Genomic DNA, 72,089 nt, shown 5'->3' on the forward strand with positions numbered 1-72,089 from the left:
ATTTTTATATTAAGGAGTTTCAAATTAAATGATATTATGCCAGCTTGTCATCAGATTTGTTTAGAAAGCATGCTACAAATCCAGGTTTCTATGCCAAGTACTTTTAGTTAGGCTTTTAGGCAATTTCAGGCAAAGTGAGCAATCTCAAGCCAACTTGGTCCTCTTGTTATAAATGAAATGAATGCATATTAATGGAGTAGTATTACATCTGATTTGCTGATATTCGTACTAATTAAAAGACAGTATTTCTGATGATTTGAATTAAATCAATGGTAAATAGGTTATTATAAAGATTTTGGATGAATATGATTGGGCAAGATTCACAATTATTAGTAAGATGATCCAACATTTGTTGCTGAACCTGTCAATACTCTCGCAACCATAATTTTGTTATTAGATTTCATTAAACATTTTAAATAGTCTAATATTATTATTACGACAAAATAAATTTCATGTTGAACATGATCCATACATATTTATGACATAATCTTATATCATTATAATGTAACTTGGATATGCTTAACTGAACTCTCACATTACTTGATCATTTGTGAAATGATTATATCCGAGTTTTGAATTTTTAAAAAATGTTAGAGTTCCCTTGTCGATGGAATTATTTTAATTTCGTTTTTTTTTAAAAATAAAAATAAATAAATACATTACACTGAATGTCACTTTAACGACAATTGTTAAAAACCCGGTTTATGTCTGTTTCAGTGTTTTAGGAAATATTAATCAAATCAAGTAAACGATTATTGAAAAGCACCAACAAAATTCTGCTTCTACTTGACAATGATTACGATGTATTTGGCAGATGGCAAAAAGTGTTGATTCATTCTAAATTGTATTCTTCATAAACTGGAATGAGATGTGCACATACTAAAAATAATGTTTATCTGATATATGCGCAGAACTGGTAAATGCCTATATGTTATAATAATATTCAGGTTTTTCGATTTTTGAAAGTATCGTCATGCCAATTTGGTCACTGTACAATCCACAGGTGCTCGACGCGAGCTTGATGTTGAGAAAGAAACCCACAATATTCTGAAGGAAAAAAATCATACAGAGTGACAAAAATACCTTAGATTACCCCCATGACCCGTTCTCACATAGGACCCTCTCTATCATTCTATATAAGAGAGAAGGTACGTTACTTCCAAATACTTGGTTCCACCAATGACGACTCGATTTCCTTCTGCTATTTCCGTCTTTAAAGGCACACGGCCATATTCTATGGCTTGTTTTACGCCTGAGATATTTTTATATTCATCAAGCAATCATTTACTATTCTGCGTTGTACCAAACTGAAGTTAGGGCTCCGAAACGTGCGAATTTTGCTTGCCGGGACAAGGCGACGTTCATGTGACAACTGGTGAAAAGAGCTATATATACCATGTTTGCGACTCTACGAAACATCCTTTATTTAATTACATAACAGTGGTAGATGCAAAAGTAAGTTTTTACTTACCATTAACTCGATTTAACTTTAGGAATCCAGTTCCATGAAAGAATTAGAAATTGTTTTCTTCACAGCACACATACTGACACAGGGGCTCATTGTTCAGATCTTACCTTTCGGTCAATAGTGAAATCCAAGATTGTCCGAATGCAAAATTGCACTGTGAGTAGGGTTAATGTCCAGACGTCAAGATTGGCAAACAATTATTGCATTTTCTCCATTATATCACAAACTGAATGAAGTGTGTCGAGCTGTTTTGAAAATTGAACTATTCTTGATTACGACTGGCCTAAGTTGGAAATTAGCAGACGCAATTAGGATAAAATAGCAGTGTTGGAACTGCCGAGGGGTGCGGACCAGTGTCTTCCCTTGTGTTATATTATTACAGGTTAGAACCCCCATCCCTTGATTTTCTTTGTAATGAGCCCCTGTGCATACTGATGGCTTTGCACCGCAAAACGTCATCTACACAACTCGTTTTAGAAAAGACGCATGCGTACAAAAAGTTATCATGTGGCTGTCACAAGGTATAGCAGTTTTTTATATTTATGGTAATGTTTGATTATTTTGGGGGAAAAGTAATGTTAATATTAGTGTCTCTACCTCCTTCGTTGAGGCAACAGCATCATAGCTCTGAAAGCTAAATTTGTAACTATCACCTTGTGGATATTGCAGTATATTTTGCTGTTATAACAAGATAACCAGGTTGGATTTCAGATTTATAATAGAACACTTTTGATGGTGATACAAATACAGTGTTTAATGATGACTGACTTGAATGAGATAAGAATTATGATTAATACATGTGTGTATAAGATCCAAATATTGGACAAATTAACATAATCCGCACGAACCTAATAATGCAACAAATGAAAATACAAATAAATGACCTTACACAGTACAAGAACAAAGGTGAATGATTCACAGTAATTTCACGCAACAAAAAGAATGCCGTGTTTTACTCAAATAGGAAAAATGAATTCACTCAGTGAAAAATTAGATATTTTACTCAAATAGTAAAATGATGAAAACAAAGTGACTGATATCATACAAAATATCTTTACAATCCCAAAATACTGGGTATTACAAACCCCAAAATTGGCCCATGGCTAAAAGATTACATGCATGGAGTTACATACTCTGTCACCAGCACACTTGGCTACCAGTCACACTGGTCACTCAAGCAGTCAGTATTCCAGGTAGTCGCCGACCATAATTCAATTCCTTAGTCAATCAAGCTGTCAGCACCCACCAATCAGTCAGCATCACCTGATCACCTGCTACTTGACCACCAACATTGTTCACTCAGCTCTACGGCTGCTATGGTTTAGCTTTACAGCCTCTATGGTCAGTTTCTATGGTTAGCTCTATAGCTGGTACAATGTCGACTCTGATCAGCTGAAAATACATCTAACACTGTGTACTATGCATGACAGGGGCATATACGATAAAACATAATGAAGTTATATATGGTAAGCTATACAGATTACATTATTGGCACAATAATTGCAAAACAATAAACGGGTTCAGAAGTGAACCTACCCCTGCCTGATAAGAATCCCTCGGTACTAAACGTTTCTTAAAAATGCAACTTTATATTGCTAACATAAATCTCTTGCTAAGTCACAAACAAGAATAAAAAATATTTGCATTATACTACATAAACCAAATCTAAGTAGAAAATATACAAAAATAAATGTGGTAGTACAATAGTTATAACTTGTACACAAGAAATTAATAAATAACTCTCATACCTCTATAGCTGAAGATGTGCAAGTCTTTAAGTAGACCGCTCACTGACAAGACGTTCCTTAATGTCAAGATTTAGTCTTGCAGTAAGGCATTTATACACAGATGATGCAGCCATACATCGTCTGTGTGCTGTAAGTATTCGGTTTTTCCCATTGAAAGCACTTCACACATGCAGCATAGGATGAACCAAACTCACTGTTTCGAAATGTTATACAATATACATAAATTACCCTCTGGTATCGTTGTACACAAAAAACGAAACCCGAGTACATGTATTTAATTAAAAAAAAGGGATTTATACAATTCCATGACAGCTGTGTATATTTAACCTTTATTGACAAATATTAATCCATTGTCGAGTCTGCATTTGTTTTTTTTGGTTTCCAAGAGATTTTAGGACTGCTCAGCCCATAACAGAATAGGCCCATTATTCATTAATGTTTTTAGCCCATAGAACTGCCCAGATTGGTCCTCCTGTTTTTTTTCTTCTTATTCTTCCCAAGAAAAGCATGTTAATAGTACTCGCACCCTTTTCTACAAATGCTAAAAGTTGGCTTTATTTGGGAGTACTTATGAAAATAAATTAAACTCTCCAAATGTACAAGTCGTGCACCCAATCTTTACTCACCATGTGGCCAATTGTACCCAACAGTTATTTACAATGAATTTTTCACTATCATAAGGTTCGTTATAACATTAAAAATAAAATAAGCAAAGCCTGAAAGACAAGAATTATTGTATTATCCATTGAAACCAGCAGTACATCTGCTTTGACATAGATGAGTAAAATGACCCATATTTTCGCTAAATTTGACCAAGTCCAGAACATTCACATATACTTTTGAATAGACATCTTAAATATACACTTGTAAAGTATAGATTACTCACCTTTAAGATCATTGAATATACTTGCTTATAAGTCGAGTCCAAATTCCAAATGCAAACTACACAGATCCAGATCTGCCATCGCATAATATGCCAACAAATCTGAGTCTTTGCAGTTAGTTTGTACTCCTTAGAAAAAACCAGATAGACCTTGATCTGGTGCATTAGGTGATGGCAGATCAGGGTCTTTTGTTGTTTGCTGTTGGATTCAACTTACAAGTGAGTATATGTGGTATAGACATTTGTGCGTTTTCTCTTCTGTACTTGGATTGATTTAAAAATAAGTTTTGGAGTTTTTAAATGTTTAGGATTTTCTACATGTCTAGTGAAGTTCTAGAAAACTACCAAACAATAAATTGTTTCTGCTGATTGGCAGTATATTAAATATTCTTATATATTAGAAATTTGCCATAACATTATATAGGTAGTCATCTTTGAACAGTTAGAATTCATTTGCTTTGCACATTTGAAATTCATATAGCCAAATTACATAAATACATTGTGTAATGAAGAATGTGTTACACTGAACCTTCACAGTGTCTTGCCAAATTATGGGAAGGATGGGTATTTTTGTTTTGCCAACATGGAAATTTGAACAAAAGTACCAAATTAATACATTTGTCTTGCATTGATAAAAGTTAATGCAGATAATTACATGAATTGACATCAACACCAGTGTTTTTAAACTTAAGTATCCAAATGTGCTGGACTTTTGCAAAAAAATATTAATATGTTTCTGGGTGAGTGCATTGAATGGAATTGCAGTTTATGGGATTCCAGATTTATTGCTGTGGAAGTACAGGATCAATAACAATAACAGAAAAAGTATTAATCAAACTCCTGAACAAAAATTGCCCAACCCCACCCCATTGCATCCCACCCCCAAAATATTCCACTAAAGAATTTTCATCATGTAACATTATTAAGGTAATTTACATATTCAAAAGAAGTATCAAAAGCTGGGCCTTTTCCTTAATCGGGATTATATAATTACACTGATTTAATTAGAATTGTCTGCTTCTGTGAATATTTACCTCTGTATGATAGCATCACTGCCTAATACGTGTATATGGCTTTACTAGAAAGTGATATGAAATTGTTTCCTTTCTTGATGCAGTTAGTCAGACCAAAAAATACTTGTTTACAGTTGGTTGGTCTTTTTCTCATTGCTGACCCTAGCACTTCTTTATATTGTTTAATTTCAAATATTAAAAAGCTCCCCCTGCCTATCCTAATTTTAAAACCAGTGCAATAGAAAATACATATATCCTAATTTTAAAACCAGTGCAGTAGGAAATAAACATAGCCTAATTTCAAAACCACTGCAATAGGAAATACACATTTTTTCTTGGCCATATTGATAATGAAACTGGTTGTTTTTGAAGGGAAAAAAAGATCGTAAAATATTAAATATACCAAGTTTACCTACAAAATGTACAGAGATTGTTACCAAAATTGAAAATGGGGACCCACCCCCTTCTGACCAAAGTATGGCATCACGTTCTTCCACCAATCCACTAAAATCAAAGAATAACATTGACTCTGCAAGAGTTGACCCTCATCCAGGAATCGGTTTTGCATTTAAAGTTACTGTATAACCTTTGTTTATAGGATATTTCTCAGTTGGGGCTTTTATTTACACTGGAAAGTGTGTGTTTGTGACCAGTTTGAGAATTACATTTTAAGTTTTATTCAAATTATTTGGATTCTAAAAGATTAATTCTTTTTCCTAGAAATATTTGAGTGCTCAGATATAATTGTTGGACAAAGACATTTTTAAAAAATTTTATTCTCAAATTCAAACACCGGAATGTTATTGACTGTGGAAAAAAAAGAACTATAGACGATACAACACCATACTGACTATAGTATACGTCATCGCCTTACATTTTGAATTCTTCGTTGGGACTCGAACTTGAATTCATTAGAACATTTTTTTATTAGGACTTCAAAAAATTTAATTTGTAGATTATTCTTGGATTATTTTTGGATTTGATTCTTAAAACCATAAGTTCTTATTTCTTTTACATTTTTATTTGTTAAATTTTTCAAAGCTTGTTGTTTTCACTCATTCTTTTGTTACTGTTTATTCGAGCCTAAAAACAGTAACATAAGAATTGGGCGCTCATCCTTGAATTTATGAATTTTGGCTAAAATCTTTCAGAAAACTTTTTTGAAATTTGAATTCCTATAGTTTTTGAAATTTTTAGTGAAATTCACAAGCTTTTTCTAAAATGTCATCAAAAGTACAAATCTTTCTTTCAAATCCTATGTTGGACCAATTAGACCTTTTAAAAAAAGATGAATTAATTAAACTTGCCAGAAAATGTGATCTTTCTGAGGTAAAGGCTTCCTTAATGAAGCAAGAAAAAAAATATTGTGGTCCAATATTTGGTAGAAAAGAATGTGTTGGGTAAAAGTGCTTTGGTTTTGATCAGTAAGTCTGTATCAGACTCTGAAACAAAAGTAAAGGAATTATAATTAAAATACAAAATGAAATTGGAGTTAAGGAAGCTGGAACTTCAGAAAGAAGAAAAAGAGAAAGACAAATGGAGTTACAAGAAAAACAAATGCAGTTACAATTTGAGAAAGAAGAGAAAGAGAGAAAGAAAAACAAATGCATTTACAAGCGGAAGAAAAAGAGAAAGACAAATGCATTTAGAAGAAAAACAAATGCAGTTACAAAAGGAAGAAAGAAATATGCAAGTGCATGTACAATCAGAGAAGGATGAAATTCAAATTCGGTTAAAAGAATTAGAGCTGGCAAAGGTAAAACACTCCCCTACTTTTGATGTTTTAAAAAATATCAAGTTAGTACCTCCTTTTCTGGAAGAAGAAGTAGACATATTTTTCTTTTTTTGAAAAAATTGCTGAGAGTTTGAAGTGGCCAAGAGAGTACTGGACTCTATTATTGCAATGTGTACTCACTGATAGAGCTTGTGATATTTACATTTCACTCTCTCTAGAGCAGAGTGCTGACTATGATGTAGTTAAGGACTATATCTTGATGGGTTACCAGTTAGTCCCTGAGGCTTATCGGCAAAAATTCAGAAACTAGAACAAAGAAGCTGACCAGACCTATGTCGAATTTGCATGGGAAGAAGCATAACAGTTTGATGGGTGGTGCTGTTCTAGAAAGGTTAATAAAGATTACGAGTCTCAGACAACTCATATTGGTTGAAGAGTTTAATAACTGTGTTCATGGTGACATTAGGATTTATCTTGATAAGATCGAAACCTTGGAAGCTGCTTGTGCTGACGATGAGTATGCTTTAGCTCAAAGTTTCTTTTGTAAACAAGACTTCCACTCATCAGTCTTCTGGCAGAAAAGTATTTCAGCCTAATACAAGCCCTTCTAAAATTCAAACTGGCACAACTTCTAAAAATCAAGCTTCAGATAATCTTGACTCAAGATCCTTGTATCTTCCTATGTGTACCTATTGCAAGAAGAAAGGACACGTTATTTCTGATTGCTACAAATTGAAAAATAGGCATCAGAATCAAGACAGACCTATTCCAAATGCTCTTATTTCTAAGAGGTCAAGGTCATGGTTGTGTATTGAAAGCAATACATTTCTTCAGTCTAATAAACCCCAGTCTGATTTTATTATGGAGAATTATGAACCATTCATATAGAAGGGTTCTATATCACTCTTGGGTGATTTGGCCAATCCTATCCCTATTAAAATTTTATGGGACACAGGAGCTTCTCTGAGTCTTATATTGTCAGATACTTTGCCTTTTTCTGAGAAATCTTCTTCTAATGAGAGTATTCTTATTCAAGGAGTAGAGTGCAGCTTTGTTAATGTTCCTCTCCATTGTGTAGATTTGTTAACAGACTTAGTCTCAGGACCCATGACAGTCAGAACAGTGTATGCTTTACCTGTTGAGGGCATTCGTTTATTACTAGGCAACAACCTAGCCAGAGATAAGGTTGTGGTTAATCCACTTGTAACTGACAAGCCTTGTTTGGATCAGAAAGTTGATCGAATCAAAAAAGAATTCCCTGATTTATTCCCAGCTTATGCAGTTACCAGAGCTATGGCAAATAAAGCTCTTGAGAATGAAGTTGATAAGGAAAGTATTACTTTAGCTGACACATGTATTGCTCAGGTTTTTGATGAAGTTACTTTCACTCCTTGTTTGGATCAATCAGAATGATCACAATAATTCTCTTTTAACTACTCATTCTCTTTATTCTAATCAGGGTGACAAATGACAATCGCTTGTCGAACAGAAAAAAGTTCCTGAGATCTCCTGTTTGTTTCAAAGGGCCATTAGTGAAACTGAAGCCACTGAAGTTCCTGCCTGTTATTTCATTAAAAATGGAATTCTTATGAAAAAATGGAGACCTCCCAAGGTACCTGCTGGTGATGAGTGGTCAGTGAACTATCAAATGTTATAGTTCCAAAACCTTACAGATAGTAAATACTTAGACTGGCCCATGAAACTCCTTTAGCTGGTCAATTTAAGGATTAATAAGACTTATCACAAGATCTTGACTCACTTTTGTTGGCCAGAAATCAAAAATGATGTTGGTAAATACTGGAGATCTTGCCATACTTGTCAAATGGTAGGAAACCCCAATCAGAAGGTACCTTAGGCTCATCTACAACATATTCCTGCTTTTGATGAACCATTTAGTAGAATTATGGTAGATTGTGTTGGTCCCTTACCTAAGACCAAGTCAGGTAACCAATACCGGTTAACCATTATGTGTGCGTCAACAAGGTTTCCAGAGGAAATTCCTTTGAGGAATATTAAAACTTTGATAAAGTTTTTACTCAGTTTGGCATTCACAAATCTGTCCAATAGGGTCAAGGGTCAAATTTTAGGTGTTGAACATTCCAGTTTATTATGCTTGAATGTGGCATCCAGCAATTCAAGTCAAAAGTGAAATTTTGGTTATATTTACAATGGAGAGAACTTTTGAGTCTGGTAAATGAGTTCTGTCTCTCTTGCTCATTGTTCAAAATTTTCTTTAGATATTACGGCCCTTACAAAGTTAAGAAGAAAATGAATGAGTTAAATTATAATATTAGTGCTCCTGTGATCTAAATAAATTATAGGCATACCAGTATATTGAAAGAGATAGCCAGGTTAAACATGCAATTAATTTAGTTGTACCATTCCCACTCAGTAAAGATTTAAGTGAAGGAATATTATCGGATTCTACTGATATTGGAGAGACAAATCTTCGGAATTCAGAAATTATGAAAGATCTGGACCAGAAACTTTAAGATTTTCAAGAGCAAGAAAGAAATGAACATAATCAGTTATTATTTGAATCTGAGCACTTATTTCCCTCTCAAACAGGAATACTTGAAAAAAGAAATTCAGTATTTGCTGGAGAATGATTTTATAGAGCCCAGTTGAAGTGGCTGGAGTTCACCATGCATAATTGTTCCAAAACCAGATAAAAATTTCCATATGTGCACTTACTATAGCAAGGTGAATAGTGTGACAAAAACATATTAATTTCCATTACCAATAATCGACTGCATTGATAAGATTGGAAATGCCAAGTATGTCACCAAATTTGACATTCTGAAAGGATTTTGGCAAATTCCAATAATGGAAAGTGCAACGGAAATTTCAGCATTCGTGACTCCATATGGACTTTATCAATATAAAGTAATGCCGTTTGGGATGAAAAGGTCGCCAGGTACTTTTCTATGTCTCATGAATATGATTACCTCTGGTCAAGACAATTGTGATGTTTACATCGATGATGTCATCATCTACAATGACGCCTGGAAAGAACATTTAACAACCATTCAGAAATTCTTTGACAAACTTACAGATGTAAGTTTGACAAGTAATTTATCCAAAAGTGAGTTCTTCTGTGCAAGTGCAACTTTTCTAGGACATATCGTGGGACACGGACAAGTTAAACCTATAGATGCTAAAGTCAAGGCTATCTCTGAATTCCTGGTGCCTGTAAATAAAAAGCACCTGATGCGATTTTTAGGTATGCCTGGATACTATTGGAAATTTTATACCAATTTTTCTATAATTGCTGAACCCCCTGACAAATTTATTGAGTAAGAAAACAAGATCCTTTGGACTGAAAAATGCCAGAAGGCTTTTGACAAGTTAAAAGCCATACTTAATAGTTCACCAGTTCTTACAGCTCCAAATTTCAGCCAATCATTTAAACTCTCTGTTTGATGTTGGCATTACAACATTTTGAAGTTTACATTAGTTCAGCTCCTTCTTTGATTATTGTGTTTAGTGACCACAACCCCCTTTCATTTGCAAGTTGAAAAATAAAAATCAAAGACTACTGTGGTATAGTTTGTTACTTGTACAGGAATATAATATTGACATCAAGAGAAAAGATAATTTAATGGCATAACAATGTATTATTTCATGAACACTCTGTAATTTATACAAATTCTTTTTTATCGCATGTATAATTAATCTATGGTAAAAAGAAAGCTATATCTTGTAAGTCTTTCTTTTTCTTTTGGGGGGGGAAGTGTTACGTATACTTGATTTAATTTATATCTGATTTAAAATCTTTTTTTAAAAATTTCATTACGTGTCAAAGTAATGTAGATTTGTTTACATGGAATTTGATATTTTCCACAAAATTCAGTTTGACCAGACCTTTTTATAAATACCTAATAATAGAAACACTGTTTCTATTTTTTACTTAGTTCCCGACCTTGATTCAGAAATCACTGAGACAAGTAAACAACTTTTTATTTTTATCTTATTCTTAGAGTAAAACGATTGGTTTTTGTCAGGGTCATACTGGGACTATGTACATTTAGACGTAAATACTTCTCGAAAATTCTGGAGAGTTGACCCTCATCCAGGAATCTGTTTTGCATTTTAAGTTACTGTATAATCTTTATTTATAGAGATATTTCTCAGTTGGAGCTTTTTCCTTACACCGGAAAGTGAGTGCATGTGACCAGTTTGGGAATTACATTTTAATTTTTATTCAAATTATTTGGATTCTAAAACAATTCTTTTTCCTGAAATATTTGAGTGCTCATACAGAAGTATTGAACAAAGACATTTATTTAAATTTTATTGTGAAATTCAAACACCAGAATATTATTGACTGTGGAATAAAAAAGAATTGTAGATGAAACAACACCATACACAAACAGTAAACGTCATCGCCTTCCATTTTGGATTGTTTGTTAGGACTTGAACTTGAATTCATTAGAACATTTCATTATTAGGACTTCTGAATTTTAATTCATGGATTATACTTGGATATTTTTGAATTTGATTTTTAAAACTGTAAGTTCTTATTTTTTTCCAGGGAAATAAATTATATGTTACATTTTTCAAAGCTTGTTGTTTTCACTCTTTCTTTTGTTCCTGTTTATTCAAACCTAAACACAGTAACATAAAACTTATTAGTTTTCATTTGCAATTATTGTTTCTTAACATTTATATAATTCTCTTTTCCCAGAGTGAACTGAAAGATGGATATTCACATATGTGGTGCCTGTCATGCCCAATTTAATGATGTGGAAACCTTTGTTTATCACAAGCATCATGATTGTTCTCTGTCCGCATCATTGAGAAACTCCGAGGCAGCACAGTCACAGCTGAGAAACCATGTTAGATTTAACCAATCTAAGGACTATACTAATCAGTATCACAGGAATGAGACTCAGACAGTGACACAGGTTATAGAGGAGCCCAGGGACTTAGAGTCACAAACTGTCGATGAATTCTCTACAGGAACATTGTACACAACTGGGAATCAGGCTGTGGATCAGTCTGCAAATCTCAAGTCTGAAGATAATGCTCAGCTTCAGGTATACTCTCAGAATTCTTGCTGGATGCAAAGACTCTTACTACCATGAGCGCTAAGACTTCCCTTTCCAGTCTTCACTTTCTAAAACTTAAAAATTTTGTTGTACAGTTCTTCTCTCTGTCTGTCTCTCTCTCAAATATGAACCTGAACTTTTATTTCAAAATAGTACAGGAAACTCTGCAACTACAACTTTTACAGTGTTCTCATTGCCATAGTTCAATCCTGCCTAAAGTTGTTGCTGATGTTAAAATTAATTGTAAGGAGTTACACAGATGCAAAATCTTAATCTCTTTTTCCAAAAGATCCCAACCCATGCCCCAAGGCATCTATACAGACTGCTATCTTGATAGATAGAAGCCATGGCTATACTTAATTTTTGAAAGAAACAATCATGATAGACTTAAACATTTCAGTTAATACAGATTTTATTCCTCCATTTTGTTGACCATGGCTTCCTTACCAAAATAATCCTCTGGGAAATAATGTCTCTGTAGTTCTGATTGTTAGAGTTGTTAATCAGTTTGCTTGTTCTGGAAACATATCATCAGAGTGTGGTTCCAGTTTAGACAGATACACACAGACTTAAAAACCCACATAAATAAATCAGTCACCAAACAAATCAAGGGATTGTGTAGGTTAATGAAGTGTGACCCCTTTTATAACATGGTGGTTGGGGTCCATAGAAGTCAACTGTGTTATAGACCAAACCATGTTATAAGCAACCAAGTCAGTTAACTGAAGAAAATGTTGCATGTATGAAAATAATATGGCAGGGGTATGGGGTGGGGTAACGAAAGCAGGCACAAAAATACATGCTCTTGATTAAGTGAAGACAAAACTAATCTGAAATATACTTGTACATTGACAATTTACATTGGTGTAATATAGTCCATAATGCATTGAGTACTCTACATATATATGAAAAGTCCAAGAATTCAAGTTTAGATCGCATCTTATAAAATTCATTTATTGATCACACCCCATTAGGAAACACAGATAATACAGATATAAAAAATGTTAGCCCAAATTTGATCTATATTCCATTCTCAACAAACACTTGTCACCAAACAGTTCACAATGATATTGTCACCAGGAGCATGTGGCTATTTAGTTGTTTACATGCTACACGTACATGTACTTAAACTTGCCTTGATTTTGGTCAGCTGGAGACAGCTATCTTACTGAGGCTGCCAAGGGGATGAGGCTATTCATAAGGAAATGAAAACATGTGAACAAACTGAAAATCAACGTGAAGGCCAGATATCTATGCTTTCAAAAGATTGGAAATTTAAATTGCATTTTGGTAGCAGTCATAAACATAAACATGTTTCCTGCAAAAGAGAAACTTTCATGGCACAGTAAACATCTTCCAGTCACTTCAGAAAATGCAACAATCCATCAGATTCCATTGCTTTTAATTATGTTTGGTGCTGACTTCCTTTGAAAAATGCTTCATTTTTATTGAAGATTGTCATTGGCTTGCTTCAGTTAAGTATGCATGTGTTATTGATGTCACTGTTAAAGATCAAATTTTGAGGACCAAACAAAAGCCTGTTTGTTTTTGTGCAGCAACATCAAGTTTAAAATAAAAGAAATGAGCCATCATTTAGTTGATTGTAGTTTTCCTGTTCCTGCCTTCAAAAGTTGGTTGACTGTAGCTAGTCCATTAGCATGAGTATTTGAGTGTACCATAGCAGAGCACTCAAGCCATATGTCAGCATAAGTGGATTGTGATACATGTCATTATGAGCAAAGGATTTGCTTATGTAACAAGAGATAGATTCCAGTGTATTTTTTATCCAAGTTTGCTGCTTTCTTTCATTTGAATTTCTCCATCCCAAACCCAAGATTGCATTCACAAGTTTAAAGAGCTAACAATGTTGTCACAAAAATAAAATTGCCAGATGGTATATTTTGTGACCATTATGGATACAAAATCGCAATTTGTGACATTGGCAAATACCAGCATGATCCCTGAATAAATGTTTTACATTGGTCTTTTTCATACTTTTAGGAAGAAAAAATAATTTTTCATGTGTGAGAAAAATACATGTATACGAAAAATTTTCAGGAACTTCAGCACAATGGTCATATATTAGAATTCATAAATGATCTCATCCTCAGAATGATAGTAAACCTTTTTACACATTATTTTTCGTACTTTCAAGAATAAAAATATATTTTCTCATAAAGAAAAATACATGCACTTAAAATCTCAGGAGCCACACTGTAATATTGTTTATTTTGTTAGATCCAAATTGTGTTATAAAAAAGTGTGCTATAGTGAGGTCAAACTGTATAATGAAACCCATTTTGTACTTACATAAAATATTAGAGCATGAGGGAAAGAGAAAATTATCAAGATAAACATTAATTGTCATTCACCCAAAGAAAATTTGCTGCAATACTTGAACAATGAATTGTTGAAATGTTACTTTGAGGAGAAAATGTGAAATGCCAGGGTTTCCTCCTCCTTGTCTTTCTCTATACCTATTATTTATGATAGTTAATAAAGAAATGCACTTTTCCATCAATTTTTATTTTAAAGACAGAGCCAGAATTTAGAAGGAAGATGTACCTCAGTTATGTCATTTTCTCCCAGACTAATGGTGATCAGACCTCTAAATAAGAACCTGGTTTGTCAGTTATGTCATGATTGGTCAATTATGTCATCCTTCTCTAATTGATAATGTGATCTGCAGTTTACCTGTTCAAGTGCAGCTAGCGTGTTTTAATAATCGTAATAAATTATGGGCAATTTATTTCATGGCTGGGTTCCCAAGTGAAATTTGAAAATTCTCCTGCAATTAATATTTGGCAATTAAGAATAAAAACAACCAGTCCCAGTCTGATGTCTCAGTCACTAACAACCAGTCTGATATCTCAGTCACTAACGACCAAATTAAATATCATCCTTCTTTACCATTGATCTTTTGGGGTAAAATTCATACCTCTTGTCTGTCTGCCTATTTTCCCTACCATTTTCAGAATGGCCCTACTTTACAATGTTTATTTTTTTTATTGATTACAGGCTCTGTCCTCTCAGAGACATCAATTTTGTGGCATACCATCAACGCACATGCTTATTGCTTTACCAAGTGGGAGATTTGTTGAAATACAAGGCAATCAAGATATGAACCAGCAGGCTATACTGGCTGTGTCCCAAGCATATTCCACAGTAACACAGAAGGATCAACAGTCTTCAGCAACAGTGTTTGTGTCCCAGTCTGATACAACAGATATACAGTCTGGTGGACTGGTAACTATGGTTTCCCAGAGACATGGGCACATTTCCTCAGAAGGGACAGTGTACCAGTCTCAAGAAACCCAACTTACACCAGAATCTGAGATTGTATCAACTCTTTCAGGCCAAGAACAAATGCAACATAATAATTTGATTGTTGAGCAGTCTCAAATTGGTCCTTTTCAGCAAGGTCAAAATGTTAAAATCACACCAGGAGTCAGTAGTCTTAGTACAACTTCATGTGAAAATTATACACAGTTTCCTACATCAGAAGGTATCATTGGCTCAGATATTGGTAATGTTCAGTTGATTTCACAGCATCAAGTAGTAAGTTCTCACCCATCCCTAAATCTTCCAGGAACACATATTGTCACGAATGTAGCAGGAAACATAGTTAGTCAGACGCAGATAGTCACCCCTACAAATGGAAATTTTCAAGATGCAAGAAGTATACTTGACCAGTCCAAACTTACACAAACAAGAGCCAAGAAAAGTACAGTTTGTAAATCCAAATCTAAGCCACGAGGAGGTGCTTTGAAAAATCTTGTGAGTCAAACTCCAACTGTTCAGCATCTTGATAATGGCAATGCTGAAAATGTAGGACTTAATTCAGTATCTCTCAGTAGATCCAACCAGATATACAAATCTGAAGATGATCAACTTCAACAAATTGAAAAGACTGTGTCCGATTCCAAGCTTGGCAGCAACCATAATTCAGCAACAAATGTTCAGATCCAGAATAGAGGTGATAACAGTGATCAGGTTGAAATTGTAAGTTCGTCAACAGCTTCCCGTTCGAAAAACAATGTAGAAAAGTTACCCCAGAATTCAAAGAGTACCCAAAGCAAAAGGAGTGACAGAAAACACATAGAGAAAACATATTTAGGTGCAAACTTGACTCTTGTCACAGACAGTAATGGAGAGAAGATGTATGTAGTTCCTCATGAAAATCAAGTTTTACGGAAGGATATGGGATCACCCTCTAAACAAGGTACTATGGTCTTGAGAGTTTAGGGTAAAACAGTTATGTTGCACCATTTTTGCCCTGGGTTTGGTCACTGCTTCAGGAAAAAGTAAAAAAAAATTGCAGGGTAAAACTGATTTCTACAATTTTTTAGTCTTTTGGCTGCACAGAGAAAAACCTGTAAATTCCAGATTTAATATAAGTAGCCAAAGAAAAACACTTGAATCTGAGACTGTTAGCTTTAAGAATTAATTTTGCCCTACCTTGTTCATTGGTAGGGCATGTAATGTTTTCCTTGTATGTTTTGTACATCCTTCTTTCATTATGAGTAAGTAATTATTATTTTTCTTTATGCAGTATATTTATAGTTTTGGAAAGAAAGTATGGAACCAATCATTATATGATGTAGTAGCCCACTGAGATACCTGTAGTAAACATAACAGTATGGAACCAGTCATTATATCATGCTGTAGCACACTGAGATACCTGTATTAAACATAACAATATGGAACCAGTCATATCTTGCAGTAGCCCACTGCGGTACCTGCATGAACATAATAACAGTATGGAACCAGTCATATCATGCAGTAGCCCAGAGATACCTGCATTGAACATAACAGTATATTTAAAAAAATGTGGTCACTGTGTTAAGTTCAGTGGTTCCCTCCTCCATAGACTGTCTGAGAGACCTGAGCCATTTGGAGTTCAATATACAAGTTCTTTAAACTTACCAAAAATAAATATTAAATGGATAAAGATTCTAAGGTTAAAATTTTAATTGATTTATTGATTGATTGGTTGTTCTTCATTTACATTAGTAAACCAGAAAGTTTTATTTGCATCCATTAAATCCAGAAAACAAAGAATATACACAGTTTTGAATTCATAGTTTAATATCAGTACATACTATGTTGCCTGTGGCCTAATTGGAAATTACTCTTTTCCAGATGAATTTTTTAAAATTTGTAATAGTTGGAAAGTTCTAGAAATTTCAGAACTGGAAAGAATACATACCCAGACTGTATTCACATCACAGGCTCATCATCCTGTTTCAAATTTTTTCTGACACCATTTATATCTGTTCAGTTAAAAATGCTCTTCAGAAATATTGCCGTCTGTGGTGTCGGGTGTGCATATCAGTCATATAAATACTTTTACCTAGAGTATTTATACCTAGCCTTTGTCAATGGCATATCGAGTTGGTCAGCAAGGTCCCCTCCCCACAAATCATTAATCACCTCCACCCACCCCAGTCACATTCCTATCAATTTGCAGACACATCATACTCTGGATGGGATGCTCAATTGGAGCAGAATGCCAACTACTCGGATTTGATCAAGGCAGCTCCAAGAATTTTCTATGCTCAGATCAAAACATGAAAAACTGGTATTTTTGCCATTCAAAAAATGTTTTATTTATGCTTTGGCTCTGCTCAGATTTTTTTCTAGGGTTGGCCTGTCTGTTTAAATCAGCAGGGCTAGTTCTTCAGGGATTATGGTCCTGAGAAGAATCAACAGTTTGAAAATGAGACAAGTAAGGAGTTGTGTGATACCTCCTTCATTAACCTGTTGATGGTAGCATAACCTGTAGATGGTAGCATACCTTAGGAGACATGGAGGAACATGGGTTCATATAATTCCTGACCAGCAGAGGTAAGATAGTCCTAATGGAATGGTCCCTGCACCAATCTGTAGCAGACTCTCTGTTCAGACTGTGGAGGAAACCCTTGGATTACTTTGTGACCAAGCTAAACAGTAAACTGCCCTTTTATGAGTATTCAGTCCCATGTCTAATGTTTATGAGTCCAGGTCGAAAATCTTTGCAGGAAACATGTTAATCCTACCTTGGTTTAATGTGTATATTTGGAATGGTCACTGATGATGTACTCCAGCGACCACATAAGGCAGGTTGAAACTATTGTTCAGTTACAAAACACGTTGCTGCTGACTGCTGAAGGCAGATGACCATTGTACACATGGCATTTATATTGGAAACTTTGCATGGCTATTCACATTGCTAAACAAATATTTCAACCTACATGTCCATGGCATCAGAAGTCCAATGATGTTATCCCCTTTCCTGTGTTGTTGTACAAAAACGTTAGAAAATATTAAATAAAAGAACATATATTGTTTGTGAAAAGAACTAAAGCATACCTAATTCTCAAAATATTTATTCTGGGAATAATAGCCAGACATTTGTTGCAGCAACCTGGAGAAAACTAGATTCATCAGGCAGAGAACACAGGTCATTGTGGTAGTCACATGGTACCAACAAAAACATCACTTACATATACTCTTTGCTTCATGAATGTACATGTAGTTTTTTCCAGGTGGTGACAAATTCCAACTTTCCAGTTAGCCCTGACCCCATACCCCAACATAAATGTCAATATATTTCAAATGGGGTGGGAAGGGTCAGAGGAAAAATGGACTATATAGTCTCATTTCACTTGCCAACTTAATCCACACACAGTTAACTTTGATTCAAAGTTCATTTATGATGTAAATAGTTTAGGTGTTTAAATGCACCATATAAGATGTTAATTTAGTGCCTTTTTTCTTGTGAAAGCCTTTAACTTTAACAATGCTAATAGATCACACAAAATAGAAATAGAATGTGGCAAAGCCCAAACCAAGCCAGTCCCTTGGCAAAAATAACATGTGGTTATTAATTTGTTTTGAACAAAAGAAGTAAAACATGGATTAACATCTGTGAAGCAGAAATGGGGTCCTTTGTTTTCTACTGCTTCATTCTTCTATTGACAGTCACACACTATATCACCAGAAGGAGAGTTGGCTTATCTCTTTGATGGCTTCAGGCATTGCTTTGACAGCAACTACACATGATGATGAGACTGCTTCTGTGATCTCTCACTTGTTCAGTAGCTGCAGAAAGCCAATCCTGTTTTAGTAATTTTATAACATGGGGAAATCTAGCCCTAACTGCAGGTTGTCCATTTAACAGATTAGGGAGACCCATGAGAAGCTACTGGCAAGCTTTCTCACATACCCACATTGTCCAAATCCAAGACTTTAACTTGTGCAGAAAGAGGTTAAGATGGCAGTGACCTGTAACGGTGAACACTTCAGAACACTCAGCCACTCTGGACCCCATTTTTGTAGTAGCAGTGTAGTTGCCAAAAAACTTGTATAATCAAACATAAAGTATTTGAAATATCATTAATCTTATAAATCATCATTTTCTCTCAGACTCTACCTCCATAGGACCTAGCAAGAAACGGTTTAAGTGTACATATGAGAAATGTCCATACATCACTGCTTATATGAAAGATCTTGAGCGACATATGAGGGTTCATACTGGAGAGAGACCCTACCATTGCCAGCAGTGTGGGAAAACCTTCAACCGCAATGATAAACTGATTCTGCACATGAGGTACCACACAGGGGAAAAACTTTTCAAATGCAGCCTTTGTAAGTACTAAAGAAAGTCATATAAATACTGCAGCATCATTTATTTTCTTGGGGCTCTGCTATATTGGTTTTATAATAATAAAAAGAAGACATTTTCATGGTACTTAAATTCATGTTTTTGCCTGTCATATTAGTAGGTATTAAATGTCCTGCCAATATCCAAAATAAAGAATACAAAAGAAGAAAACTATGCTGATATGAATTGCAATCAATTGAATGTTTAAAACAATACTATTACATGTATGAGCACAAATCAAAGACCTTACAAGTTCAGTACTTACACTGTCTTTTCGTCAGAGTGAATATAACATTAGTGGAAACCAACACCACTAAAACAATAGTAGCACTTCTATGAGCACAAGTTAAACACCTGTTACAATTAATCACTTGCATAATGTTTTTGTCAGAGTGCTAAACATCAGAAAGGAAGCTGGCACCACCAAAGTGTGAAAATGATAACTAAATTGAAACACAGTGGAATCACTCAGTTGTTTGTGCCTGCCTCATATACAGGCCAGCTTCAGCCACTAGACTTGACAGTAAATAAAGAGAATAAAAAAAATTAAAATCACACTTCCACAACTGGTATGATAATCAGGTCACGAAGGCCATCAGGAAAAGGAACTTGTTACTAGTGATGGTGTATGTAATTATTGTAACCTCATTAATCAACTTTGCACCCTCATTAATCAAAGCCAATTCATGCTGAATGGATAATTGCAGCTCATGTGACAATGAGGGAAAGTTCAGATCTTATTATCTGTGGTTTGGAGAAAGCTGGACTTGTTTAATTCTACAATTGGTGATTATTTACCTGACAGGTATTTGTGTTATACCAAGAACCTTGATTGACAGGATGTTGATACAGTGGCTTGGTCCAAATATCAGCTTTAACACTGCTGTGCCATTAATAACAGTGCTTCAAGCAATAGTTCTAGTATATCACAGGCTTTTTCGTTTGGATTAAAAATGCATGGATAAAATGAAATGTGCTTTAAGGGATTTAAAATTTTCAGCAACAGTTGTTCTCAAATGAAGGGCTTATTTGAAAAAGTAATTTTAATTTTCATATTGCAAGTATTTTTTATTATTATTTCTTTCATTTTCAGTATTATCAGTGTTTGAATACTTTATGCTCTTTCTTGTGTCTCTTTATACTTATCTTTTATATCAATTTGGGGCAGTAATTGCAAATTACATATACTGGATACCTTATTAATACGTGTGCATTGAAACAATATAAGATGCTGTTTAATTCTTTTTCTAACAGTTGAGACAAAAGAACTCGGATACAAGCTAATATTTTATTACCAGATTACAGACTTATTTCTCAAACACTAGTAACTTCTATAATCTCTAAGAGTGAAAGAAAATGGGCAGGTGAAGGGGGGTCATCTTTATATTTGGCTAATTTTTAGGGCTACAATTAAAACCAAGAAAATGTGTCACCCATGAATATTTCTAATACTACAGTATTTTCCATGAATGTTCATTTTAAAATTAGTTAATTATGTGTTTTGTGTCCCTCTATGAGCAGAACATGGAAGTTATAGTTAGTAAAAAATCTCTATCATCTCCCTATGAAATGTCAAAAAGTTTGGAAGGTCAATGCTTGGAAGATCAATGTTCCTGTCATTTGCCTCAGATAGAAGTATGTATAAAAATCCCAAAGTATGATCATCCATCCATTAGCACCAAATCTTGTTAGTTAAATTGGCCCCAAGTTTTTGAAGGATTGCCTTGAAAATTGCCAAATGTTATGTTCATCACCTGTAGATTCATGTGAAAAAAATCAGTGTGCCTGCATTTTTTATGCAAGTTTGTATCCATTTTGACTTGAAGATAATTGCAATGTATGACTGAATCTTGCAAACATTCTACTTCACTGATTTCAGTTGATCTGCATAAAGTTTTTGAAATTCTATGTTCATCATCTGAAGATGGTCATATCATCAAATATCTGTGTTCCTGTGATTTTGTAGCTCTAATGATGACAGACCAGACGAGCTTATTAGACGGCCAGTTGTCCATCATCCATTATCTGTCTTCTTTTGGCCATCATTTAACATCCAAACATTAGTTAGCACAAATATCTTATTACTTATCATATTATTTGGAGGATTGACATGAAACTTGATCAATACATTCATCCCAAGGTTCATTTGGTTCTAAATGAAAATGGTGCCTCTTTGGCATACAATATGGCTACCACAGCAGCCATCTTGAAACTCTTGTTATTGCTAGTCCATCTGAGTAGATGGTCATATCAATATGGATTCAGATGGTCATATCAGTATAGATTCATATAGTCATATCATATGGATTCAGATGGTCATATCAATATAGATTCATATGGTTGTATCAATATGGATTCATATGGTCATATCAATATGGATTCAGATGGTCATATCAAAATAGATTCATATAGTCATATCAATATAGAGTCATATAGTCATCTCAATATGGATTGATGGTCATATCAATGTGGATTCATATGGTCATATCAATATGGATTCATATGGTCATATCAATATGGATTCAGATGGTCATCAATATAGATTCATATAGTCATATCAATATAGATTCATATAGTCATATCAGTGTGGATTCATATGGTCATATCAATATGGATTCAGATGGTCATATCAATATAGATTCATATAGTCATCTCAATATGAATTGATGGTCATATCAATGTGGATTCATATGGTCATATCAATCTGGTCATATCAATATGGATTCTTTTCTTAAAGACCTCTCATAATGTCTTTGCGGTCCTAACTGAAAATTAGAATTTTGTGAATGCAACTGCTTTTGCAGTTTTAAGTGATTTGCTGTACAATTTACTAAATATTTTGGTTATCATTAAACGATACACATGTCAATGAATTATTTTATTGGTACTATGGGCAAGTTGACAAATAAATGAACAAGAATTTGGAATGATCATTAGTAATTTTCCAAAGCATACGTATCTCAGGATTTTAAAATTTCACCCATTATCTCACTGCCTGTATGAGCGACTAATGTTGATCATGTGACTTATAATGGTCACGTGATATGAGAAGACTGGTGTAGATGGGTGGTAATTCAAGCCCCATGTCCTGTTTAATGTTGGCCTCTGCTGTCCTATTTCAATTGGCTAATGTTGATCATGTGACTTATAATGGTCACGTGACATGAGAAGACTGGTGTAGATGGGTGGTAATTCAAGCCCCATGTCCTGTTTAATGTTGGCCTCTGCTGTCCTATTTCAATTGGCTCTTTGACTTTCTTTTCTCATATATTGTCCTCTGATGTGATGACCTTAGTCTGATTGGAAATGATGGAATGTCCCATATTGCTTCAATGTTCATGAATGACTGATGACTCTCTGCTGATGTGTTCCTTGATCCTTATTTTGCTGCCTGTTTGAAACCCATGCTCTAATGTGCAAAAACATGTAAATACCTCTAAATACAAATAAAACATTTGATTGAAATGATAATATCTTGATTTAATTTTCTCCGTATTAATCTTTGTCTGGTTTTAGATAGTTCTTGCTGCAGCCTCATCTGATACTTTCAGTCACTTTTCAGGTGACTACAAATGTGTAGAGGGTGGGAGTTTGAAAAAACACATCAGGATTCACACAGATTCCCGGCCATACAAGTAAGTTATCAAACAATAATATTTCTTACCAATTTAAGTCAGAAAGTCAAGGCTTATTTTTTGTGTGCTTTGTTTTAACTGGCATCCACTAAACAATTCCGGGGCCCCAGGTGACCGAGTGGTCAACATTCTTTTTATCATTTTATGTCCTTTATTCCCAGTCACAACAGCCAACATTCTTTGTATCATTTTATGTCCTTTATTCCCAGTCACAACGGCCAACATTCTTTTTATCATTTTATGTCCTTTATTCCCAGTCACAACGGCCAACATTCTTTTTATCATTTTATGTCTTTTATTCCCAATCACAATGGCCAACATTTCATAGGTCAGGATCATTGTAGTCTGATTTATTTGATGTATGAAAATGAGTGCTTTTGCAATGGATCCAGGAGGCTACAAAAAGTTTCACTGGTTGGGTGATTTCACTGTGGTTTTAAAAGTTGTCACAACTTTTGCTGTATTATATGCTATTCAAGATATGTCAGCAATATCATCCATCCTAACTATAGATGGCACATGAGTCTTACTTTTACATTCAAAGGTTGTGGTTACATCTTTTTTTGTGCAGAGCAAATTTACAGCCCAATTTAGTTCTTATCCATTATGTCATGATTACCTTTTATTACCGCTTGACAAATCATTGCTGTGGCTAAACTTGAGTTTTTCAGCATTCTGTCACCATTTCATCATGTCCCGTTATGACACTAGCACTTGGGTGTAATTCTTATGCTATGATTGGCCTTGACTACAACTTGACAACTCATTGAAGTGGCTACAACTGTACTTTTCAGCATTCTACCACCATGTGATGTTGTGACATTGACACTTGCATATGACATCATATGAATACCAATTTTAATTGTTATGGGTATTGTAATGTTTTATGATAAAAACATGTCTATTAATGAAAATATTGTTTTACAAGATTTTAGAGCTATTTACAGGGCAAGATGAAGTTAGTACTTTTTACGTTAAAACTTTGTTTGCCCTCATTAATTTTAGTACTGTTTCCATTTTCTGCAAAGTTTAGCCAGTTTCAAACTGCCACGAAATATCAGTACTTTATAATAATGATGCTACCTTGTATCACAATCTCCTTTGTAGATGCCAAGTTTGTTCCTACAGAGGGCGCTCATCAAGTCAGCTGATGACCCACCTTCGAACACATACCGGTGATACACCATATATGTGCCAGTTCTGTGAAGCCAAGTTCAAAGTCAACTCTGATTTAAAGCGTCATGTGAGAATTCACACAGGGGAAAAACCTTACCATTGCTTGTACTGTGATTATAAGTGTTCTGTGAAAGGTAACATGTATGACTGCTTCACAATGTCTGAACTGCATCTTTGCTCCGTCGGGGCATGATGCAGTTCTACTGAAAAGTTTTCACTTTGCTTAAATTATGTGGTCCATTTTCACAAATTTTGGGGCCTAGTTAGAATCACAAAATGTAGTCTCATATAAATGGTAGTCAAAATAGTGGTAAAAGTTAAAAATGCATATTTATTTAGCATAAAAAAAGAAGAGATAATTTCACAATATAATTTAAACAAAATGAGTATCTGATAGATCTTAGCATCTTTTTTGACAATATTGTATATGTTCTACTGATATGCATTGTTTCTTTTCAAACATAAAGTGACTTAAAGATCACTGGAGTTAAATTGATATTATTATCTCAGTATCACAGTCATCATTGCTAGATTATGATAGCAAAGTTGTGATCTAGCAGTCAAAACAACATCCAGAGGTTGTGGGTTTCAGTACCCACCAGGCCAGACCATGGCATCTTATTTAGTGTGTCCTAGGAAACACAGTGAGTTGGGCATAATATAGCTAATAAGTCAAAGGAGCATGTAAAAAGCATGATGCAAAGAAACCAATTAACAGCTCTGACATATAAAGTGTTTGTTATAAGCTGGAATTAATTTACATGGTCCAGTGATACCTAAACATCTCAGATGAATTAGTAATGACTGATTGTTGCAATGCATTAGCATGATAGACATGTTCTTAAGTGAATAATGATTTGCTTATGAGAATTGTTTCCCACATGACAACATACAATGACAATTTACAAATTTTTTTTCCAGGAAATTTACAGAGCCATCTGGATACCAATCACAGAAGTGAAAATATGATAAAATGTGAGCATTGTGAGTTTACTACTTCATCCAAGAGAGCTATGAGAGAACACGTTAAAGTTCATGATATTCGGGAGGAGCTGATATGCCCAACTTGTAATTATCAGTGCTCAAATAAAAGTGCCCTTAAAAAACACATGGCCATGCATACTTCAGAAAAGCCATATGAATGTGAATTCTGTAGTTACACTTCAAAACAAAATGGTAATGTGCAAACTCATATGAGAAGAAAGCATCCAGAGAAACTCTGGTTGAAAAATCGAAAATCTAAACTAGACGGAGAGAAACGAAAACAGAAATCAAAGATTGAGGTTAAGATTGAGGAAGAGATAGAAGCTTATAGGAATCCCAAGATATTTCGTGGAAAATGCTCCAAAGTATTTCGTTGTAAGATGTGTAATGCTTCCTTTGTGATGGAAGCCTCATTGAAGTGCCATCTTAAGCATCACAAAGATCAGCAGAATTCTCCACTTGCCACAGCGTATGCTGTACTTAAACTTCAACAGCCAGTAATAAATACAGCAAGTGGTGCAGCTACTGAGATATGTCAAAGTGGCTCTCTGATAACCAGTGCCAGCATGCCAGAAAGTGCAATGGAAATAGAGAATCAGTCTATTCCTGTAATGATTGGTAATGCAGCAAATCAGTCTAATGCAGGACTGCAGACTGGTTCTTTCACTGACTCAGATGCAAGGACTCTTGACAATGAAGTCCAACAGGTGGGGCAACCAATCAGTTTGGGAATTAATGACATTCTTGTTGCTGCCAGTATGGCTAGTGTAGGAACCAGTGATAAAGAATTATTGACCAGTACGAGCAATTCTTCACAATCTGTAATGCATTTTCAAAGAACCGATATGCCAACAGGATATATTTCTAAGGGCAATAATGAAGTAAATATTAATATAAGTGTTTCACAGGCAAATACAATTGGCACTAATTCTGTTGTTCTGTCCATCCCCTCTGCTGAAACATCTCTGGTGTCTGGTCAGTCCAGTCAGCCTTCTAATATTCAGCTGGTTCAGAATTGTTCAATGCCGTGTTTTACACTGTTCAATGGTCAGTTGATAGCTCTGCCAAGACAAATGCAGGCCAGTGGCCCTGTACCTATACAGGATCCTGAGAGATTAGGTTCAGTATCTTCAATATCAAATGTGCAGATCCAGCAAGCAGCTGCCATGATTCAGGCAAATAATCAACCTTTTATTCAGTCACCACCACAACAGGGTCATGCCCCCACTCACCAAAATGCCCCTTCTCTCCATGGATCTGTGCCTGTTCAGATAATTTTACCAGGTGACTCACAGCAGACAATGTCACTTGTGTCTCGTCTGATTGATTCTGTGATAAACCGGGCAGCTGATGGCTCTGGTAATATTCCGTCTGCTATCCAGATGATTCAGCAACCAGTCCAGTTTGTTAATAACCAAGTGAATGGAGCAGCCAACTCTCAAGAATTCCTTGCCCAGATTCCAGGGCCAGGTAACCAAGGAACCAACTGGACACTGGCACCTGGAAGTTCAGGAGAGATTACATCGCTTCCAGTTCAGTTTGTTCAGGCGTCTATGCCATGTACTGTCAGAGAACAATGTAAGATTTGATTTTCAGGTATTTTTATTTGATTTTCACAAGCAGACAGTGAAACACTGGTATCTACTTTTGGGTATCAAGAATTCCTCAGTTACAATTTTGTGTTCAAACTTTTTAAAAGTTCAGTTCATAGGTGATACTTGGTGTTTTATATGAAACTTCTTTTAATATTTTTTCACAAATATTCATTTACCTACCTTCTCAACAACATCGTTTAGATAATTTTATGCAGAACAGGCAGCCTACAAGAATTGGTGGCTTGTTTGATTATGTGGTTAAAAGGGTAATGTGTCATAGGGTATGTGCCCTTTAAAATAATGTGGTTAAGCAGTTGCCTTACACGTGTCCCAAAGTTGGTTTCATTTTCCTTCTATTCACTTTTTATTTGCCTGTAAATGCCCATTTGCAGTATACATTAAGGTCCTGTTCGCTGTCCTTCAACATTCATGCCTTCAAGAGTTACAGGATATAAGGGATAGACCTTTTGAACCATCAATCTCTAGGGCAAAGGATTGGATTGGCCCTAAGACTTGGGACAAGAAATTATTTAGGGTTTTTTTTCAGAAAACCCACTCATTGCAACTTTTTCATAATTATTATTCTAAATTCAACTGTTAAAATTAATCACACTTGGAAAGGTAACATAATTAGAAATAATTAGTATTAACATACTTTGATAACATTTAACATAGCTGCACTTAAAATGGAATTTGACAGTCAATAATGACCATATTGAGGCATTCGTAAGATTACATACGTACTTTGATTTAACAAGATCTGGGGACTTCTACCTATATTTAAAGATAACTATATTATTATTATTATTATTGTTGTTTTTATTATTGTTGTTGTTGTTATTATTATTATTATTATTATTATTATTTGTATAGCTTGGTACTTTATGGTACAACAGCACAAGTAGGTTTTTTAGTGATGAGGCAATTGGATTAAAATATTTTGCCCATGGGTACACCATAGAAGCTGACTCAGGCTGGTCCATTGGTAGGATTTGAACTGTCATCCTTTCATTCTGAGTCTAGCTTGTTAACCACTGAGCCACTGTGGCTCCCATTTATAATGAACCAAGACATTTTTTAATTAATAATGGACATGAATCTGGTTATCTGAACAGAAAATGTGAGACAAAATTCCACGATGAAAGCAAATATCCTATTTTATTTAAGCCCATGGGCAGAAACTTTATCATCATAATGCAATATTCAATTGAAATCATGTTGCAGTAATATTCTGGTAAGAAACACTCAGTATGCAGTGTAATAGGGCTGTGTCAGTGAAAAATTTGCCAACTACTTATATGGAATGAATGATTTTATCAGATTGACGTTATCACTAAAAGACTTCTTATCATGCCTAGTTGGTCCTAAATGAAAATGGTTCCAATTCAGCATAGCACCACTATGACCATTTTGAAAATCTTATTATTGTTACTTCTTCTAAATGGCTGGTTATATTATTTTCATCCCAAAAACTTATTATGATGTCTACAAGGTTTTAAATGGGAATGGTGTACATCTGATATCCAAAAGGGCCACCATGGCAGCCATCTTGAAAATCTTGTTCTTTTACTCCTTCAAAAATAAAAAATGCTACTATTCCTCTTAAAGAGAATTTTTTTTAATATGGAGTTTTCATCGGAAGAGTTCTTGTGGTCTCTAGCTGGTCCTAAATGTCAATAATGTAAAATTGACTTTCAAGATTGTTATCTCTTCTCCTTTAAAAGATGGTTATATCAAAATGAGGTTTTTACCAACGTAATTTTTATGATACTTAGTCGGTTGCAAAAGAAAATGGTGCCAGTTGTACATCCAACACAGCTGCTATGATGAGTGTCTTGAAAATCTTGTCGCCACTACCCCCAGAATGGATGGTCACGTTGACATGAGGTTTTCACCTAAGGACTTATAATGATGTGTACCTGATCCTAAGTGCAAATGCTGTCAAACTGACATCCAAAATGTCCACCACAGCAACTAATTAAAACACGAAATTGTTGTCACTGAAAATGGTTTCAACATTCAGCAGTTATAAGGAAGAAATGGTTTTCAACTATCAAGAATTGATTTTCACCATTGAGCAGCAACCCTTTTGAGGGACTCTAGTTCATTTAAATGACTGACTGAAGAAGTTAACTTGGAAATGGAGCGGAACTCTGATATGGCACAATGCAACAAACTGATATTGTTATATACCATATTGTTCTATGGCTGAACAAATCAATTATCTCTAGAAAACGGTACATCCACCACCACCCAAAAATGAGGGGGTGGGATAGAAGCAGGTGTAATACTATGGACTTCATTGATGAGCAATCAACTTTATTAAACAAGGAGTAATTAAAACAGTTTTTATATATTTATTATTTATATTTATATATTCCAAATCTGTAACATAAGCATAAATAATTGAGTATTTATACTCACCAGTCAAATTTGTATTTAACCATAATAGTAATTCTTTTAAAAAAATGTCCCTAAAGAAGCATAATTTCTAAAATAAAAAGCCCCCCACTTGATCTGTCCATTCAAATCCTGACATTTAATTTCTTTCTAATACATTCAGAAAACTTATGAAACGGGTGGTTGTTTTTCCTTCAAATTCATATTTGTCCAAAGGGTTTGATTTCTGACCGACAATAAAATGCATAATTTAGACATTGAAACTTATAAAATTAAACCTTTCTTTAGACTTGAAAAGTAGATGAACATGAGCTGAACATTCACACAGAAGATCATTGACCTCATAATGCTTTTGTGATGAGATATCAACAGGTGTGTGGTCATGTAAACTGCCAGTTTGGGAGTAAACCATCAACAGGTGTGTGGTCATGTAAACTGCCAGTTTGGGAGTAAACCATCAACAGGTGTGTGGTCATGTAAACTGCCAGTTTGGGAGTAAACCATCAACAGGTGTGTGGTCATGTAAACTGCCAGTTTGGGAGTAAACCATCAACAGGTGTGTGGTCATGTAAACTGCCAGTTTGGGAGTAAACCATCAACAGGTGTGTGGTCATGTGTGTGGTCATGTAAACTGCCAGTTTGGGAGTAAACCATTCAAGCAAGGGTTTTTAATGAGTTACTTAAAAATGTTGAGTCTTTATGTAAAGGTCAGTGGAAACTTAATAAACCCAGTATTCGCTGAGACATTTCTTTTGTAACTGTGACTTTGCTTCACTGCAGAGCACATATCAGTGAGTAGCCTGTTTGATTATATTAGTTAATCTCTGCACCTCTATAACTTAAATGGTTTTGTTCCAATCAAAAGACAATATTGTGAAATTATTAAATCAAACTCTTTGTTTATTTTGGCACAAAACTTTCCACTTCTAGAAATTGGTGAACATATTGTAAACTCTTGGGGGCCAAACTGCAATCATGTTATATTGAAATTCGTACATGACCTCTCCCCCCTCCAAATGATAATTCACTTTGCACATTAATCTTCGTACTTTGAAGAAAAAAATGTTTTTTCACAAATGAACAATTATAAAAATGTTCAGGAGCCATGCCACAATTATGTTGTATCCTAATTCATGCTATACTGAAGTGTGCTGTAGTGGGGTTTTACTGTATAACATTAAACAAAACTGATAAGAAGTATGAGAGAAGATTTTCATGCTGTATTGTAGTGGGGTTTTACTGTATAACATTAAACAAAACTGATGAGAAGTATGAGAGGAGATTTCCATGCTGTATTGTAGTGGGGTTTTACTGTATAACATTAAAAAAAACTGATGAGAAGTATGAGAGAAGATTTTCATGCTGTATTGTAGTAGGGTTTTACTGTATAACATTAAACAAAACTGATGAGAAGTATGAGAGAAGATTTTCATGCTGTATTGTAGTGGGGTTTTACTGTATAACATTAAACAAAACTGATGAGAAGTATGAGAGGAGATTTCCATGCTGTATTGTAGTGGGGTTTTACTGTATAACATTAAACAAAACTGATAAGAAGTATGAGAGGAGATTTTCATGCTGTATTGTAGTGGGGTTTTACTGTATAACATTAAACAAAACTGATAAGAAGTATGAGAGGAGATTTCCATGCTGTATTGTAGTGGGGTTTTACTGTATAACATTAAACAAAACTGATAAGAAGTATGAGAGAAGATTTTCATGCTGTATTGTAGTAGGGTTTTACTGTATAACATTAAACAAAACTGATGAGAAGTATGAGAGAAGATTTTCAAGCTGTATTGTAGTGGGGTTTTACTGTATAACATTAAACAAAACTGATGAGAAGTATGAGAGGAGATTTCCATGCTGTATTGTAGTGGGGTTTTACTGTATAACATTAAACAAAACTGATAAGAAGTATGAGAGGAGATTTGCATGCTGTATTGTAGTGGGGTTTTACTGTATAACATTAAACAAAACTGATAAGAAGTATGAGAGGAGATTTTCATGCTGTGTTGTAGTGGGGTTTTACTGTATAACATTAAAAAAAACTGATGAGAAGTATGAGAGAAGATTTTCATGCTGTATTGTAGTGGGGTTTTACTGTATAACATTAAACAAAACTGATAAGAAGTATGAGAGAAGATTTTCATGCTGTATTGTAGTAGGGTTTTACTGTATAACATTAAACAAAACTGATGAGAAGTATGAGAGAAGATTTTCAAGCTGTATTGTAGTGGGGTTTTACTGTATAACATTAAACAAAACTGATGAGAAGTATGAGAGGAGATTTCCATGCTGTATTGTAGTGGGGTTTTACTGTATAACATTAAACAAAACTGATAAGAAGTATGAGAGGAGATTTTCATGCTGTATTGTAGTGGGGTTTTACTGTATAACATTAAACAAAACTGATAAGAAGTATGAGAGGAGATTTCCATGCTGTGTTGTAGTGGGGTTTTACTGTATAACATTAAACAAAACTGATGAGAAGTATGAGAGAAGATTTTCATGCTGTATTGTAGTGGGGTTTTACTGTATAACATTAAACAAAACTGATAAGAAGTATGAGAGGAGATTTTCATGCTGTATTGTAGTGGGGTTTTACTGTATAACATTAAACAAAACTGATGAGAAGTATGAGAGAAGATTTTCATGCTGTATTGTAGTGGGGTTTACTGTATAACATTAAACAAAACTGATGAGAAGTATGAGAGAAGATTTTCATGCTGTATTGTAGTGGGGTTTTACTGTATAACATTAAACAAAACTGATAAGAAGTATGAGAGGAGATTTCCATGCTGTGTTTTAGTGAACCAGGACACAATGATGGAGAAAATAAGACACTCTGTCACTATGAGACAGGATGACATGGTACCTGGAGTAATAGTGGGAGAGGACTTGATGCAACAGCAGGAAGTGGATACCTCTTAACCCGCCATTCTTCATACTGGCACAGGTATTGCTGGCATCATCTATATGATATTAGTTGCTTCTACATTAAATAGTTGCCCATTTAATGAAGATGAACATTTGCCTTAGAGTGTTTCTGTTTCAAGTTGGGTAAAAAGTTAGCTTTTATGACGTTTGAGAATATGATTTTATTTTTGTTGTTAATTTAATTATTGCAACATTTTGGAGTCGTCTTATCCTGTATTCTTGTTAAATAGCAGATATATTAGTGTTAGTCTTATTACACATTATAATGCAATACAAGAGCTATCATTTCAACAAGATACCTATTAATTTTATGCCAGTCACTTTTTCCGATCAAGTAAATACACATTGTTGCTAAAATGGTGTTAAATATGATTGAGCTCTTTCAAAACTTGCAGATTTGAAACCCTTCTGGGTCAGTGCAAATATTCATTTCTTGTTCCAGGTTTGCAATACTAGTAAAAAAAAAAACTAATGCAAGCTACCTCGCTTGGCGCTCAGCATTAAGAGGTTAGTGTTAGGACTGGTCGGCTTGGTGTGAGGATAATGTGACTGGGTGGGACATCATGCTACATGTCTGCAGCATGATGCCCTAGTGCTGGACATCACTATAAACTGTCACACTGCAGGCATCATAGCAATATGACTGACAAATTGTTAAAGCTACATTAAAAATCCAAATCACACACACACTCATATGAGACCTGCTTCAGAGATGTACCGAGATGATGCCAGGACATGCAATTGCTTGAAATGCACCAATTTGTAAAAAATTTTGCACTTGGAAAACAGTGATGTGCAAGGACTCTCACAGGTTAGTTTGAAGTTGTGATTATGAAAATTTACTCTGTGCAGTATACAATTTTTACTTAACCATTCACCCTTAAAGTACTTGTTGCGACGTAAGTTATGCCCGTAGATATAGTACTTACCGTGACAGTTGTCTTTTTTCAGGTGGGCAAATGTTTACACATCTCGGTTTTCAGGTGGGCAACTGTTTACACATCTGGGTTCTTCAGCTTGAATGATTGTTAAACTAAATTTGATTTACTACATTGAGCACTGGAAAATACACTCTGTCTTAGTTTGAACTTTGCATGAAGGAAATTCTACGAATACGTGTTTAAATTATGGGCTACATAGAACACCCAAAATGGCCGATTTCCATTATACATCTTCAGATGATGATTAAATTCGGTAAATACCGGCTGATCATCATGATGATGACAATGATTTTCAAAGCTATGAACAATATCAGATTAGGTGAGCTGAGAAAATGTTAATAGAGTTACCAGTTAATGATTTTGAACCTGAAAATGGTGTCAAATATGAATCTTATGTACATGTTGGATAGACAAAATTAAATGGCATGACAGTCAACCACCCTGTCTATGGTAATTTGAAATTAATTGTAGAAAGGGCTGAATACCAATCCTAACAAACAGTTTAAAAGTTGAGTGCAATTTTCATTTCTTTTCTCAAATAATTTAGCCCTGTGGGATCTTGTGCTACAGAACCATATAGGGTTAAGATAAAATGAATATATAAGAATCTAAGAATGAAATTAAGAAGTAAAAATATTTATTTTATTAAAATGCCTCTGTCTCAACAAGCTGACTTTGGCATTGATGGACTTAAAACACTAAGACAACATCATGGAACAGATAAGACAATATTCAATAAAGCACTGATTGAAGAAATTTAAACTTTGGCAGAGTTCGTGTTAGTGAAATGTCATATTTTGGAGCAGAAGTATCCCAAAGACAATTTCTGTGAGCTGTGGAAAATTGTACATCACAACCCTAAAGAATGGTTTTCCTACATGATCCAGCGGGCTAAGCTAGCTATGTGTATGCCCCTTCAGACAGCAGACTAAAATGGGGTTTCTCATCACAAATCAATCTCCATATCCAGATAAGGAACAGGTTAGAGGCAACATCTTTTAAGGATTTTGATTTCAGCGGAGCTCTAACAGTGGAGCAGGAAGAAAGAAAGATAGATATTGAATAATAGGCATATATTGAACTATGGCCATTTCTTCCTCCCTCTCCTTTTTCTCTATTCCTCCTTTATTCTGCTGCTTCATTGTGGGTCCTTCTCAAATCTCAGTGAGCAGGCTATTGTTTTTGGGAATCAGCCTTTTGCCTTAACATCACTCTCTTCTTCGGACTGTTTACCCCAGCCTTTTGCCTTGACATCACTATCTTCTTCGGTCCATTCAGCCCAGCCTTTTGCCTTGACATTACTCTCTTCTTCGGTCCATTCAGCCCAGTTGCTCAAGAGTGGTACCAGAAGCAACCTGAGCCAGTCAGCTGAGGGAGATATACTATGTTGTTACAACTCACAGAAGGAAAGGAAAGTATTTCTTTTCTGGCTCTCTCGCCTTGTATATAATGGACTATCTTGATTCTATTTTTTTACAGGACTGTTATGATGATTATTAAAACTGTGTGAAAAGGTTGGGGTTTTATTTAAATTATTTAAAAAAAGAATGAATTCAAAACTGCATTATTTTATGTCCATTCTTTCCAGGTGTCGTTAGCTATGTGATAAACCTAGGTAAAAAGTGACCTCATATTGGTGTTATCATAATGCTATGATCATGTCACTATGAACTGTTTGTTAAGCATTGATTTGACAAATGCAGACTTCTTTAATTGAGAATAATGTTTTATACAATTTCTGTTGTAGGTCATCTTCGGCATGCCTACCACAAGAAATACAAAGGGGATAAAGACAGGAATCAAAATATTTCTTCTGAGTATTTTATCAACAATTGTTTTTGCTTATTAATTATGTAATATTTCAAGTTACATTACAGTTAAATTTTACTTCATGAATTGTAATGATTTATTTAAAGTCATTAAAAGTTAAACTTGTTTGTCTGTTTGCTTTATTGTATATTGCATGTTGACAGTGTATTGCTTTGTATTGTATTAACAAGATTAGACAGTATACAGTTTATTAACTCTACAGATCACAGACCAGAATATTATGGGATGGTCTATTGTCCGTCATCCATCTCTCTGTTAGCACAAATATTCAGAGGATTGCCATGAAACTCTGCACAAACATTCATCCCATGGTCTAGTTGGTCCTGAATTAAAATAGTCATTGCTTGTCCTTTTAAATGAATGGTCATATTGACCTAGGTTTTCACCAGAAGACTTCTTATGATGTCTAGTTGGTCCTAAATGAAAATGGTGCCAATCCAGTTTGAAAATTTTGTTATTACTACTCCTAAAGGCAGCCATATTGAAATGGAGTTTTCCCCAGAAGTCATCTTATGATGTTGGCCTTAAATGAAAATTGCGTTGATCAGATGTCCATAATGGCCACCACAGTGATCATCTTGAAAACGTTTGTTATTGCTGAATGGAAAGTCATAATGAAATTGGGTTTTCATCAGAAGACTGTTTATGATGTTAAGTTGGTCCTAAATGAAAATGGTGCTGATTAGATGGCCAGTATGAAAATCTTGTTAAAAGTCATACTGACATGGGATTTTCACCAGATGACTATGTATGATTTCTTGTTGATCCTAAATGAAAATGGTGCTGATCTGATGGTCAGTATGGCCACGAGGGTGGTCATCCTGAAATATTGATAAGAACAGCCATCTAGAAATACTGATAAGAACAGCCATCTAGAAGTATTGATAAGAACGGACATCTAGAAGTATTGATAAGAACAGCCATCTAGAATTATTGATAAGAACGGCCATCAAGAAGTATTGATAAGAATGACCATCTAGAATTATTGATAAGAACAGCCATCTAGACGTATTGATAAGAACAGCCGTCTAGAAGTATTGATAAGAACGGCCATCTAGAAGTATTGATAAGAACGGCCATCTAGAAGTATTGATAAGAACAGCCATCTAGACGTATTGATAAGAACGGCCATCTAGAAGTATTGATAAGAACAGCCATCTAGAAGTATTTATAAGAACAGCCATCTAGACTTATTGATAAGAACAACCATCTAGAAGTATTTATAAGAACAGCCATCTAGATGTATTGATAAGAATGGCCATCTAGAAGTATTGATAAGAACAGCCATCTAGAAGTATTTATAAGAATGGCCATCTAGACGTATTGATAAGAACAGCCATCTAGATGTATTGATAAGAACAGCCATCTAGAAGTATTTGTAAGAACAGCCATCTAGATGTATTGATAAGAACAGCCATCTAGATGTATTGATAAGAACAGCCATCTAGAAGTATTGATAAGAACGGCCATCTAGAAGTATTTATAAGAACAGCCACCCAGAAGTATTGATAAGAACGGCCATCTAGAAGTATTGATAAGAACGGCCATCTAGAAGTATTGATAAGAACGGCCATCTAGACGTATTGATAAGAATGGCCATCTAGATATATTAATAAGAACGGCCATCTAGAACTATTGATAAGAACAGCCATCTAGAAGTATTGATAAGAACAGCCATCTAGAAGTATTAATAAGAACAGCCATCTAGAAATATTGATAAGAACGGCCATCTAGAAGTATTGATGAGAACTTTTCAAGATATTCAGTCACATAAGATGTTGGATCAGCATCATTTTCATTTACAATCAATTAGACATCGTAAGAAGTCTTTCACTGAAAACCCCATGCTGATATTATAGTTCATTCTGGAGGAATAAAGATAAGATTATCAAGATGGTCACCATGGAAGGCATGTCTGACCATTAGGACCAGCAAAACATCATACAAAGTTTTAGCAAAAATCCCTAGTTTATATGACTGTCCATTCCCAAAGAGTAGTGATAATAATATTTTCAAGACGGTCACTGTTGTGGTCATATTGGATATCAGATCAACACTGTTTTCATTTTGGACCACCTATACATGATAAGAAGTCTCTTGGTAAGTGGGAAAAGCACTAGGCTTCTTTTTTCTTGGCATGATATAGTGGGTAACAAGTTCATAGTGCATTCAATTTTTCTGTTGCATTTTAATTTAATCGCTTTGACCCAAGCTGACTGTAAGATCAGTAAATATTACCAGAAGACATTACAACATACAGGGTAGATTTTTGTGTATCCCCTGTGTGTACATAGTGCAATAGAGACCACCATACAGAACAGGTGTTTGGATTAGGGTAATTCTCCTTTACAGCCATTTGGTGTACGACATGCTGTACTGTAGTCTCAGAAGTAAAATGGTGGAGATTTAACATAAATTTGGGGACATCTACCAAAACAAATATCATACAAGAACTGTTTATTTAACTATGTATAATGTAAAGCTTATTAAATGTCTTTACAATTAAAGAGTTCCTTGACCAGACATGAGTAGGAATATTTCTGATATCAAGCCAACCTATTATACAAGCCCAAAAGCCAACAAATGACTACTTGAAGTATTTTAGATATTTTCTCTTATTACCCATAACAATTTAATCTTATATGTTTGATCTGGGGTTATATGCAGCTATTCTGTTTGAATTTCCATATCACACGCCATGATTGGAGCTACTTGGGTGTCTCCTTTGACATCTTTGCATTTTTATTTTCAGTTGCATTGAATTGAACTTTACAAATCCCAAATAATTCTGAATTTCATTCATACCACAAATCCAAAAATAATTAGAAAATGTAAAGGGGGGGGGGTATGTAATAAATACAAAACCACATTTGTATTTTGTTCTGGGGGGGAATAACTTGTTTGATATGGATTATGAGCGCGTCTCAGCCTGACAGCCTGAGTATATCCCTATGCCAAATCAAACTTGGTCATTCTGCTGAGTCTGAAAAAAAACATGTATATAGTTTAGTGCATACATAACATTGTTTACTCCACTGTATAAAATGCTGGAGATCCTGTCTCATTTGAACAAGGTTAAAATAGGTCAAAAATGCTGGAGATGTAACATGTATGTACAAGAATGGCTGTTTAATCATCATGATCACAGGGCATAATAAGAAACTAATGGCTGTTTAATCATCATGATCACAGGGCATAATAAGAAACTAATGCAGCAACACATTACTTGAAGAGTTGGACATCATTCTTTTAATGGATGCATAAAAAACATCCATATACAATTCAGGACTTTAGCATTTAGTGTAATACTTTTCGTTACTAGTTTTAATCAAGAATAGAACTTATTTTATCACCTTTTGTCAGAAAAATTTAAACTGGATGAAGTTGGAGATCGTGTATCCTTTTATTGGGACTGGCTGAAGTATATCTAGGCACTCTGTTTAGACTTTCTGTTAGAGGTGGAGTACTGGTGACTTTTCATCCCATTTAATACAGCAATAAGTTTTACTTTATGTGGATTTCTCAACATGAAATTTAGTTAAATTGAAATGTATTTAATTCATGTAATACAATAAAGTTGACTGTGATTTAGAAGAACATTTATTACAAATTAATAAAATCTTACCAATCTTTTGCACCATCATAAGTGTTTGACAGACCTAATTTAGTAAAGACTGACCAATTCATGCACCATCATAAGTGTTTGACAGACCTAATTTAGTAAAGACTGACCAATCTTTTGCACCATCATAAGTGTTTGACAGACCTAATTTAGTAAAGGCTGACCAATCTTTTGCACCATCATAAGTGTTTGACAGACCTAATTTAGTAAAGACTGACCAGTTCATGCACCATGATAACTGTTGGACCAAGCTAATACAGTAATATCTGACCAGTCTTGTATTTGAATATATCAATTTTAAATCTGTAAATCACTTTGACCCAGTTATATGATTTGGTTGTAAATGATTTAAAAAATGGATGAATTGTGTTGCCAGTACCAAAACCCCAGCCACGTAATACAAGAAAACAAGTCTGTCATTGACTTTATAAAAGGGGAGTGCTATACACTCCACCTCCCTATGATCACTGTTTACATGTGGACAATTGCATCTTTTCTGTTATATCTACATTACAACCATAGTGCGAGTCTCTTATTTTAACATCCATTGCACAAATACCATGCATGCTTATCTAAGGCATATTAAGGAACAATATTTCAGGTTACATTTCAAGAAAGGTTGAAGATATTAGCCTTTTTTAGTGATAGATGTACCTCTTTTCATGTCCTGTTTTTAAGCCAAGGTACGAGTTCTTTTGTACTCTTTGAAGAGTAATATCTAATGATATGGCTTTCCATAATCGCACATAACTCTTTTAGCACTGAACTGCATACCTTAGTTTTTTACCTGGTGACCATAGTTTTTTACTTGGATACCTTAGCTTTTTACCTGCATACCTTAGTGTTTTTTACCTGGATACCTTAGGTTTTTTTTTACCTAGATATCTTAGTTTTTACCTATTCTTTGTGGTTTTTAGGTCATTTAATATTATAAAATGTTCAACTTCATCATCAGCTTTTGCATAGAACAAAAACATGTGAAACAATGGAAATGTGATTTAAGTGAATGTCAGAGAAATTTTATATAGCTTAAAAATAATATTGGACCAAACACAGTGCCCTTTGGCGTGGTACAACAAAAGTGAATTGTCAATTTCAGAATGTTCACAATCGACTTTAACTTGCTTAATATGTTCATTTTTTAAATCTATGTTTGTGACCCATGTTATTATTGAAAGAAATTAATACTTGTTTAAAATGTGGCTGAACCCAGTTCACCAAAACATGAGAGGTACTATTTAGACCTAACCATATTGCTAGTCACAGGTGACAGAGCACACCGAGGGTAGTAACATTCTTCAGCAGTGTCATTTGGGGATAGCAGTCTTAGAATCGGAAACCTTGCAGAAGTTTGCGTGTTAAGATGACTCTACCATGTCCAAATCGTGCACTGTTGTTCTTATTGTGCTTTGGTGACCAAGAGTATCAAAGATTTAACCCTAGCAAAGATACACAATGTAAAATGACATGCAATGTAAAATATTAAGTTTAAGACAAACAATAATAGAGTATGAAAATAACACAATGAAAACAAGGCTGTGAATCAACTGCTGTGCCAGACACTTGCTCAAGAAATGGACAGTGATACCAACAAACTTGTGTTTATATTAGTTACCTGTTTACTTTATGTTACCCTTGATTGGATTTTATGAATTGGTAATGGCACATATACTTAATTCTTTAGGCATTGTGTTTAAATTAGCTAAAATGAAACAATTCATGTTGTTACAGAAAATTGCAGTTGTTTTAGGTTGTATCAGTATGATGTAGTATACAATCAAAATTGTTAAAGAGATTAATTCATGTTTATAAACTAGAGTGCATAATTAATTTTTACAGGACATCGATTTTTACAAATACTGTAGAAGAAATTTCAGAAACGTTTAAGCACTTCAGATTCTTGAAGATAGCAGTTTGAACATTTCAGTGATGTAATTGTTTTTTCTCTGTTGAACAGCTGGCTTTTTTCTTGCTTTCTTTTCTGTGATGCTTGACTAGGTTACAGTTTGTTGAACAGTTGGATTCTGTGCTTTGCCCATACTTTGCATTTTGGACACATTTCCAGTGTTTGTAACCAGTACTGGCAAACAACATAATATTCTATTTGAAAACTTTTCCTCACAAAACCATTTTCTTGATTTTTCTTTTGCCTGTAATTGTATTTGTATGGCACAGTCATCAGTTTTTTTTTTATCATCAACAGTTTTGTCATCTTCTATCTCTTTCAGTATAATCAACTCGTTTAAACTTTTATCTTTTCAAGCTTTCTAAACAAAGTCTCATTTTTCTCAAGTTAACTGTTAAAAGAACAAGACAGCTGTCAGTGCAGTGGTCAGTAATTGGAACAGCTAGCTAAAACTAAATGTGACCAAGTTTGTTGAAACAATGAAATATTTTAAATGAAAGTAATGTAAATATTTAAGGAAAGATATTTTTGTTTTGGTTTTGTGGGGTTTAATTCCATTTTTCTGCAAAATGTGTGTCCTTGAGAAAGGCACTTTGCTCCCATTTTCTCGGCATGATTTAGCCAATAATGTTCTTAAAGCGTCATTAAAACAACATACAAAACAAAAACAAAAATGAAACCCATTAGTTTGCAGCTTTAACCTGTAAAGGTACACAATAACACCAATCATCATTCTCTGATGATTACAGTTAGCTACCTTTAGTACTATGGGCATTAAATATGCTCAGATAAAAGGAAAATGGATTTAATTTTATCCCAGATATTTGACTTCATCTAAAGATAGAAAAATTATTCATATACACCAGTGAATTGCATTTCTTCATACTTTAAAGTTCTTTGTTTAGTTTCAAAGTGTTGCTTGAAGCGAACTCATGCAAAAATAATACAAAAACAAACATGATATAGACTGTATACCCCTATATAAAAACCTTAATGTTTTGGGTAATTGTTACTTAAAAATTATAAATTGTAATCAAGATTTATATACACAGCCTTTTGACTGGTGCTAATATTTTCTAGCAAGAGTTGGGAGTCGAATAAATGTCTTTGATGGAGAGGAAGGGTTCCAGATTCTTAGTTTGTGGAGCACATATCAGAACTTGAATTAAAAACTGAAAACCTTTGTTTTCTACAGAGTCTGCAGCCATATTAGTGTCATTTTGCAGACAGGAATCAAACTTAGGAAAATTTGAAAATAGTTTATAGAGTAGTTCAGAGAAAACATAAATTAGCATTAATGGACATGGAGCATGAATTTGTCTCAGTTGTATTCTAAAGTTGTGTAAATATTGTGGATGTGTGAATATGGGAAACACAATCTTAAGCTTACTATAGTAGCAGGACAAAGAAATCAGAAATGGAATTTTTACCAATTTTCTGAAAACATTTTTTGTTGAATAGTCGTTAATACTGGAGTAGTGTCATAACAGTGATTTGGGATTGGCCAATTCCTAATACCTAAACCCCATCTATATACTGCATGACTTTTCCCCACTGAGGATTGTTGCACATGGGTGCATCTGTTATTGTAACCTGCATGAGGCATTTAAGTGAAGTTTCCACGAGGAGCCTCTGTCAGATTTGGGATTGGCCAATTCCTAATACCTAAACCCCATCTATATACTGCATGACTTTTCCCCACTGAGGATTGTTGCACATGGGTGCATCTGTTATTGTAACCTGCATGAGGCATTTAAGTGAAGTTTCCACGAGGAGCCTCTGTCAGATTAATACACTGATATGAGCTTGATTTACTCGACTTTTTTAAAATGTAACTGACTGAAATGTAACAGAGATGGTTTTGCCAGTGAAATCTACTTCATCCATGTAGAAACAATCCCGAATCAAGTTCAACACTGCAAGGCTGAACTATCCACAGGTGAGAGAGCAATATCTAGTTCACATTGAAATCCTACTGACTGCACAAGGACCTCGTACTGGTGACCCAACCTCAAAGTGGAACCAGCTGAAGGACATGTTGAGTGAGTCTGCAGAGGTCATTCTAGGACCTAAAAGAAAAGTCCACCAAGACTGATTTGACGAAAATAGTGAAGTTATAAGCATCCACCTTCAACAAAAGTGAGCCTATATAGAATGGCAGAATGATGTTGATGTTTATCACTTCAAACACCTGCAGAGATAGCTCAGAGAGAACTCTGCATTATGCAGAATAGTTGGTGGGACCGCAAAGCAGATGAAGTCCATCATTATGCAGACACTAACAACTCGAAAGAGTTTTTCAGGTCCCTGAAAGATGTCTATGGACCGTCGAAAGCCTGCAGCACCCCGCTAATCTCTTCTGATGGGACCACTCTGCTCAAGGACACTGAATATCATCGAAAGGTGGAAGGAACACTTCTCCAACCTATTGAACATGCCCTCTACTGTAGACTCTGTAGCATTAGACGCTATTGTCCTGAAGCTAACTATCTATGACCTAGACTTGCCCCCTACCATGGAAGAAGTCGAGTGAGCCGTCAAAATGATCAGCTAGTAAGGCATCAGGTATGGATGGAATTCCTGTTGAACACTTCAAAGCAGCTGGCCCTAAGGTACTTGAGGCACTGCACAGCATCCTGATCAGCATTTGGGAGGAGGAGTTCATGCCACAAAAGTTAGAGACGCAATGATTGTCACCTTATACAAAAACAAAGGGAACAAAGCTGACTGCGGCAACTATTGAGGCATATCACTCCAGTCGATTGCAGGCAAGATTATGGCATGCATCCTTCTTGAGTCTAGTCTGTAATGTCTCAGAAGCCATACTGCTGGAGGCCCAATGTGGCTTCAGACCAGACTGGAGCATGATCGACATGATCTTCATTGTGAGACAAATACAGGAAAAGTGCATTGAACAAAACATGAACTTCTACTGTGTCTTCATAGACCTCACAAAGTCTTTCGATACAGTCAGCAGAGATGTACCATGGGTCATCTTAGCACGACTCTGTTGCCCCAAGAAGTTCAGTAAGATGATCTGACGTTTCCACGACGATATGACGGGACTAGTTCTCTACAACGGGGATGTCGCCAAGCTATTCAGCGTTTCTAACGATGTGAAGCAGGGTTGCGTTCTTGCCCCAGTATTATTCAGCCTACTCTTCATATGTGTCCTGAACCATTCTACACGTGATCTCCTGACTGAATGCCCGGTCCAAAACAATGGAGAAACTAATTCTTGAAGTACTTTTCACAGATGACTGTGCTCTCATGGCACACACGGAAGCAGATCTCCAGATCATCGTTATCGCTTTGCGGAAGCCTCAAGACTCTTCGGACTCACCATCAGTCTGAACAAGTTTCACTAGTTAGATGACTGTACCAAGTAATCTTTCAATTCCTTTCTTGTCCGTCGGAGTTTGCATTTCTGTGATTGCTATTACTTTTTCTGGGTCGGGTTTAATACCTGATGTTAGTCCAAATTGGCATATTTCCAAATTCAGTGTCAGATTTATTTCATGGCATCTCTTTAAAACATTTTTCAGTTTTCCATCATGATCTTCCTTTGAAGTTCCCCAAACAATATCAGTCTCCACCCCAGGCAGGTCCTCAAAACGCTCATGCGTTTCTGGAACACTTATTGAGCAGATTTAATACCAAAAGCATTCTCAGGTAGCATATCTACCAAACGGGGTGTTAAATGTTGTCAATAACTGGCTTTCTTCATCCAGGGGTATTTGCCAGTAACCATGATTGACATCAAGTTTGGAGAAAACTTTAGCTCCAGCCATCCTTGTGGTTATATCTTCAATTGTAGGAAGCTGATAATGCTGTATCTTGATAGCTTGATTACAAATTATCGGATCTAGACAAATTCGTAGTTTTCCCGACTTGGGTTTTTCAACAACTACTAATGAACTGACCCATTATGTTGGGTCATCTACTTTACGTATTATATTTTACGTAGTATTCTTTGTCACTGATTTCAGTGTTTGCCTTTGCTACAGTTCCTACAAATGATCTTTCTTCCTCTTCACTTGAGTATTCTTGCATACTATGCACCCGTTTTGTCTTGCAGCATTTCAGAAAATGATAATTTTTTCGACACCTGTAGCATAGGCTGGACACCTACCTTTTGCATGTAATTTGCCTCATTTACCACAGTTGAATAATCTGGAATCTGATTTCATATAAAACATTTCTGCTTTCTTTGGTTGTGCCATTTTCTTTTCTTTTTTCTTTATCTTCAAACCATGAACTTCTGTTGCAGCTGCTTGAGTTTGCATACTTTTTGAATCTGCTTTTTTGATTCTTAATCTGCTCTGCAGATAGCCAGTGCTTTTTGTATGGTCAACTGATCTGGTAAAAGTCTTTCTTTTACTTTATCAGAATTAGTCCCCCAGACAATTCTATCTCTAGTCATTTCATCCTATAGATTTTCAAATTTGCAGTTCTTTGCAATCAATTTAATTTCAATTACTAATTGGTCAATGGTTTTATTCTTTTGTTGGATTCTTGTATTGAATCTGTGCCTTTCTACTGTGATGTTCTGCTTCGGACTACAATAATCCTCAAACGTTTTGATTAGTGGATCAATTTTGTCAATTTCATTGGCTTCAAATGTAAATGTGTGGTAAATGTCTCTACCATCCTGACCAATAATATATAGGAAAGCACGGAATTTGTCTTTGTCTTCTTTATCTGCAAGGGCAACATCTAAGTAAAACTGCATAGTCTGCTTCCACCTCCTCCAAGTTTCTGCTAGATGGTGGGAATTAAATTCCATTTCAGGTGGCTGATTTAGTTTTTCCATGAAGTCACAATGTGAAAAAAATTTAAGGAATTAAAATGACGTCGCAAGGAGCGCACACGTTGTATTGTGGGCATACACACGTGACGTCTGTGAAAACTACCCATACCGATAACATACTGAAGCTCATCTCAAACGCCTCAAACAGTCTTGTTGTTTATCTCCTATTTTTCATTGGATTTCAATCTGTGATTGTAGATGAAGGATATGACATGTCAACTTGCTTGTGTATTAATGTGCAAAGACAATGTACTAAAGGTTAGATGACTTCGTCTCTTTGAGTGACTATTGCCTGTCCCAAATATTAACCCTCCGCTATCATAAGTATTCGACTAAGTGTAGAGGAGTTCGTGACAAATATCTTTAGCAGTTATTAAAATACAGAAACGACTTTTTCCGAACAAGACAAGTGCAAAGAATAAAGTACAACCAATATAAAACGTTAAAAAGTTACCTGCTCTTTTTTAACAAGTCACCTTTGAAGTTCAGAAAGTGAAAATGACCATACTGGGCTAGCAGTTTTTATTTTTTAGTCTTTTTTTTATAGGTACAGACCTGAGGTAAGGCCAGGTGGTATACTCAATAACCCCAATTTCTCCCATCAAACATACACCAGAACAAAGGGAATTAGAAGTTCTTTTAACAACACCTAAGATTTAAAAGTTCTTTTTTAAATAGCCAGTATAACCAGTGAGGAAAACCTGGAAATTCTTTTTATTGAAAAATCTAACCTTTTGCAAAGTATAAACTGTAGAGCGACAACATAGCGTTCCGGTTAACAGTTTAAATAAATATTCTATTCACATAATAAAAATGTCTTAGATTTCCGTTGCAAAAGATATTTTAAATATCTCTTAGATGTACACTTTCAATTACGTGATCCGATCCAATTCAGGCCATATCCAATGCCTTTATTTTACACTTCATTCATAAAACCATGCCGAGCCCAATGTCAAGAAATCGTCTGCTTCATAATTAAAATGATACAAGAATAGAACTGGTGCTTTAGAAAAATTCCAAGAGGACGTGAGTGAAATATTGCATGAAACAAAAAATTCAAACCAAATGAAACTTTGCTTTTGCTTGTTCATCCTTTGTATTTAGATACGAACGTTATATTGTAAACTGTCACCAAGCAACAGAAAACTGTCACTCAGTAAAAGTAAACGTTAACTCGGTAACAGACTGAATGACCCTCACAATCCAATTACACAGCTAATGACTTGCATTATGTAGTGCTCTAAAAGGTGCGGATCAAAGCTTATTGATTCCAAGGAGAATAAATGAGTGTGCATTACACTATTTCATTCAGTCGGTGACAACAAATGATTTCAATCAAAATTTTAAGACATTCAGATGCTTCATGAATTCTGTTCAGTAATTGACTGTATGTATAACGAAATGAGAAACAAAAAGTCATTCATGTTTGTACTTAGCATATGTCCTTGATATTGAGTGGCTGGTGAAATTTTAATTAATTCCAGGCACACTTTATTTTTTATTATATTTACTCTAGACGGTTGGCTCAAAGAGTTAGTGCAGACAAGGTCCAAAGATACATTTGTCCCTCGTGTACATCTTAATAAAAGTGTTGTTTAATTTACCTAGACAGCCTTGAAGTGTGACTGGCATCTGACACATATCGGTAATTCTCATTAAATTTGATTCTCCCGTAAAATTCTAAGAAGAATTAAAACATATTCCGATCTCTTTCAGAATCAGTTGATTCGCTGAGGAATGCGTAACTTAGTTCCACCAATGTACTTTGTGGAGAATCCCGTGGGAAAAATGTTTAAATCATTGGATGAAAAAGTTGGTTACACGAGTCACACTCAACAATGTCAAAAAATTATCAGTGACATCTTGGACACTCGGACAGCACTGCCATTTTCACGAGTAAAACTGAAACTGATAATGTTATGTATGCTCTCTTGTCATCATGCTTTTACGGCTTATCAGTAGTGAATGGGGATACTTTAGGGTATTTGTGACAATGTTAAAAGTGGGTGTTTCTACTATACTACTATAGGGTTATGGGAATTTAACATAGGTGGGATACTCTAGGGTCAGTAGGAATTTAACATAGGGAATGTATAGCGACGATGGTTTGGGACTGTCTAGGGTAAATAGGAATTTGAGAGGGATGACATCACGGTACTGCACACTGGTAACAATGGTGCAAGTGGCTGACCTCAATCGTGTAGGCCGTGGTTCTAAATTTTCTAGGGGTTTTCTTCTGTGGTTCTAAATTTTCTAGGGGTTTTCTTCTGTCTCTCGAATGTGCTAGTAGTTTTCAGGGGCGAAACAGTGTGGTGGACTTTGTTTTGACGTAGACTCTGTGTCTGGATTCTGGTTCACTCATGTCATCTTCAAAATCGCTGGCATGGATTTGAGCCAAGACTTCAGCTACTGTACGAGGCGATATGTCACTTTCTGCTTTTACTTTCTTCTCCTTTCTTCACGAAATGGTGCAATCGCTTCATCTTGATTGCAAAATGTCAAAAGACATTTTAAACGCCATGGTCCCCTATATGTCAATGTAAGGTGAGTGTCTTCCCTATATAAAGGGTCAGTGTCTCACCTCAAAGTATTCAATTCACTCTCAATCGTACCAGAAACATGGAAGATCCAACATAGATCGAACTTCTGGTCAGAGCTTTGCGAGGTGTCATACGAAAGTTTTCTTCAGTGAAGCCTACGGACTACCCCCGCCCCTTCGAGATAAATGTCAAGATACTTGCTATATCTGTCAGAAGACAGGACATTGGTTTTCAGAATGTCCACAACGTCAAAGGAAGACAGACCTTAAGAGAGACAAAAGTCAAGATACATGTTATCATTGTCAAGAGAAAGGACATTGGTCCTCCGACTGCCCTAAGAAACAACATGAGCAGGAGGAAGAGAAGGGTTCTGAACAAGAAGAGGTACCCTCCGAAAAGTAAGAACCAAGGTATGTTCAGAAAGAGAAGAAAAGGAGAAGAAAGTGAGGAAGAAGAGTAAAAACCTGTGAGAATGAAGAAATTTAAAACGGAGAGAATAAAAAAACAAAGAAGAACAAAAATGAACTTTTTAAAGTGACGTATTGAGAAATGAAATTGGATTGTAAATTGTTAGAGAGAATATACCAGAAAGAGAAACGAGAGTGTCTCTTGGCTTTGATTTTCATAATAAAAAACCTACACTCACACACGTACATCATGGGAAAAAAGGGATTTGAGTTTTATTTGATTTTGGCAAACATTGTGTAGTCTTTTTTAGAGAGAGATGGATGGCCCTGAAACGGACCGTTGATGTGGTTTTCTTTATTAAAAAAACCCAACTCAAGAACGGTAAGTAATGACCTTTAACTGATATGGCCAAGGCCTACTTCTGGACATGCTAATGTCGATGATTTGGTAGAGGTCAATAGCGTTGGTATCTCAGGCGTAGTGGGAATGTTAACGGGATTGGAGTGTTTGGCCAGGGAATGTCTTTTTCTTTTGGGTCGTTTTAAAGAAGTCTGATACATTTCTTTCAGACACCTTAACTCTGCCAAAATGTCTAAAAGTACCGTGACTGTTTGACTTTTACTGTCCTCTTTCTTTCCTAGACCTTGTTTCTCAGATTCTTCTTCCTCTTGTTTTCTTCTTGCCTCTTCTTCTTCTTCTTCTTGCTGTTGAAAAAGAATGGCTTGTTCTGCTTCTTTCTGCTGTTGCAAAAATGTCTCCAATTCTTCTTTCTGCCTCTGTTTAAAATCCTTGACGTACGGTAAGGAAGGAAACAGCGGAGAAGGTACTGGTACCGGAACAAATTCTTGTGAAGATAGAAAATCCGCTAAATCCCAATTAAAATCGTTCTCTTCTGGAAGTAGAACTGTGGCTATTTTAGTATCAGCTACTATGCCACCACTCATCGTCTCCGCGGCTGGTCCACCCCAATTAATGGTCTTCGTAGTTTCCGTGATATTCTAACTGTCGCTTTTATTCACTTTGCACAGATACTAGCGCACCTATATAGGGAATTTGACGTCACATGCATCTCCCTTCGAATTGGAAGGCAAACTCCGCACTGTGACTGAATTTTATAACGCGTGTTAGGATTGGTGAAAGAACTCAATTCGTTTTGATCGCTCTTCCACTATTAATAAACGCTCTTCACCTCATTCCATTCACCTGTTCTCGTCACAAGATGTGGACAAACGTAAAATCGTCTACCCTCATATCGTCGATGCTGTTCAACCCGGACTATCCCATGTATGTCAAATCATCATGGGTAATTACCAGTATCACAGAAACAGCCCTTTGGAAACGAAAGATCTATGGGGAGAGACAAGGATGTCTGAAGCGATTCTTAATCTACGGTCCAGATGTCAGACGACGTTTGAGGAAGAGAAGAAGATATGTGAGATGCCCTCTATGATAACTGAATGGTGTTAACAAACAAAAAACTAAAGGCCCTTTTCAGGGCCCCTCCATAGTCTCAAAAAATGCCTGTTCTCTCTTGCCTAATTATTTTAGTCGGTTGTATAGTTGTTTGTTGGATAGATTTATATCCGTCAATCTATGTATGTTTATGTCTCTGTCTATGTTTCTAACCCTGTCTCTAACCACGTCTCTGTCTATATTTGTCCTTAGAGTAACACATGTTCAGGTCAGTCCTTGCCACACTGTTCCGCCAATTGAGGTCAGCCACTTGCAACATTGTTGCCAGTGTCCAACACCGTGACGTCACCTCTCTATAATTCCTATGCACCCTAGACAATCCCAATACATTGTCGCTATACAATCGCTATGATAAATTCCCAGTGACCCTGAAAACTACTACCACATTCGAGAGACGGATAAAAACCTCTAGAAAATTTAGAACCACGGCCTACATCTACACGTGCACGGTGAAATTTAAAGATTTCAAGTCATACGCACCGCTGGAGAAAGCAGGGGTGTTCATCACCAATTTGCGGCGTTCTTTGTTACCCACACTGAAACGACAATGTCGAGCCAAAGAAGACGATCGCTTGACACTTTCAGTTTATCACGACAGTATGAAGTCACCCTTTTGGATCGAGTTTGGCATATCATCAGAATTGACACCTTCCAAAGTCATCGATACGATCCAACGACAAGTTTCACATCACTGATGGAAAAGCGACAAGACGTTATTGGTGGACGACATTCGTAGCACCAAAAAGAGCTTCATCCGAATTAACAACCATCAGGACCGGATGTGTTTAGCCCGGACTATCGTGGTGGGACGAACGTATACCGACAAGAACGATAAGGTAGAATGGAAGAGAACCTGGAGAACTATTCAACGATCGGACCGAGCCAAACAACGAAGTAAATCAGAACTCCTGTTACAGCAAGCGCGGCTATCCAAAGAGACACTTTGTGGCATTCCTGAAACACAAAAATTACAAGACGTCTTGGCTCCACGCTACACCTTGAATGTGCATCCTGGAGAAGTGCGCGGTCCTCTGTTGTTTCCAGGTAAAGATTTGACAGACGGAAAATACATTCACGTCTATTATCACGATGAACATTTCGATGCCATGACCAGCATTACTTGATTCCAGGGATACGGTTATTAATGTGAGAAATGTGACTATGGCTATAACAATCGAGAGCAACACAAGTAATGTGGATCGAAATGTGAGGGATGTTTGGCTTCTCAACCCTGTCTGGACGAAAGACAAGAACGTGTGCATTGCCCTGCTTGTCAGGGAACTTTTGTCAGGCAGGCTTGTTACCAACAGCATTTGAAGACGCAATGTTCACAGCAGAAAAGTGCTTGCAACTCCTGAGATTGTGCCCTACTTGTGGAGAAGGGATACGTACCAATACTGCCAAGGCACACGTATGGCCATACTAAAATAAGTACCAGAGGAAGATTTAGTGGATTATCAAAACTAGTGACTAAATAACTTGGTTTCGCCACTGGAGTACGATCAGTTTTGTGCAAAAGTACACTTATTACCTCCGACAAAAGAGGGTATAAAAACAGGCTACCATGCCACAACCTTTATCACTTGTGATACAACAAATTCCGTGGAAGGAAATCAATGACACTATTCAGACGATGGAGGATTACTAACACTTCTTACATGAACTGTGTCCACTGAATTGGGGTCGACGTGTGGTGTGTGTCTTAGTGACTTCCTATGTAGGATTTCGTTTGCCATTCGATTCCTTGTGGACTCTTTACGAACAGTACTTACCACCAAATAAAACATTAAAGTGGTCCCTTTAAATGAGCACGAGAAACTCATTTTGTTCAAAGCCTTGCGTTTTCATTTGGATACTTTTCGACTTCTACGGGGGAGAGGGGAAGATTCGACAGCTTTTGGGTACTGAAGATGTGTATGATGATGTATGTGTAGCTTGTGACTTACACCCTCACTGGACAGATGTACGTGACTGAAAAAATTGGCGTTTCGAGGCTTGGACCAAAGAAGTGGCCAATTATGTCTAAGAGTTGTGATGCTCAATTAAAACGCACAAGGAAGAAAGTAACTTTTAAACCTAGAAGAACCCCCCATCGAGGACAACCACTCCCTTCAGGACAGGACTGTCATGGACATTCCCGAAAGACCATTCCGAGAGGACACCTGTGTGACTTTACCCAATGTAGAGACAGTACGAGCATTACACACTGTCCCTAGGACATCTCGGTTACCAAAAACATGTTGTACAGTGACTTGTTTATATTCCACTTTGATCGGTTTGATGTGTACTTATCGATGTACTTAACCATTTGGATTTATGTATTTTTCTCTTTCGTGTTGTTTCATTTTAACTTGAAATAAACGTGTCCTGAAAAAAGTATAAAACATTCGTCTTGTCTGTCTTCGCGTCAAAAAATGACATTCCCTAAACTATGGCTACCCCTACTGTTTCTGCTCCCTCTCCTCCACTTTCAAAGTCATCGGCAAACACTTAGATCGTGCCAGTTGGGAGGCCTTGTATCTTCGCCATCCCTGTAACATGTTAATTGCTGGACCTAACGGTTCAGGCAAAACCGAATTTGTCAAACGTTTGATCGAACATAAACATTTGATCGATCATCCACCTCAACGAATCGCGTGGTGTTACAAAGAATGGCAATCGGCGTGCAGCCTCTTGCGAGAAAGTCAAGGCGATTCCATCGTGTTTGTGGAAGGCATTCCTAGCAAAGACGATGTAATCGTGTCTGACCTCAGTCAAATCCATCGGGTCATTTTCGATGACATAATAGGAGAAGACGAATATAAATTAGACTGTGGTATACGCGCAATGGGCATCTTCGTAATGTCAGTGTCATTTACATTACTCAAATTTTTTTTCCAACAAAATAAAGCCCATCACACTATCTGTCGGAATGCTCATTACGTGGTCTTGTTTAAGTGCAAGTCTTAGCTAAACAGTTAGGAACACCTTGGCTGACTCATACGTACAACTATGCCACTCAAACCCCACACGCCTATTTACTCGTGGTTTTAAAACCCACTTCCCCCGATTATTTGCGATTTCGTACCCATCTGTTTCACCACTGGTGCCAAGACAGAGGGTATGTTCTGTACACGTCATCATCGTCGACTTAACAAAAAATCTATAATAACCTCGGACACTTTGGACCTGTCTTACATAGCGTCAACATGACGTCCCTTCAGTGTCATCTTCCTGTCAAATTGATTCGAGCCTTATACGGCATCAGTCGCGAAAAAAATCCACAAATACGTGCTCGTGTCTTAGCAGCCAGTCTCAAAGAAGTCTTACGATGGTTTACGGTGACTGCGCGTCAATTACTGCAAGGCATCATTCACATTCCTCATCAAACCAAACGCTTTTTTGAGAGAAACAAAGTAGCCTTGGCGCAACTGGCCGATCCCCGAATCGACACTCAAACCAAAAAGCAAATTATTTTGAAACCTGGAGGTAGCGGTCTTTAGGAGTTGTCATCTTTTACTCCCTCTTAAAATGGGATACTAATGTTCCCAAAGTTCTCCCAAGAAAAAAGCCATTTCGAAAAAAGCCAAACGAATCCCAAAGAAGAAAAAGAGCAGTGGTGTCAAGACCAGGTCACAATCCCAGAAAAAGAAAAGTCCACAGAAAAAGAAATGCCCAATGCGTTGCATACCTACGCATCCAGTCCGTGGCTTTGACCAAAATCCGACAAAGAAAGTGGCGAGACAACCCTCCAGAAAACAGCATATACCAGCAAAAGAGACACTTCGGCCAGGACGAGACCTTCAATTCACAATTCCACGACCTTCTGCGGCGGCGACTGCGTCTCCAGTAGCATCAGGTTCTTCCACTTCTCCATTGTTGGTGATGACTGCCAAATCCAATTTGACGCCTGTTCTTTCTCAGTTGATGGACCAATGGAAACCGCGTCTCCAAAAACGTCTCCTCCAGCTGTGACATCCTCTTCCTCTTTAGCTACAGTGGCAGCTGATCACAAAGTACCTGTCCCCAAAATCAAAGTCCTAGAGAGATCGGGCATGTTACAGAGTTTATTGGATTTGTCCAAGCAAGAACTGTTCCGATTTAGTCCGTTGCGAACCCATCCAGGACGTGTGATGCCTGTCATCAGTTTGATACGACGTAAAGACAATCAGTGGCGACGCGTTCCAGTATAAAAAACGACATGAGGAAAAGAATGGAAATCATTGTTATTATGTTTCTGATCACCCAAAGATGTCACCCCCCAGACGTCATCCCTCTTCTAACCCCAAAGGAAAGAAAACGAAAGGACTGCTCGTCGTTTAGTCAAACATGGGAACATGTTGTCCGTCCTGACCGAAGCTTCTCCACCCACGAAAAAACCTCAACCAAACCACCTCCAAAGATGTCATCGATACCGTGTGCGAATGTTGTTTGAATGTATTGAAAGGCACGATACTTTTGTCTAAAAACCAGGAGAAAAAAAAGCTTAGCCAAACATCGTCATGTGATTCGCCAAATGGTTCAAAAGAAAATCCCTATTCGTCAAAAGTAGAAGATGTTGGTATAATGCGGTGTAATTTTGCTTCTCTCGTTATGATCCTTGCTGAAAGAAGTATTGGGAACAATGCTGGGAGGTTTCACGGGAGCAAGATAAAAGGACCAAGAAGATAAAAGGAACCTTTGAAGTCCAAAAATCTCAGACATGACAACTGAAATCGAATGGAAGGACGAAAACTGGCTTTAGTGCCTTACAAACGATGAATGGAATACCATCGTTGGCAAGAACAACAGACTCCGCATTTGTCTCCCAATCCGAATTTTACCGGGATGTCACAGTTACAACAGGAATTGCTGTCGTTGATAGATCGTAACGATTTGTCCGAAACAGAAAAATCGCAAAAGCACGGTCAACTCTTGCAATGACTGCAACGTTTGACCAGAAAACTTTAGACGAAACAACTCAGCCGACTCTGAAATATTTTAGACCCTGATGAAAAGTCCACCGTTTAATTTAACTGTTTTCAGTTAGTTTAATTTTGAGTTATTTCATTACATGTTTTTCTAATGTAACATTGTTTGCTTGACTTGACCTTGTCCAAAATTAATTTAATGTCTGCTTGACCTGATTGACTTTTTTATTTTGTTTATTTCATTTATGTAAACAACTTAAAATAGCTTCATTATACTCTATGTATTTGATCTTATTAACCGTATTATTATTAAGGTAAACATGTTGATTTGGGTTCGGGTTTTGGAGATTCCAAAGTGAATTTTATATGCTATTGTGTTGTAAGTAAACAATGCTCATTAGATTATTCTAGAATGCAATTTTCCATTAGGTAATGGTTGCATTTAGAAAATGCAAATTGTGACCTGAAATCAAGCAGAAAACTATATTATCTTATGACTTTGAGGATTTTTACCAGTCATCCTTTAACATCTAGCACTTTAAGTTGTATTATGTTGTGACTAGTTTGGGCTGATTTTTATTTTCTTCAGTTATTTAATTCAAGTGATTATTGTCTCTGGAAATACAAAAGTACTCTGACAAAATTCTTGGACGAAGATATTCACTGGAATTTATACTGAATTCAAACCTGGAATAATATTTATGGAATTCAACAAGAGACTGTTAAAACATCAGTACTTCATAGGCTATAACAGACACTCATCGCTTTCAGTTTTGGATCTCTTGGGGAATTGAAATGTGTTTCATTCAAGACATTTTATTACTAGTACTTGCGTCTTTAATTTTTGGATTAGTTTTTGGTTTAATTTGCAATACAGTAAGTTCTTTTTTCTCCTATTTCACTTTGTAATCTAGGGAAATAAATTATTTCTTAAATTTTACAAAGCTTGTTGTCTTCACTCTTTTTAGTTACTTATTTCAAGAGCATATATTCGTAATACTGTGTGTGTGTGTGTGTCTTTCCCTTAACAAAACCATTGTCCCTGCCCTAAAGAATATTTCTGAAAGTGAAGAAGTGTAACTATAAACACTAACTTCTTTGCTGATATAATTGTAGGTGATAATTTAATTTGTAAAAAAAAATGTCCTTCAACACAATCTGTTAGTTTGAAGTATGTTGGATTTTGTTGGTATTAGTGTGTTGGTTTGTAGAAAAATTATTTTAGGTTAGCACTCTAATCTCTGTGGGTTATTTAGTTTGTGATATAGGTAGTTGGTAAGAGGGTATGTTTTTCCTTCACGTCGATGTTTGAGACATTTAATGTGTAGCGTTCGTCAATTGTGCATTGCAATGACATTAGTAACAGGATCATTATTAATTGCGTTAACAGTGGTCTTGTGGTGGTGGTGGTGGTGGTGGTGGGGCAGGTCAAATGTATAAAGACGTATATGAAAAACTGGAGACCAGCCGCATAGGGTGGTGTTTTGAGTGTGTGCGTACGGCGGACCCTATACCGATTGAGACAGACCTGCCCCTCCACCTCTACGCCATGCTGAAGCTGATAACACTATTTAGCAAATGCAATAGTGACAGGACCAAATTAATAAATATGGGGCAATGCATGTTGCAATAGACCATATACACCTACAATTAATAGTATTAGCAATAATTACTAAAAGGTGACAGCTGACAGCGCAAGGGCCTTGTGGAGGGGGGGGGGGGGCAGGGCAAATGTATCAGGACGTATAGGAAAGCTGGATACAAGCTGCATAGGGAATGGTGTTGTGCCAGTACGCATAAGGCGGACCCCATAACGATTGAGACAAACCTCCTCACCCTCCCCATGCGCCATAATATGGCTGCAAACTCTCGACTTAGCAATGGCAGTAGTGGCAGGTTCATATTACTAAATATTATGCAATGTTCGTAGCAATAACTCATATAAACTAACTATAAAACAAATCGAACAATAATGTAATTGATTGATAGGTAATTTATCCTGATTATCCATTATCATAGAGATTCAATAGTTTTCATTCCTAACAACTTTTGTCATTTATCTCTCATCCTTGAGCACTAAGTGGAGTGGAGTAATATATAATATATATTCATTACATAAACTTGGTCAATGAATATTAGAAATTATAAGATGGCTACATCCCAGCCGTCAGATCCAGCCTCACAAAGTGGAAATGATTGAGAAATAAAAAGTCCAAATAATTTATGTAATAACCCCAAAATTATAATTATAAGGTGGTCAAATATCCAATGGCCATCAGGACCCGCCGCACAATGCGACCCCTACATTATTCATAGAAATTAAGGCCCCAACTTAAATATATAAGGTGACTAACATCCAAGTCATCAGGCCCCGCCCGCACAAGGCGGAAATAACTTTATCTACTTATAGAGAATTCCAAAATATCAAACAAACATTATAAATAAAACCCTATCAAAATAAAGTAGAACTTAATGCCCACTTCAACAAAATTTCTTCTCTTTCTTTTTCCTACATTCAACAGCACATATACAATCTTTCAAACTTCTGCAAGATGCTATTTATTTTTGGAAACTGGGATCTAAATTAGCTCTGGATGTTACAAACGGCTCTCTTCCTAACTATATCCCTATCATCCAACCCTCGTCCGGACATTCAATCATACTGTGCCATGCACGCATTAAACCTATTACCCCGATGAGCGTGTCATCAAGGTACCGGGGTGGCGCTATAAGTGGGGTATAATCCCTCAATAAGCGAAGCGGTGGATGAAGACTTTCTAACGATGAACACAGGTGCCTCTAATACCGCTCGTCGTTTGTTCCGTTGGACTTCAATGTCCCGAAATCGGACAAAATTAAGTAGCACACGCTGTGTGCATTAAAGCTTTGGGGATGAGGCTCTTCTTCCATCCCCCTCGATCAATTAATTAGCTCGCTATTGCGGAATTTAAATCGTCGTTCATGCACTATGTGCGCAAGCGACGATAACACAATCTCATCATCATCGATTGCCCCATCCAACATTGAATAACAAATATAACAAGTAATATTGTAGAGCAAATGCAGAAGCTACAAGAGGTGGTGGATACCATAGGTACAGTGGAAGAGATGCTGGTAAGGTTAGAGTATGGTTCCTATAGCCCTCACCGATTGAAAATAGAAATTAATAATTTTAGGAGAGGGAATGAAATAATGAGGGAGCTTATCAAGGAGGAAAAAGAGGAAAAGTAGGATCAAGAGGAAAAGGAGCAAATCTGAAGATGGAATGATAAGCTAGAAAAAGAAGAAAATGAAAGAAGAAAAAAGAAGAGGAGAGGAGAAGGAAGAGAAGAAGCAGGAAAGTGGAAGAAAGAAGAAGAATACAAATGTAATGGAGAAGATGAGAAGTTGATGGAGAAGAAGAAAAAGAAGAAGAAACCCAGAGGCCATTTTCAAGGCCACTCCATTCTCACGAAAAGATGCATATTCTCTTTTGCCGAAATATTTTTTAGTCGGTTGTTTAGTTGTTTGTTGGATAGATTTATGTCCATCAATCTATGTATGTCTATGTCAGTAGTGAATGGGGATACATTAGCCTCAATGGGAATTAGCATTACAGAACCCCTTGGGAATATTTAGCCTCAATGGAAATTTAACATGGGGAAAAATCGTGGGACAATATAGCCTCAAGGGGAATTTAACATGGGAAAAAGTCTTGGGTCACTCTAGCCTCATGGGGAATTGAACATGGGGAAAAAGTCTTGGGTCACTCTAGCCTCAAGGGGAATTGAACATGGGGAATAGAGTTTGGGTCTGTCTAGGGACAAGGGGAATTTAACATGGGAATAAATCGTGGGACTGTCTAGCGTCAAGGGGAATTTAACATATGGAAATTGAACATGGTGGGTCTGTATAGCGTCAAGGGGAATTGAACATGGTGGGATTGTCTAGGGACAATGATGGTAGAGGGTCAAACACAACAGAGACAGAGACATACATACACTAGTACAAGCGTGAGATTTATATATAAAGCATTACCAAGACCTGAAATCTTGCTGGGGTGTTCAAAAATTTGCATAATTGTAATGATGCTATAAATAGCTATAATCAAGGAAATGCTTAACGACAAAATGGATGTGACTAAAAGTAACGCTAAAATGACGAAATTGTCCCAGAATTTAAAGGAAAATAAACATATCCACGAAAATTAAGTTACAATGGTTTAGACTAAAATGGATAGAATTAGTAACTACTTACAATATCAACTTGTGTGACGATCGTGGATAAACACCCGTGTATCTATTTATAGCTATAATCAGCTAAAATTCCTATGAAATCGCACTATCTATTTATACTACAACTTGTGGGTTATTCCTTTGGAAAACCCCACTATCTTTTTTTAGCCTCAGCTTGAGTGACGTTCCTGTTTATGAACTCTAGTACATATGTATAGCTACAACCTGTGGAAATCCCCAAGTCCATATTTATAGTCTCGAAATTTCCAGCGTCAGTGACGTCACTGTACTGAACACTAGGGGATAAATGTCAACAGTGTTGCAAGTGGCTGACCTGAATACACGCTACTGCAGGTAGGTAGGTAGAGTGTATCTGATAGGGATAAAGTGAGTTTTATAGGGACAAACAGAGACCAATACACACACACACACACACACACAACGTACGCGCGCAGACATACGCACACACACACACATACATACATACACACACACACACATACACAAAGGGAAGAGGAAAAAACAAACCCCAAATATACTATCAACACAGAAGGGAGATAATATAAACCCCAAATAAACTATCCACACAAACGTACGCGAACACATACAAACCCCAAATATACTATCCACACAAACGTACGCAAACGCATACAAACCCCAAAATATACTATCCATACAAACGTACGCGAACGCATACAAACCCCAAAATATACTATCCACACAAACGTAGGCGAACGCATACAAACCCCAAATATACTATCCATACAAATGTACACGAACACATACAAACCCCAAAAATACTATCCACACAAACGTACGCGAACGCATACAAACCCCAAATATACTATCCATACAAACGTACGCGAACGCAATACAAACCCCAAAATATACTATCCATACAAACGTACGCAAACGCATACAAACCCCAAATATACTATCCACACAAACGTACGCAAACGCATACAAACCCCAAATATAATATCCACACAAACGTACGCGAACGCATATAAACCCCAAATATACTATCCACACAAACGTACGCGAACGCATACAAACCCCAAATATATTATCCATACAAACGTACGCGAACGCAATACAAACCCCAAATATACTATCAAAGCAGAAGGGAGATAATACAAACCCTAAATATACTATCCACACAAACGTACGCAAACGCATACAAACCCCAAATAAACTATCCATACAAACGGATACCAAGATAAAGAAAGTGTGACTCTAAGTTGTTCGTTTCCGTCGCTTATCAAAATTTTAAAAATAGTAATGTTCTGTAAAAAGTGAGTGAGTGTTTCTTTTAGGTCTGTGCGTTTTTTTTGTTGGTGATAATATGGATAATGTAAGTTCGGGTACAACGAAATTAAAAGAATTAGGCCCAGAACTCGGTGTGGAGGGAAGAATATACGCAACAGCAGCGGAAGCAAGAAATGCAGACCTACCCAGTTAGCACTCCACCCACCTCGAGAACACAAATAACATCTAGTCAACAGCCGACTATACCTAACAAACAACCCGCCCCGGAAAGAGTGGTGGCAAAACAAAGGGCCAATTATGTTAGACAAACGGTATGGCAAATTCAAATGTAATTATCGGAGGCACTACGTTCTTTTCTCACTCCGATACTACAGGCAATCTCAGCTGAAAGAACAACCACAACAACAATAACAGCGACAGACACCATAGCAGCGGATGAAACTATCTACCTCAACTGAAGAATTAGTATCAGAACCAGAAGAGGAAATTGAGGCGGTTGAGGAGGAGGAGGGGGACGCTGACCCTCGTTGAGAAGTACACCGAAATGGGGCTAGATCAAGCATTGTATGACGTCAACAAAGCAGGGCAGTTTATTAGAGCCATACAATACGTTGCCTACAAATCTCTAGACACCTTTAAACCAAGACCTTCTCAATGGGGATTAGGGGTCAGAGTTCTTCCCCAATTCTACAGACAAGCCTACACTGGATACCCCCTCAGTCAACTGGTAGAAGCCGCTGCTTACATTACCGCCCATCACGGCTACGCATTTCCTGATATCAAGAATCATGAGACTAGGAGTGCGGGAAAGAACGTGAAAGCAAAAGAGAGACGTGTTACCTTCTAACAGAAAAAACAGACTTTTTTAGGGCTCCAAAAGATTGCTTTTTATTAAATAGGAAACCATATTTGGCTTGATATCCCTCCTTGACTAAACTATTCTCGAAACAAACTTGACCCATTGGAACACCGCAACAAACTTAACTTTTTAAACCTAACAGTGACCAAACTGGTATATGTCGCTTAGACATAATAATTTAAATAAGATCAGTATGGCTAATTTTATGTACACTAAGTACTAATATTAGACAGATATGTTAGGAAGTAGGAAATTTAACAGGCTCGTTAGATTTGAACTAATTGCACAGGTGGTTAACACATTATTGGTACTTTTTATTGTCCATTAGCAAAAACGGGACTTGATTTGAAATAAGTACGGGCTAGCGTTTTGGTGAGTACTTAACATCCATGGCTGTCTTGCTGAGCACCTTTTTCCTCCTTCACCACGCTCGGACAGAAAAATGAGTGTGTGGTGAGACAATTCCCACTCATGTTTAAAGCCTTTCAGTCAGGTTGTTAAGGACTAGTTAGTCCTACACCTGAGTGGCTAAATTTAAAAATAGTCTGTGAGTACATAAAAGCTTGGGGGATGAGGCTCTCTTTCCTTCCCCAGGAGTAATTAAAAATCACGCGGTGCGTTATTAAACCAGTGATACATGCTCCATTAGAGCGAAAATCACTTTAATTCAAGTAAGCAAGCAAGCACGTTCGGGTATCGTCTCTAGCACTCTTGATGACACCAACTGTCTGGGTTATTTTCTTTCTTGCAAGCCCCTATGTTCCACTTCTGTTTGTGATAATAACTTGTGATACTTCACATTTTCTAAAGTGGAAATCTTTACAAGCCGTACAAAATACAAAACTTATATGACTTTGGCTTTTGACACTTGCATAGACTCTTCACTTTATAAGTGTCACGAGAAAATTGTATATCCAATTTTTACCATTTTCAAAAACACGCACACACTTGCAGCTTGACCAGAAATATGTACATCTTGTTTTGTGGATAAGTCACAGACAAGTCCAAGCATATATAGGTGGTTATGAACGTTAGGAATATCCCCTCATTTTTTCAGAAATATCAAAGCTTGTATGTGCATTTTCCCTTTTCCACTCTATATTAGTGCTTAGATTTGTTCCAAAAAAAAAAAGAAAAAAGAAACGAAACAATTTTGAAGAAAAAAACAACTGAATTTTGAATTCAGGTTTCTCTCTGTTTATAATTTTTTTTCAAGTTGATGGTGCATGACAGAATACATTCGCCTACCTTTCCAAAGTGAGAGGCATTTCTTCACATGTCATTGCCTTTGTTAAATTCGGTTTCATTCGTTAGTTATCGTTAATCTTTAATTTTTTTGATGCATTTCTTTTGATAGAAGATTTAAGGCTTTCTATTGTTGTAACGGTATTTATGTTGTTTAGTCTGTTGATGAAATTATCTATAGCGAAGTGCTTAAGATTTTTCAGTTTTTTGTTTATTTCAAGCCCTACAAAAGGAGACCAAGTTTGTCTTCAAAGACGATTGAAACTCTAAATTACACGGGCGTGAAGGAAAACATCGTTGTGTTTAAACTAATCATGCTTGCCGTATCTCTTTGTGTTTTAGAGGTCATATTTCTTCTTAAGTAAATACATGCATCAATAGAGACAGATTGGGTCATCATCCTTGAGTTTCACTGTACTTTCGGTTCTTTACTTCATACAAACCCCAAATTTATTAGTTTGAAAGAAAAAAAAAAAGATAACATGTCCCTCAATACTGTAACACATCTGTTCTGACTCTACCGATGTGAGTGAGTGTTTATGTTAAAATGTTTAAGTGAGATATAAAAAAAATGGTCAGCTTGAAAACGCGAACCAATACTGTGACGCTCAGTATTTTGATGTGGTAAGAAGAAATGGTACAACACACACAAAGAGGGCTTGTAAGTTCACATTTCAGTCTGTCTGCACTGTAATGGTAACAACGCCAAGAACATAGGGATTATTATGCCACACAGTCCTAGAACAAAACAATGCATCACCCGTTGTAAGCCATTTCATTGGCTATACTTATTTTCTTACCGCGTTCGCTTCGAATTGACTTGAGTAGCTATTCAGACAGTGACGAGAATGGCCATGCTTTACTGGGTCTATCCTATAGGCGATTTATATAAAAAAATATTTTTAAAAATTAAACTAATGCACGAACAATCGTACCATGGGCGATCCCATGGAAATTGTGTCCGTCTTATTGCAAAATACATCAACATTTAATTTAACCGTGCAGATCGCTAGAACAAACCTCTGATAATATACATTTTGAAAAGTGTTGTGTGACACGGATCGCCATTGTCGCTTGGTGTCTGCTTTCTTGTTCGAAAAGAGATCGTTTCGTCTTGACTATAAAAATTTAATTGGACTAAGTTTTACGCACTACTTGAACTCATACATTTACGTTGTATGTGTAAGCCGTCGTTCTCAGTTTTCTGGAAGTTCGTTTTTGCGTTTCTCAGATGTGATACTATTTTTTATGGACCGAACGAAATTTCTTTTGGCGTGAATCAGGACTCGTGGTTTTGTGGCATAATTGGAGAGCATTGATTAAAGCTCAGTTATGTCGTCTTCGAAATCGCTGACACGGATTTGAACTAACACTTCAGGTTTTGTGTGAGGCGATACGGTGCATCATTGCCTTTTACTTCCTCAATGAAATCGTTTCATCTTATTGCAAAATTACATTTGACTAGGTTTCATACGCAGCAGGTCCCTGTATATAAGGAGAGTGTCTTAGCGTCAGAGTATTCATTCCACTCTCAAACGATCAAGAAGATGGAAGAGTCAGCACAGATCGACCTGCTGGTCAAATATTTGCTAAACGTCATACGAAAGCATAATTCACAGGCGAAAGTGGCAACAAAACTTACTCTTTTGGTCTTTGATTTGATGAGAGTCATACGAAAGTGCGTAAGTGCTAATGAAGTTTGCTATATCTGCAAAGGTAAATGGGTATTTGTCTCCAGAATACCTGCTTCGTCTATGAAAGAGAGACAAAAGTCAAGATACCTAATATCGTTGCCAGGAGAAAGGACACTGGAATTCAGAGTGCCCTACGAGAAAAGAGAAGAAACAGAAACAAGACGAAACAGAGAAGAGGGATTCAGAAGAAGAAGAAATTGAAGATGATGAAGAACTTGTGCCAGTAAAGACATGGAAATGGAAAAATTGACAATGTGAGCCGATGCGTTGGCCCTGATGTGAAATTTCATACTACCTTCTAAAAGAGAATAGACCAGAAAGAAAACGTGTCTCTTGGTCTTGACATTGTATAATAAGGATGGCGTGTTTTGTTTTTACTCACACTTTATGAAATTGTGCTCTTTCACCTCTCTCTATCCCTCTGGATCATGTTTTAGTTAGAATTGAAATGGAAGGATGTTTTCCTTTAGGCATGCAAGTCGGTAAACAATAGTCAGTCTATTCATCCATTATTTTGTGTCTTGATGTTTCCTAAATCACACACTGATGCCATAAAATAACGGGTTAAATAGGTTTTGTAGTGTTGGGAGTGGGGGTGGGGTGTAGGTGTTTGGCAGAGTTGGTCATTGCAGGTGAAGGCTTAGGTGCTTTCAAAAAACTTTTTCTTCTTCACTCTGTGTTGATGGAATATAATGGGTTATTTTCTTCACTCTCTGTTGATAGTATATATAAAGGGTTATTTCTTCACTCCGTGTGGATAGTGTATAATGGTTTTCTTCTTCTTCCCTCTGTGGTGTGCGCGCGCGCGCGCGTGTGTGTGTGTGTGTGTGTGTGTTCGCGTACGTTGTGTAGATCGTATATTTGGTTGTTTTTTTCTTCTTCCTCCAGAGTGTGGATAGTATATTTGGGGTTTGTATGCGTTAGCGACGTTGTGTGGATAGTATATTTGGGGTTTGTATGAGTTAGCGACGTTGTGTGGATAGTATATTTGGGGTTTGTATGCGTTAGCGACGTTGTATGGATAGTATATTTGGGGTTTTTATGCATTCTCGTACGTTTGTGTAGATAGTATATTTCGGGTTTGTACGTGTTAGCGACGTTGTGTGGATAGTATATTTGGGGTTTATATGCGTTAGCGACGTTGTGTGGATAGTATATTTGGGAATTGTATGCGTTCGGGTACGTTTGTATGGAAAGTATATTTGGGGTTTGTATGCGTTCGGGTACGTTTGTATGGAAAGTATATTTGGGGTTTGTATGCGTTCGGGTACGTTTGTATGGATAGTATATTTGGGGTTTGTATGCGTTTGCGTACGTTTGTGTGGATAGTATATTTGGGGTTTGTATTATCTCCCTTTTGTGTTGATAGTATATTTGGGGTTTGTATTGCGTTCGCGTACATTTGTATGGATAGTATATTTGGGGTTTGTATGCGTTCGCGTACGTTTGTGTGGATAGTATATTTGGGGTTTGTATGCGTTCCCGTACGTTTGTGTGGATAGTATATTTGGGGTTTGTATGCGTTTGCGTACATTTGTGTGGATAGTATATTTGGGGTTTGTATGCGTTCGCGTACGTTTGTATGGATAGTATATTTTGGGGTTTGTATTGCGTTCGCGTACGTTTGTATGGATAGTATATTTGGGGTTTGTATGCGTTCGCGTACGTTTGTGTGGATAGTATATTTGGGGTTTGTATGTGTTCGCGTACGTTTGTGTGGATAGTTTATTTGGGGTTTGTATTATCTCCCTTCTGTGTTGATAGTATATTTGGGGTTTGTTTATTCCTCTTCCCTCTGTGTGTGTGTGTGTGTGTGTGTGTATGTCTGCGCGCGTACGTTGTGTGTGTGTGTGTGTATTGGTCTCTGTTTGTCCCTATAAAACTCACTTTATCCCTATCAGATACACTCTACCTACCTACCTGCAGTAGCGTGTATTCAGGTCAGCCACTTGCAACACTGTTGACATTTATCCCCTAGTGTTCAGTACAGTGACGTCACTGACGCTGGAAATTTCGAGACTATAAATATGGACTTGGGGATTTCCACAGGTTGTAGCTATACATATGTACTAGAGTTCATAAACAGGAACGTCACTCAAGCTGAGGCTAAAAAAAGATAGTGGGGTTTTCCAAAGGAATAACCCACAAGTTGTAGTATAAATAGATAGTGCGATTTCATAGGAATTTTAGCTGATTATAGCTATAAATAGATACATGGGTGTTTATCCACGATCGTCACACAAGTTGATATTGTAAGTAGTTACTAATTCTATCCATTTTAGTCTAAACCATTGTAACTTAATTTTCGTGGATATGTTTATTTTCCTTTAAATTATGGGACAATTTCGTCATTTTAGCGTTACTTTTAGTCACATCCATTTTGTCGTTAAGCATTTCCTTGATTATAGCTATTTATAGCATCATTACAATTATGCAAATTTTTGAACACCCCAGCAAGATTTCAGGTCTTGGTAATGCTTTATATATAAATCTCACGCTTGTACTAGTGTATGTATGTCTCTGTCTCTGTTGTGTTTGACCCTCTACCATCATTGTCCCTAGACAATCCCACCATGTTCAATTCCCCTTGACGCTATACAGACCCACCATGTTCAATTTCCATATGTTAAATTCCCCTTGACGCTAGACAGTCCCACGATTTATTCCCATGTTAAATTCCCCTTGTCCCTAGACAGACCCAAACTCTATTCCCCATGTTCAATTCCCCTTGAGGCTAGAGTGACCCAAGACTTTTTCCCCATGTTCAATTCCCCTTGAGGCTAGAGTGACCCAAGACTTTTTCCCATGTTAAATTCCCCTTGAGGCTATATTGTCCCACGATTTTTCCCCCATGTTAAATTTCCATTGAGGCTAAATATTCCCAAGGGGTTCTGTAATGCTATTTCCCATTGAGGCTAATGCATCCCCATTCACTACTTATGTCTTTGTCTCTAACCCTATCTCTAACCACGTCTCCATGTCTATGTCTCTATTCGTCCCTAGAGTAACGCGTATTCAGATCAGCCCTTGCCACACTGTTCCGCCCCATTGAGGTCAGCCACTTGCAACATTGTTGCTAGTGTCCAACACCGTGAAGTCACCTCTCTACAATTCCTATGTGCCCTAGACAATCCCAATCCATTGTCGCTATACATTCGCTATGATAAACTCCCATTGACCCTAGAGTATCCCACCCATGTTGAATTCCCACTTTTAACATAGAAGTCCCATATACCCTAGAGTATCCCCATCGACTACTTTTATCCAATGGCTCTTTGATTTTTCTTTGATCTTTAAAATGTGTTATATTTAATACACAACGTAGATGATGTATTAGATAGGACATTTCAAATATCATCTATGTAATGAGCCCAATCCACACACACACACGTGTGTGTGTGTGTGTGTGTGTGTAAACTCACCAGAGTAAAGAACGCTAAAGGATAACAGTATCATTCAGTTATACAATTCTAACACTTATTTAATGAGAAATACTCACATAATAAACCGGAACATGAAGTGTTCAATAGAAACTCAAATTTATTTTTTTTCATGCTGATTCAAGTCTAATAGTAGCACCGGCAACTATAGATATGCCCTTACGAAGCTGCTTCTGCGTTCATAACTATCTCCTCAGTTCGCTTCTAAGTTGAGTCCAACTGCAAAAAAAAAAAAAAAAAAAGGCCCTGGTCATTCACTTTGCTGATAGACTAGGGTTATTGTTGTTAGTTCTACTGATTACTCCGAACACACAGCAAGTCTAACATTTGCACTGGCAACTATTGGCGAAGCTGCTTCTGTGTCCAAAACTACCAACAACAAAAAAATAAACAGGCCTTTGTCTTCTGTCACTCAGTTTGCTGGCAGACTAAGGTCTGTGTTATTTGTTTCTACTGATTGCTCCGAACACACACATGACCAGGATGTGCTGGCGCATTATGCGACGACAGATTTTGTCTTTTTGCAGTTTGCGTTGGACTCTTCTTGTAAACAAGTATAAACGGTATCTAAATTCATCTGTTACTCAGATCCGTAAAGACAAAAGCAAAGCTGGAGCTAACTTCCATCTAAAACAATATTTATTTGACAGGTGAATTTGAACTATATTTGATGAAGTGGTCCCAGGTGAATATAATAAGCTTGGTAATAACGTTACAAGAAATAAAATTATGAATTTTGTAAATGTCTGTATTTAAGATTTTGCAATGGTTGGCCTTGTTTTAAGAAAGCATATCATCACTGATCAGTGACCGAGACTATTAAATGATTTCAACAGAGCTGCAATACTTGCACTTTCATCGTGTCTCCTTAGCGAACTTTGCTCAACGAATGGACAAATGCATAACGAATGAACAATGAACAAAAGCAAACATACGTTTAACATGATATCAACTTAGAACAAGTTCGTACCGAGCACATTCTTTAAATTACCTATTGTATTTACAAAACTTACACTAATTCACATATCGCCAATTGTGAATCAAGCTGTTAGATTACCCAGTCAGCAAGTGTAAATTTGACAGACATCAATGCGTCGTTTACGTCCGCCAGTTCCGCCCATAAGCTAACTATCGCGATAATAAATTGGTTATTGTAAATAATTACAAAATTTTGCAAAGGTCGTCGATTTTACAATCAATAATGGTGAAAAGAAGTCAAAGTGGGCTTTGTAATTCTAGCAACAACGAACAGCATCACCCTCCCCATTAGTTTTTAAAAACTACAAAACTTGAACATATTTCACACGTTAGTTACAACTGTAAGTTCCTGCTTTGAAACTTACCTCCCCTTCAGCATAGGTGTCTCTGACCGTAACACACGTGTTGTAAATGTACAGTGCTTTGATGGCAGCGGTACACCAGATGATTATATGATAGAATTGTTAAGTTTGAGATATATTTGAAGTAAGCAAAATATCTCACAGAATGTGATTCGCACGCAGTAAGCTAGCCGATCGTATGTTCTTGATTAACTAATACCCCCTTTTATTTGGGGGGGGGGGGGGAGGGCAACGTGGTCAGAGTAATGTTTTGTGATGAAGTTTGGTGTCTGTTTAAGTATCCTCACTGTATCGGTTTCGGAGCCCTTAAGAACAAATCGCGGATTAATTCGTAAACATTGTGAATTTTATTAACATTTCATTTACATTTGGAATAATTATACCTGTACCAAAATTCAAAACTTAAAACTATTCATGGCTGCAGACATTTGTCCAATGACAGTTTACTTGAGTACCAGGTTTTGCTGTCCTTGTTTATAGCGTCATCTGTTTCGGAGCTATTGATCACAGCACCACTGGCGGCAATTATAGAGATAAGAAAAGAAATGTACGATGACGGAATGCAACAATGGAGAATATAACAATAAATAATCTTACAATGAATCAATATTTTCTTCTCCTTAACATCTCTTGTTGTTGTTACAATGTTTAACGCCATTTTCAGCACAAGATAGGCTATACATGGCGGCAAGTATAAGTGGTAGAGGAAGAACCAGGGAAAACCCCGGAAAGACTCACTGACCCATGAGAAGTTACTGGCAAGCTTTCTCACATACCCTCATTGGCCGAGCCTGAGACTCGAACCAACGCAGACAGTGGTGAAATGGCAGTGATCCGTAATGGTGAGAGCTTTAGACCACCTAGCCACTCGGGGCCCCCTTGACATCTCTGTTTTTGTTAAAACTTTTTGGTCATAACAACTACAGTTTTCTACCATTGTGAAAATCATGCAAACGGCATGTAATGCATTTATGACTGGGTTAGAAACATTGAGCACTGTTTTGTTTGTAAGATTATGTTAATGTACCAAAATATATATATTTATCTTCGGTTACTAGAAACACCGAAATACACTGAAAAATCGAAATAGGTATTTACATGTTCTCGCTGTATATGTTGGTTTCCACACACAAATTATTATTTATTTTTGTTTGAATAATAATATAAAGCAAAGAAAAATATGATTTATATGATTTTTATACGAATTAATTTGTGGAAACCGATATATACAGAGAGAACATGTAAATACATGTGTATTTCAGTTTTTCAGTGTATTTCGGTGTTTCTAGTAACCCATTTATCTTTTTAAAAATGGGTTGTTTTCACAGACGTCATGATTGTGTACACAGATACCCACAACGCAATGTGCACGTGCCTTGCACCGCCATTTGTGTCCCTAACAAACCTTTATCAACACTAGTCATCATGTATATATTCAAGATAATAATCTGATTTTATTGTTGATAAGAATATTTACTTAATCGAAATGGTACGTAGATTATACTTGAAATTATGTGCCCCTATAGCACGAAAATAAAAATGAAACTTAAGTTCCCTGGCTTATATCGAAAGACAGAAGAAAAGTGAAGTTGAACCATAATTGTGCATATTGCTTGTATACAAATAGATAATAATGTCTTCTTTTAAAAATAATTTGTTTAATGTCCCTAAGTTTGTCACCTTAAAAAAATAATTCCGGACAATAATCTTCTGGATACAATAACAGTTACAGAATAATGGCCTTGTGATATTTATGTTGTTAGTGCCATGTCTTACTGCCAAAATAATGGCCTTGTGATATTTATTGTTGTTAGTGCCATGTCTTACTGCCTAAATAATGGCCTTGTGATATTTATGTTGTTAGTGCAATGCCTAAATAATGAACTTGTGTAGTATATTCCAATGTTGACTGACATCTGACTGAGAGGCCAATTTTTCAGGAATATCTCAAACATGGCAGCACATTTTGACACTGTTACACAAATTAAAGTCATGTTGATTTAGGCAGACCTCACTTACTATGATGTCTTTGTTTCTAGTAAGTTCTAATTCTCACACAATCAAATTTATGTTTTCATGTTATATTTCAGTGATTTTTGGAATATGATGGAAGCCACTAATGCTGAAATTGGCTAAAAGTACATCTCTCCCTCAATAGCTCATGCACATTGGGGTCCAGGAACATCAACCAAACTATAACCAAGGGTGTGAGTTACCAAGAGGCCTCTAAAAATATGCTATAAAACACATCCAGAGAACTGGTGGGTTGAGGGGAGGGGGGACTGGGCTGTTTTTAATGATGTCAGTAAAGTGCTTTTTCTGATGAAGTTGTTCAATATTCTTTATAAATTACATTTATTTTCAAAATGTCCAACATCTCGAAGGTCAGTAACATTTATTCCAAGTAGCAACCTAACACGAAACACAAAAACATTTGTGTATTATGTCACAGCTATTTGTTCTGTTGAAGCAGGGAACCAGACTAACAGTTAATACACTACTAAACAAGATATCTTTTTATCAAAAACATGCAATATTTATTTGTAACACAATCATCTGTGTCAAAACTCAATATTTGTTTTGTTCAGTTAGTAAAATATTGGTGCTGTAATTTCATTGCAAGTAAAAGTGAAACTTTTTATTCTTGAGGATATCTCTACATGCAAATTCATGAATTCTCTGAAACTCATTTTCAACACAGTGGTTTGTATCTGTAAAACAAATCTCTTTATTTTATGAAGTACTCTTTTCGCTTGGTTGCCTTGCCATCTTTAATTCACAGTAATGATTGAGTAGGTTAATTTAAGTAGTTTAATTAGATTACATACACAGTAACATTCATGAGTATTCGATTGATCAGCTGAAATGAGTTATGTGACCGGGACCGTTGGTTCTTAAGCATGTAGGATTTGTATGGTCTTTCAACTTTTTTTATTATTCCACTGCCTTTTATTTCATGCAACAATACAGCAAATGCTTCAGCTAGTCTGATATCAAAACACGGTCAGCACTTAATTAGGTTCTAAGAGACATGCTCACAGACATAGCTGTTACAGTAGATTGACACATTTTACATTTAATTGCAAGAGGACACATTGCATTTATGATGGTTACATTTAAAAGGAACTAAAAGATAGAACTAGAATACAAATTTCAATTGATAAAAAATTATTTAATTGGTGTTTATTTATTAAAGTACAGCCAACATTAGGTGTAATTAACATTTTCATTGATCAAAATTTCCTCGACTTTCATTAATTACAGTGTACTAAGAATGTCATTTGGAAAGAAAATGTTACATATTATATGAGTTCTTATTAAAAGTTGATATTTCAT

The 72,089-nt window shown here is 36.3% G+C and overlaps 2 protein-coding genes across 7 annotated transcripts in view; both read left to right on the plus strand.

Annotated features, from left to right (window-relative positions):
- Positions 1–784: 784 nt before the first annotated feature.
- LOC149779950 (uncharacterized) lies at positions 785–35,151 on the plus strand. 3 transcript variants are annotated; one of them, XM_089936651.1, is made up of 9 exons: positions 785–916; positions 11,535–11,886; positions 14,917–16,120; positions 19,306–19,527; positions 23,106–23,178; positions 24,286–24,488; positions 25,276–26,916; positions 32,146–32,292; positions 34,493–35,151. In XM_089936651.1, the coding sequence occupies exons 2-8, from the start codon at positions 11,548–11,550 to the stop codon at positions 32,265–32,267; spliced, it is 3,804 nt and encodes a 1,267-aa protein (XP_089792777.1). In that variant the 5' UTR covers positions 785–916; positions 11,535–11,547; the 3' UTR covers positions 32,268–32,292; positions 34,493–35,151. The 3 variants fall into 3 exon arrangements, with proteins under 3 accessions (XP_089792777.1, XP_089792775.1, XP_089792776.1); XM_089936649.1 differs by having other exon boundaries at positions 34,962–35,151; XM_089936650.1 differs by lacking the exon at positions 785–916 and adding an exon at positions 929–1,148 and having other exon boundaries at positions 34,962–35,151.
- A 33,599-nt stretch (positions 35,152–68,750) lies between these two features.
- LOC149779951 (pre-rRNA 2'-O-ribose RNA methyltransferase FTSJ3-like) overlaps positions 68,751–72,089 on the plus strand; it is a 15,332-nt gene continuing 11,993 nt past the window's right edge. For 2 of the 4 annotated variants that reach the window (XM_089936653.1, XM_089936656.1), the window contains exon 1: positions 68,756–68,877. The gene's annotated coding sequence lies outside the window, so the exon portion shown is untranslated. Of the gene's footprint in view, positions 68,878–70,843; positions 70,961–72,089 lie in introns of all 4 variants that reach the window. The other 2 variants (XM_089936654.1, XM_089936652.1) reach the window with 2 other exon arrangements.

The sequence above is a fragment of the Sinohyriopsis cumingii genome, chromosome 16 (assembly GCF_028554795.1).
Source record: "Sinohyriopsis cumingii isolate HCF-2022 chromosome 16, ASM2855479v2, whole genome shotgun sequence".
NCBI classification, from domain to species: domain Eukaryota; kingdom Metazoa; phylum Mollusca; class Bivalvia; order Unionida; family Unionidae; genus Sinohyriopsis; species Sinohyriopsis cumingii.

What these genes read in the sequence shown, in the direction of transcription:
- LOC149779950 (XM_089936651.1), top strand. Translation starts at nt 11,548, where the DNA reads ATGGATATTCACATATGTGGTGCCTGTCATGCCCAATTTAATGATGTG. An exon ending in GGGATCACCCTCTAAACAAG is followed by an intron (nt 16,121 to 19,305) that starts GTACTATGGTCT and finishes ATTTTCTCTCAG; the next exon opens with ACTCTACCTCCATAGGACCT. An exon ending in ACTTTTCAAATGCAGCCTTT is followed by an intron (nt 19,528 to 23,105) that starts GTAAGTACTAAA and finishes GTCACTTTTCAG; the next exon opens with GTGACTACAAATGTGTAGAG.